Genomic DNA, 72,089 nt, shown 5'->3' with positions numbered 1-72,089 from the left:
CTACTAAAATTTCCTCAAACTTTATGCTCTGAGATCAAAATTTTACACATTGTGAAGATATTCAAGAATTTATTTATTATTATTATTAGTATTTAAATGTTTTGAAATATTATAAAAGATTTACTAAGAAAATTTGAAATAAAATTAAATTAGCTAGATTATTTTTAGTTCCCGATCCTCCGCTAGAGCGCGAAAAATTCAGTTACGCGTTCGTTCGAAGACTGTTGTTCCGAAATTGTTAAAAACAATTTTAAAAACGATTGTGACAACCTGATTCCGATCAGAGATTGTATCTGTCTTGAGTTCACTAGTCGCTGGATTGTGTTCTCATCAATCAATATACTTTGACTTTGGTCCGCTGGGATAAAATCAAGGTAAGTTGATTTTACATTAATTAATATTTTAGTTAGTGCGTATCGCTGGATACATACTTGCTAAAAATTAATTATTACTCTCCCAGTATCTTCGCCTTCTGCCGAGATACTGTTGGTACGCAAACCGAGTCGGTGGGGCAAGAAGGATTTGATCCGCTTGTGCCTGGGAATAAAGTCAGAGACTCCTGGACGACGCCGAGTCACCAGGAAGGGGGAGCTAGCTTTGAATTTACTTAGTTCGCGATTTGATTTACCGACTGTCCGTTTATTATCAATAGTTTAAGTTTTGTTTAAATAATTTCCTGTAAAGAATTAACTGTTTTATTCTGTATTTATTTTCTTAAATTATATTTTCTTAATCAACTATCAAAGGCAATTAAGTTTATTTAATTAATTATTTATTCGATTAATAATTCCTCAATAAATTTACCCTGGTTCCGGCGAGCTTACGAGCTGAGGATTTACTTGTTACAAAAATGGCGCTCGAACAACGGACCCGTTAAAATATTTGTTATTTATTAAAACTAAATTAATTAATTAATTAAATTCATAATAAGACTATTCACTGTAACGAATTAAAAATGTTTACTCGAACTCCACCCCAGAAAACCTCATATCTATGGGCACTACGTAAAGATGATTTAATTACCGAATTAGAAAAATGGGATGTCCCATACGATGAATCCGCGTCACTGATCGAACTACGACATACCCTCCGCGATTTTCTAGTACAAAAGAAACTCACGAATAATAACCGCATTAATAGTTGCGACAATATACTAAAAGATCTTGATAACTCCGAATTTGTTGACGAAGGCGCGACAGCAGGAATTATAAATGATGAGACAGAAGAAATTGAAAGTAAATTAAGGTTAGAATTAGAAAAACAAAAAGAAGAATGGTTTAAACATCGCGAAGAAAAAGAAAACCAATTACGTAAAGAAATTAGTGATAAATTACACCGCGAATGGGCATATCGGCAGAGAGAGATAGAAGAACGTGATAATAAAGCCCGCGAAAATTTTGCTAAACAATTACAAATCGAATTAGAAAAGAAAGCACAAAGTCTGGTAACACAAACCACGGATCTACAAACAAGTAGTAGTAACGAAAACTTAAATATTTTTAATTCACAAAATAATGAAACTAACGCTAGAGATTTAGTCCGCAAATGGAATATTATGTTTAGTGGCGATCGTAATGTACTTGATTTTCTTGAACGAGTAGAGGAACTTGTTGTTAGCTATGGTTACAGCAAGAACCGATTACTCCAATGCGTACTTCTCTTATTAAAAGATAAAGCATTACTCTGGTACCGGAATAATAAACGAGATTGGGCAAACTGGGACGAGTTCGCACTGGATTTAAAAACATTTTATCTTCCCCCTGGGGCCGAGATTGAACTCGAAGAACAAATACGAAACCGAGTACAAGGATCTAATGAACTAGCTAAAGAATATATTACAAACTTACAAACATTAATACGACGTTTTGGTAAAATGAGTATGGATGCTCAACTAACTAGACTTTATCATAACTTGCGACCGGAGTATAAAAGATACATTAAGAAAAATGAATTCAATAACGTAGCCGAATTAACTAAACTCACGGGAGATTATGAACAAATAATTGCACAAGAAAAATCGAAAAATCCAAATACAAAACCCGCGAAAACAACGAACCCACTAATGATTAATGAATATAATGCAAAAACCCATTGTTGGCGATGTGGTCAACAAGGTCATCACCGAAATCAATGCGAAAACAAACCAATAATATTTTGCTCACGATGTGGTACTCTGGGAATCCTTTCTCGCTCATGTACTTGTCCACTTCCGGAAAACTCAAAAAGGGTCGACACGAGTTCCGCGAGTCGACCCAAAACCTCTTTCGGAACCCCCAGTCAATCAAACAATCCTTCAACAATGAATTTCAAAATGGCGCTGGACAATTCTACCCAAAATCAGTAATATATAATGATATCAGACCGCATACAACGATACAAATAAAATCACTTACTATTCGCGCGTTAATTGATACGGGAGCGACTGCGTCAGTAATGTCACTTAGTTTGTGGAAACATCTACAACAACAACAGTGGTACTTACATTATGACTCAACACCAACACTAGGTTCAATATTAAACAATAGTAAAATCTATACATCCGGTACAGTTACAGTATTAGTAAAACATAAAAATCAAATATATACATTACCTTTTCATATTATTGCTACTTGTTCAAATGATATTTTACTTGGTATGGATAATTTATCAAAACTCGGTTATCAAATGGTACATCAGGCTGATCAATTCTCAGGAAATGAATTTCAAATAATTAACGAAGAAAGCGCGCGCGAAGAAATTGCTCAGTTAGTTAAAGAAAACCTTCAACTTACCGGTTTAGCTACTTGTGCCGTTCATAAAATTAAACTAAAGCCAAATGTTGAACCAATCAAAACTCGTTATTACCCGCGCAATCCGGCAATGCAGAAAATTATTAATGATGAAGTCGATCAAATGTTAAAAGACGGAATAATTGAACCATCTGATAGTCCGTGGAGCTCTCCCGTTGTTATGATTCGGAAAAAGAATAATAAACTTAGATTCTGTGTTGATTTACGCAATGTGAATGATGTAACAGAGAAAGACGCTTTCCCGTTACCTTTCATTAATGCATCTCTAGATAAACTAAGAACCGCGAAATTTATTACAACAATTGATTTAAAAAGCGGATATTGGCAAATCCCTTTAGATGATGATAGTAAACCAATAACTGCGTTCACTATTCCGGGTCGCGGCCTGTTTCATTTCCGTGTGATGCCATTTGGTCATCACTCCGCTCCTGCAACTTTTCAACGAGCTATGTCTAAAATTCTTGGTGCAGATCTCGAACCATACGTGGTGGTTTATCTTGACGACATCATTATAGTCAGTGAAACACTTGAACACCACATGGAACTACTGCGCGAAATTTTTACTCGTCTGAAAACCGCTAACCTGAAAATAAATCCGGATAAAAGTCATTTCTTGGAAAAACAAACCGTATATTTAGGCCATGTAATTAATGGGGAAGGTATCTGTACTGATCCCGAGAAAGTCCGTGCAATCCAAGAAATTCAATCACCAAAAACCGTTAAAGAACTCCGTCAATTCCTGGGAATGATCTCCTGGTACCGTCGATTTATACCCAACTGTGCCGATCTAACAAAACCGTTAACCGCTCTTCTTCATAAACGAAAACAATGGAAATGGGAAGAACCAGAACAAACCGCGTTTGATACTTTAAAAATAAAATTACAAACTGCTCCTATTCTAGTCCCTCCAGATTTTACGAAACGATTCACCCTCCAAACCGACGCAAGCAACATTGGTTTAGGAGCCGTACTCACTCAAATCCAAGATAATAAAGAATGCGTTATTGCGTATGCTAGTAGAACTTTAAATAAAGCCGAACAAAATTATTCCGTTACTGAAAAAGAATGCTTGGCGGTAGTTTGGGGAATCCAAAAAATGAGACCTTATCTGGAAGGTTATCAATTCTCAGTAATTACTGATCATCAATCTCTTAAATGGTTAAGGTCTATTGAAAGTCCAACAGGTAGAGTCGCTCGATGGAGCCTCTATCTGCAACAATTTGACTTTGAAATTATTTATCGTAAAGGAAAATGGAATAAAGTTGCTGATGCATTATCAAGAAACGAAGAAATTAATAGTAATAGTGATATTGAAGAAACTGTAGACTCTAGTATTTTGATAAATAATGTAAAAATTGATGATTGGTATAACCAAGTAAAAAACGGAGTTAAAACTGAACCGCAAAAATTTCCTGAATTCTGTATTATCAATGATAATCTTTACCGACACGCATACCACAGTTTAGATTATACTGACCGAGGTAATGTTTGGAAATTATGTATCGCTGAACCTGACAGATTAAAAATCCTTCGCGAAAATCATGACGAACCTACTGCCGGTCACTTAGGAATTGCTAAAACCATCGCGAGAATTTCCAAATCTTATTATTGGCCTAGAATGCGCGCGGATATTACTAATTACGTAAGAAGTTGTATTAAATGTCAAGAATTTAAACCATCTCAAAAACCTACTGCAGGAATCATGGGAACTATTGAAGCTACGCGTCCGTGGGAAGTCGTATCAGCTGACATAATCGGTCCAAAACCACGATCATCTAACGGAATGTCTTATGCCGTTGTCTTTCAAGACAAATTTACGAAATGGATTGAAATACAGCCCCTTCGTCAACAAACTGCTACTTCGATTACGCGAGCTCTTAAAGAACGTATTTTGTTACGATTTGGACGAGTAGAAACAGTAATCACAGATAACGGTACTCCCTTTATCAGTAAAGAATTCACTAATCTACTTAACGACTGTCAAATCAAACACATACGTACCCCACCGTACTCAGCCCAGTGTAATCCAGTTGAACGAGTAAATCGAGTCATAGGAACGATGTTAGCTCAGTTTGTAGAAAAGAACCAAAAAACCTGGGACAAACTCATACCAGAACTTACCTTTGCCTATAATACTGCTCGACATGACTCTACTCAATTTACCCCGGTATACCTTAATTATGGTAGGGAAGTAATGCCTCCAGTATCTCTTCAATCTCAGAGATAAGGTCCCAAAGAAGAATATGATATTCCTCAAATTGCAAAAACTTTAACCGAAACCTACGAACTTGTCCGAATTAACCTGGCTCAAGCTTACGATCACCAGAGTAAATATTACAATAAACGTCACCGTGTTTGGTCACCTCAAATTAGAGATAAAGTCTGTAAACGCGAACACTATCTATCCTCAGCAATAGATAATTTTTCTAGCAAGTTAGCAAACAAATTTACTTCCGGTTATACTATTATTCAAACTATAGGACCTGCTATGTTTGAAATTAGTAAAGAAGGAAAAAGTCATATCGTACATTTAAAAGATTTGAAACCTTTTTATGAACAAATCTCACATAATGATATGGAAACCAAGTTAAATAGTATCAATGAACTTCCTAAAAATGATTTCAATCCATCAACTTGTACTAAGCTACTAGAACCAGAAGAAACCAATGAAAATTGTAGAATTACTAGATCAATGACTAAAAACTAACATTAGTAACTAAAAACTTAATTGCCTTATTTTATTTATTACTATTATCTATTTTTACGTTTGTTTTGAATTGTTTAAAAATAAATCAAGTCTTCTGAAAATGACGAAACCACGCGATGAATTGCTGTACGAGATCACCAAGCTTCATGAAGTTTTAAGTCAATTCGGAGAAGTAGAAAATCCTCATCAGTATGGCATTTCCAGTCTTGCTTGTGCACATAAGCCCCCAGAGATTCGAAAAATGCGACTAGAATTTGAAAGAAAAATAAAAATAAAACGACTTTTTGGGTCAGCAAGTCCGGGCCCATACACAAAGTACAGTCCCCAACGTACTAACTTCAAAAAGTCGACTAACATAAAAACTCCAGTAGAACCGTATGATCCAACCCGACCTGGATTTCAAAGACCATCATCCTCATCTGTTCCATCAAAACCACAAACCAAATCCAGTATTAATTCATTGCCAGTCTCTCTACCTTTAGACCAAATTCAAATTCCAATTCTGCAAAAATCATTCCAAAACCAGTTATAGTTTCAAACCCAGCTCCAAATCAAACCACCAAACCTGACAACAACAGTCCAACACCAAGACTTGCTTCAAATCCACCAAGTGAACCCATCAATGAAGCATCATCCAGTCCTACCAGGGAAATTGAACCAAGTTGGTTAAGTTATGATACGGCTGAAATATTGGAGAACTATTCACCTGACAATATATTTCCAGGAACACCACAATTCGAACCACCAAGAAAAATTGAAACAGCCATGGACAGAATAAAAAAGGCTTTCCGACCATTAGCCGAGCTGGATAATCGTCCACTACAGGAGGGCCGCCGACGTCGCACTTTTCATGCTTATGATAAATTCGAGCAAGTGTTTAAAGTTATTCAAACCCGTAATGTCACCATCAAGAAACCAACGGGAAAATATTTGAAGGATTTTCTACCGAAGTTTACTGAACCAACCTCATCATCTTCAGGATCCATATAAAGACGAAAAGCGTCAAACGTAGTTCAACGCTTTTCTTTCCAGGAAAAGGGAGTGTGAAGATATTCAAGAATTTATTTATTATTATTATTAGTATTTAAATGTTTTGAAATATTATAAAAGATTTACTAAGAAAATTTGAAATAAAATTAAATTAGCTAGATTATTTTTAGTTCCCGATCCTCCGCTAGAGCGCGAAAAATTCAGTTACGCGTTCGTTCGAAGACTGTTGTTCCGAAATTGTTAAAAACAATTTTAAAAACGATTGTGACAACCTGATTCCGATCAGAGATTGTATCTGTCTTGAGTTCACTAGTCGCTGGATTGTGTTCTCATCAATCAATATACTTTGACTTTGGTCCGCTGGGATAAAATCAAGGTAAGTTGATTTTACATTAATTAATATTTTAGTTAGTGCGTATCGCTGGATACATACTTGCTAAAAATTAATTATTACTCTCCCAGTATCTTCGCCTTCTGCCGAGATACTGTTGGTACGCAAACCGAGTCGGTGGGGCAAGAAGGATTTGATCCGCTTGTGCCTGGGAATAAAGTCAGAGACTCCTGGACGACGCCGAGTCACCAGGAAGGGGGAGCTAGCTTTGAATTTACTTAGTTCGCGATTTGATTTACCGACTGTCCGTTTATTATCAATAGTTTAAGTTTTGTTTAAATAATTTCCTGTAAAGAATTAACTGTTTTATTCTGTATTTATTTTCTTAAATTATATTTTCTTAATCAACTATCAAAGGCAATTAAGTTTATTTAATTAATTATTTATTCGATTAATAATTCCTCAATAAATTTACCCTGGTTCCGGCGAGCTTACGAGCTGAGGATTTACTTGTTACAACATTAAATGGAAAAAATCGAAATTTCAAAAAATCCATATTTTTTAACGCTAATAAAAACGAGAGGGTTGACGTTAGAGAATAGACCCTAAGAGCTTTTTAACTTCCTGCTAAGAAAATCGAAGATTTTCAAAAATCGGGAATTTATTGTTTTCACCCCGTTTTGCAAAAATCGAGTTTTCATCAGATCTCGACGTATGAAGGTTACAGAAAGCTTTCCTGACTACTCCCGCGAGGTTGTCACTATGTCTGTATGTGTGTGTGTGTGTGTGTGTGTGTGTTTTTTTTTTTTTAAGGGGGGGGGAATCCTTTTTACAGATTCTAGGCATAGCTGTTTGGCCTGGATATGTGGCGACTCGACGCAATGTCATACTAAAACTCGACGCTGGCGCCCCTACCCACTAAACCCTAAACCCCTTTTCCTCTTTGCCCTAATCCCTCATGGAAACCGCTGTCAGGCATTACTTCGTGAGGGGAGGATCTAGCTACTGCTCTTTCTTCTAGTGGCTAAGGTGTTATTCTTTCCTCCTTCTAATTGGCGTCATTCGCTCTTCTTCTTTCTATGGACCGCAGGTCTGAGAGGACTCCCGTGACAAACGTGTTTGTGGCGTTCCAGGCAGCCTCTGATGACAGCATTGCTTCTACTATTGTCTCTGGTTGGATTTTCCTCTTCAGGATATTCTCCAGCTCATCTCGCAGTGGATAAAAACGCGGGCACTCAAAGAAGACGTGCTCTGCATCTTCATTGACTCCTGGGCAGGACGGGCACTCTGGGGAATTATCATGCTTAAAGCGGTGGAGATACGCCTGGAAACAGCCGTGTACTGATAACATCTGCGTAAGATAATAGTTGACCTCACCGTGACTTAGGTTTAGCCAAACGTTGATCCTTGATATGAGACGATGCGTCCACCTACCCTCCACTGTGGCATCCCACTGTAGTTGCCATCGACTTATGCTCTTCTACCGTTCTTCTGTTCTAAGCTCCTCAGCGCTTAGTGTGGTTGACTTCTTTCGTTGGTAAAGGATCCGTCTTTACTCAGCTAAGACTCTGAGAGGCAAAGTTCCGGAAATGACACACACTGCTTCCATAGATATTGTGCGGAAGGCGCTGGCTCCTCTTAAGGCACTCAGACGGTAGACTGGTCCAGCATTTCTCCATGATTCTTGCTTCTCTAGTGCGTCCACCCAGATAGATATTCCGTAAGTGAGCATTGATGTGACTACAAATGATAGCAGTAGTCTTCTGCTCTGCTTTGGGCCTCCGACGTTTGGCATCAGTCGTGCTAAGCTAGCTACCACTGCTGATGCTTTTGCACTCACGTATTCGACTTGCTGCTTAAAGTTGAGTCGGGCATCAAGAATCACTCCCAGATATCGGATATATGGTTGTGATGTGATTTCTTGTTCTCCGACTTTCAGCTTTATGGTCTCTATCACTTTTCTGCTGGTAATAAGCACAGCCTCAGTCTGCTGTTTTGCCAGTTGTAGATTCATTGAGTCCATCCACCGGTTAACTTTCTCAAAGGTGATACCGAACATGTGGTTTATCTCATCTAGGTGTTTAGCAACGATTACGACAGCTACATCATCTGCATATGCAACAAGCTTGACACTTCTTGGAAGAGTCAGTCTCAGCAGGCCATCATACATGACATTCCACAGAAGTGGACCCAGAACGGAACCCTGGGGTACACCTCCGGTAATATCATACTCTTTTGGACCATTCTTCGTGTCGTATCTCAGGATTCTGTCCGTGAAGTAGCTAGCCACTATCCTACGTAGGTATCCTGGTACGTTTTTCTCTTCCAGGGCTTGCATAATGCAGTCCCAGTTGGCGGAGTTGAAGGCATTTTTGATATCCAAAGTGGCCACCAGGCAGTACTTCTTCGCTCCACCCTTCCATCTGATCCCTTCGATTGCCTCCTTGGCCGTTGCAACAACCAGATTGATTGCGTCCAGGGTTGATCGTCCTTTCCGAAAACCATACTGGTTATCTGCCAAAAGTGGATCGACAACTGGTTCTATTCTTTGGTGGATTATACGCTCAAATATCTTATCTGCCGTGTCTAACATACAAAGTGGTCGATAAGATGACGGTTCTTCTGGTGGCTTTTTCCCTTTTGGAAGTAGTACTAGTCGTTGCTGCTTCCACTTCCGAGGGAAAATCCCTTTCTTGAGGCATGTGTCGTAGACATCCAGGAACAATGATGGCACTGCTTTTATAGTTGTTTTTAAAGCAACATTGGGGACCCCGTCCAATCCCGGTGCTTTATTGTTCCCTACACGATTACAAGCCTCCATCAGTTCTTCCTCCGTAACAGATGGAATGTCATCCATTTCATTCTGCGCTAGTAGGTAGTTAAACTCGCTTTGTTCTGGGACCAACGCGTTTACGATCTTCTGTAAGAGTTGAGGACACGTAGGTGATGGCATTAGCTGGTTTTTAAGTTGGGTCATGACCACCTTATACGGCCTACCCCACAAATCTCTGTCCACCTCGTTGATGAGCTCCTTCCAGCATTTTCTTTTGCTATCTTTAATGGCTTTAGTCAGGGATCGACGGGCTTTTTTGTACTCTGCGACCAGCTCCACAGAGTTAGGTCGTCGGTAGCCACGCTGAGATATTCTTCTCTTCTGATGACACTCTTTACGAAAGGCGCTGATGTGGTCGTTCCACCAATGAACGGAAGGTCTTGTGTTCATGCAACGTCTACGAGACATACTAGCGTCACATGCCTGGGTCACTCTTTTCATCAGGTCCTTGGTCTTCTCTTCTGCGCAGCCCGTGATAATCTGGTCACTATTGAGAGCTACTAACAATGCACTTGGGTCAAGAGTTTTTACCTTCCAACCAATGGTGTTAAGTTGCTTTTTAGGTCTTCTCGGGCTCTGGACGTTTGATATTTCCCATAGAATCGCGTATTGGTCGCTGGCTGTGTAGATATCCATCACTTTCCAGTTGATATTACCTCTGGTGAGGCTGCTACTGACGAAAGTGAGATCTACAATAGAACTTGCGTCTCCTTTGGTGTAGGTTGGTGTATTACCACTGTTGAGCAGTACTACATCTAATGTAGAAAAGGCTTCTAGTAGTTCCTTTCCTCGCGCGTTTGTATGCTTGCTGCCCCAGTCTGCTGCCCAGGCGTTGAAGTCCCCGGCTATTGCCACTGGGTGGTAATGCTTCGCGTCCTTGGTAAGTCGATCCAGATATGCGGTGAATTCGGCAGTAGAGAGGCTAGGTGGATTTTGGCTGGATTTTTACAGTCAGCAATCTTGTGCCCTTTTTGTCCGCACCTGATGCAAAGCTTCGACCGGTCCATCTTGCTTCTGCACTGGGATCCATGATGTCCAAAATGCCAGCATTTAAAGCATTGAATAGGTCTCTTCGTTGCCCTTATTCGGCAATTAACCCAACCAATCCGGATTTTGCTACTTCCATCCAGTAGTTTCTGTGCTGTTGCTGCTGGTAGAATTACTGTGGCAATTAGAGTACCTCTATAGGCCTTACGGATCTTGATTGCCTCTAGTGGTATCTCTCAGCCATCTCCAGCTTCCTTTCGTAGGGCACCCTGGATGTCGTCCTTCGTTGTATCATCATCGACGTCTCGGATCTCAATTACCTCTTGTGGTCCTTTGCAGGTTACTCTTGCGTCTTCTTTCAGTATGTCTGCAATGGTCTTTCTCAATGTTTGGCCTTTGTCGGTGTTCTTCCTCGAAAGAGTTATCAGCATATCTCCAGCATTGGTCTTATGGATCTTCTCTACCGTACTACGGACCTGATCATCAGGGACGTCCTGTTTTATTCGGTGCAGGAGCTCGGTGTACTTTGCTTTCTTTGTCAGCCGAATGATGAGGGCATCCAGTCTGATCCATTTCCGCGGTTTCTTTCGCTTGGGTTCAGATCGGGGCTTCTTTGTCATCTGTTTTAGGAGCACCTCTTTCTTCTGTCGCTTTAGCTCTTTCTTGGACTGAACTTTTTACCAAACCGACGCTTTTTCCTGTTCGTCGCTTCGTACTGCCACTTCTTGCGGTGGGCTTTTCTTCAAATCCTTATTCTTCACGACTTGGCTGATTGCTGGGTCAGCAGAAGGTCGATCTTCTCTTTTACCTGACTTGCTGCTGGCTTTACTTTTGTCTTCCGCGACTGATTCACCGTCACTTTCGGCTCCGGTGTCCATTACTTCGTCAGTCACGACGACAGCCTGACAGGCTTTCTCCGGTGTAGCATGGGAAATGCGCTGCAATGATGAGCGCCACTCCTCGTCCAGCTTCTCAAACCTTTGAAGGGCGTTAGCTACACCAGTCGTCTTGGCCTTTATCTCTTTGTGAATGTTGACCTTTGGTTGGACGAAATCATTCAACTCACTGATCAGCTTTTCAAGGCGTTTGAGCGCTTGCGAACGCTTCATTTCAGCGCTTGCGTCAATCGCTGCTTGTTGGGCATGTAGCCCGTTTCCACTCTTGTTTGTTTCCTGGAAATTACTCATACTTTTTTGATTTACCAGCGCATCGTACGGAGTGGAGCGGGTTGTCATAACTAGGAACGGGTGTACCCTCGGAGATAGTACTCCTACCGCAGTTCCCTGAGGCCTAGTCGACACTTAGCCAGTCCCGGAATACACGGACGGACTAGACTCGCTCGGAGTGGTGAAGATTCCGATCTCTAGCACTCACTGCGTACTCCCTGATCAAGGCCCGAGGTGGCTGGCTCCTGATCTACTGCTGTAACTTACACCTCGGCAGAGCAAGCTCACATCAGCCGTGGCCTGCGTCGTCGGAAACTACGACACAAGTTCCGGACACGCCCAGTGGGTTACAACAGAGAACGATCTTCTTCTTGCTAGGTCACTTAGTGTGACCAATACATTAAGGGGAGTTTTGTCCACGGGAGCGTATTTTATTTAGCTCCTACCCTCTGTACCTTGTCAACTAAGAGACTCAGTGTCATCCAAGGATAGCGAGCGTTCTCCCATCCGCTCGGGGAGACGCGCCCGGTAGCAGTATCTCTTCTGCCCCGAGTGTGTGTGTGTGTGGGGGGTGTGGGGGGGTGTGACTCTGTGACTTGCTTATAACTTTTGAACCGATAGTTTTTGAGAAATTTTGAAAAATCTCAAAAAAAATAAGAAAAAAATTTTTTTTGAAAGTAGTTTTTGTGGAATATCTTTCAAACGGCTTTATCGATCAACTTCAAAAACTAATCCGCTCTTAAGCTTGAAAAATCACGCCGATCATCGTTAATCCGGTCAAAATCGGTTGATTTGTTCGAGAGATATCGTGAACGAAAGAAAACCGAAATAAGTGTTTTTTTCATATAACTTCGTCATTTCTTCTCGGATCGTTTTTGATGAAATAAAATAATTCTAGAGCTTAAAAAACTGCGTCGATCGCCGCCAAGAACGTAAAAATTGGTTGATTAAATCGAGAGATATCCTTGATAAAATATTTGGAAACAAGTGTTTTTTTAACATAACTCCAACATTTTTTGGAATAACTTTTAAACAGCTTTACTGATCAATCTCAAAAACTAATCAGGTATTAGCATAAAAAAATTACATCGATCGCCATCAAGCCGGTCAAAATTAGTCAATTATTTCAAGAGATATCATGAACGAAAGAAAACCGTAAAAAGTTTTTTTTTGGAATTACTCCAAATTTCCTAGTTTTATCAATTTAAACTTGAAGATTCTTCATAAAAATCAAAAAATTGCGTCAAATGCTGCCAAGCATAAAAATCGGTTGATTTATTCAAAAGTTAGTGCGGCTCAAAAATTTGAAAAATTATGTTTTATCAAACTTTTATCAGATCTTTGAGCTCAAAGAGCTCAAAAGCATAGAAAAGCTATCTCTTTAAGCTCGAAGAGCTTAAAATAACACATAAATTCTAATTTTGAGCTCGGAGAGCTCAAAAACATCCTTAGTGCAATTTTAAGCACCTAGGTATAGAATAAGCTGGAAGTTGCACGAATGGCCTTCAGGGTCTACCGTTCTTCTAATTTTTCTTACAGAATTTAATACTGAAGAAGGATCAGTGATGGTTTTTCCAAAAAATAATGTTCTACATAGTTTGCAGGAGAATTGAAGGTTAAAAAATCATTTTTCCATGTTAAATCAATGGTAAATCTTCAAATTCGGTGATGGAGTTATTTAAGTTGATATTAAGGGCTCAAATTTTTATAGAATTTTTTTTACAGCATATACAACAAGAATTTCACATGCAATCGAAAACAAAAAATTATCGACTTTTTTTGGGACACCCCATTATATATAATAATATATAATTAGATGCAACATTTTTTAAAAATCATATACAATTACATATAATTATATATTAATGCATATAATTATATATGATTTGTAACGTAGATTTTTCTTACACGGTAGATCTTCACGGTAGCCTATAATTCACTACGTTACACTTCGTCCATCTCAGCCATCTCTCGATCCTCCAGGAACCCTGACAGGCGCCAGCCGACTTTTGTTTCACCGGTATCGGCAACCAGGATACGATAACTCAATTTTTATGTCCCCAGAAGACCAAGAGCAGCCTCGACGGTAACGGAATACCTCGGTGTCGCTCAGTTATGCTGGTTATGGAGAGAGGGTCGTGATTCGGTCTTTCAGAGGAAATAATTTCCTTACAAAACGGGATTAAACGATATCTAGTACAATAATTGGTACTCTTGAACTAACACTTAACCTCATTAATCGGTAAAATAAAATAAATCGATATTAAAAATATCGCGGAAGCGGTCTCAAACTAACTCGAAACAAAGACAATGGCACAGGCCATTCGTCTACGGTAATGTCAAGCGTGAAGCATGCCAGCTCCGATACGAGAGCTTCACTCAACTCTCAAACACGATGCTCACTCAACGAGAGCTCGCAACTGACTCTTTTTACGGTACACATCTAACGCTGCCTAGCAGCAACGGCACGTCCGTCCTTTACGAGGACCTCCACAAGACTCTCTTAATAAATCCGATCCAAAGCCAGACTTCCACACAACACAATCCTTAGTCCTTTACTACACCAGCCAGACTGCCTCTCACCGTACCCCACTACATTCATACCACCAGCTACATGCGCTCAACTCACTTTCACGCTACTCCCAGACACACATAACTCTACACTCATTCCCACTCACACAACTAGTGTCCCAGACCTACTAGTGATCCCGCTCCCCTGGGAGCCTTGACAGCACTGGCGACTACCCTCGAGCATCCAGCAATCGAGGCCTGTCAACCGCAAGCTACCGCATGAGCCTGCCAAACTCCCGTACATCAGGGCGACGACATTTCAGTCGCTCCTCTGCGATAATCACCTCGCTCCAAGAGGCTGAACTTAAGTTCAGTCATCGATAACTTACCGGGAAACACGTTACATCGGTCACTTTTCCGCGATACAGCTCGACATCCTCGAGACAATTAACTTACACACACTTATTCACGATAGTCCTCAATACTACGACATTAACGTACTCACACAACATAAACTCACAACATTACTCAAATATACTACTACTGTAACGCTACATAAAATGTAAGGTTACAGACTATATATAATTATATATGATTATAAATAATTATATATGATTATATATAATTATATATGATTATATATAATAATATATAATTAGATGTACTATTTTTTCAATAATTATATGTAATCATATATAATTACATATAATTAGATATAATCATATATGATTTTATATATTTCTATAGAATTGTACCAAAGTTACAAACATTACCACACGGAGAAAATAAAACAGCAATGATTACTGTTCCGAACAAATATTAGAAAAATGTTCATAGTCAGTGGTGAGTACTGTACGAAACACGACTGCTTAGTGCCAGAACACGACTCAGTAGTGTGCAGACAATAATCAGTAGTTTTTATGTAGCGCTCTCTACTGTCCCAAACATTTTGACCTCATTTTCTTCCAAAACAGTACTGAGTACTGCACAAAATAGTAATCAGTGTTGTTTTTTTTTTCTCCGTGTATATACACTTCTACTAATTTTTCCGACCGTGATAATATAATTCTTTTTTGACCCGTTTCTGCCTTTACGGTCATTTTTTTCTGCTCGTATAAATCTAATTCAAGTGGATGATAATATTCCATCTTCACTAACAATTTGGGACAGATCGTCCCTGGAGAGTTAGGTCGATGAGTAACCATCGAACTTAAACACTAGTTAGCTGGTGAATGCTAGTATCTGTTCGACTCAATTTTTAAGTATTAACGATGGAAAGCCACTGAAAATGAAGAGCAACTTTTGAAAAAGTCCATGAAAAATTAACCAAGCCAGGAATCGAACCTGGATCTCCCCGATTACATGTCAGGATGCTTTTACCATTAAGCTACCGGGTCATTCTCCACTTACTTCTTCTCAGTATACTTTTAACTCTCAGTAGCTGTTAATACTTGACTTTACCCCCTTCCTTTAAACTCTATACTACGATGGTAGTTGTAGTACTTCTGTTTATATTTCTAGGCACTTTTTAAATTTTAACTTCTACTAATTTTTCCGACCGTGATAATATAATTCTTTTTTAACCCATTCCTGCCTTTACGGTCATTTTTTTCTGCTAGTATAAATCTAATCGGGGAGATCCAGATTCGATTCCTGGCTTGGTTAATTTTTCATGGATTTTTTCAAAAGTTGCTCTTCATTCTCAATGGCTTTCCATCGTTAATACTTAAAAATTGAGTCGATCAGATACTAACATTCACCAGCTAACTAGTGTTCAAGTTCGATGGTTACACATCGACCTAACTCTCCAGGGACGATCTGTCCCAAATTGTTAGTGAAGACGGAATATTACCATACATTTGAATTAAATTTATACTAGCAGAAAAAAATGACCGTAAAGGCAGAAACGGGTTAAAAAATAATTATTATATACAATTATATGAAATTATATATGATTATATAAAATTATATATAATGATATGTAAACTGATAAAAGGATTTATTAACTATTAGAAATTTAATTTGTTTTAAGACAATTATTTAGTTTATTAAATTTTAATGAATATTTTTTAACATTCAATAAATATTTATTTGGGAGGAAAGTACATTTATTAATAGTTAATAAGTATTTATTAATAGTTAACAAATATTTATTAAAAGTCAATAAATATTTTGTTGAATGAATTTGTTTCACTTGCAATGTCTTATGATATGAAGATTGCTTATAAACAAAAGTCATCTTTATAAATTATTTGCATTAATTATATTACATTATAATAACGTTTATTGTAATATACCGAATTTTATTACAGCTCATAATTATCTTTTATATTTTAAAATATTAAAAACGTTAATTTATTTAGTGATTTGAATTATTATCATGTATTCCAGCTATCGAGTTATAAAAAATGTCAAGAGAAAATTACTATTTTTGCTTTTGATTTTAAATAAATATTTGTTAACTGTTAACAAATATTTATCAACATTTAATAAATAGTATTTAGTAAATAATTTACTAACTAGTAATAAATATTAATTAAATCCCATGATGTTAAAAAATCACTTATTAACAGTTAATAAAGCTCAATATTATTAAATATAAATAAATCCTTCTATCAGTGCAACTATACGGAAATCATATATAACTAACGAACCCAGCCTGCTTTTCCGGGCTAAAGCTTAGTTTATTAAACAAAGTACATATATATTTCAATACATTGCAATTAATTAATTCTATTATCGCAATATGTCAACCATCATTCATCTTCGAGTTCATTTTCTTCAAGCTTTCTCTCTAGCGAGTGAAAATTGTTAACCAAACTCATAAACATATCAGTTAGTGTAACATCCACTTTGTGTTGTATACAAAAAAATATCGGGTTCATCTCAACATCGGCGATCGAAGTACGACGCAAGGCTTGAGCATAATCTCAATACAATACCCTTATGGAAATTATAATTATATTATAATAAAACTCTAAAAAAGTCTTTATAAGTCTGTTAAGCTCTGCGTAACAGTTTTTATCTCTGTATTTTGGGACAAATTTGATAGACTTATAAAGACTTTTCACCGCGCTAAATTTTTGAGTAACTTTACCAAAATTTGTAGAATTGAAGTAAAGAAAGTGTTCTTAACAGATAAATAGTAATAATAAAAGTTTAATAATTTGTGATAATCAGTTATTCAAATTAAGTTTACTTTTAAGATAAATATTAAATTATAAAATTTTAACAAAAATATTTTTTTATAACTAGAAACTTTTAGAACACAGTAAGTATATTCAATATCATAATTTTATTATTATTTTGTGGTTTAATTATAGTAACAATTTTATAATATAAAAGTCATTATAGTTTATGCTATGAACGCAAAATTAAGTCATTATTTGACAAAGTTTTATTCTCTAATTCTCTTTGATGTAATATAAGCATATCATTTTGCGAAAAGTACTCTAAATCCTACTTATTATATGATGAACTTAAAAAAATTCACTTACAAAACTATAAAAAACACATACAAATAATGGAATTTTTTAAAACTATACTATTCCATCGAGTTAATAATTAAATAAGTAAATCTAAGATTGTTCAAACCAAGTTTTTCTTTACTACACACGTGCAATTAAATTTTTTCGCACTCTATTTTGTTTCCAAAATCCAATTTTGTTTGATGGACAAGGCGATTTTACAGTAGATCTGATTGTTGGTGTGTCTGTAAGAGATGGAATCTGAAAATAATACAATTCATTTAAGTATTGCCCATTACATATAAATAAAGATGGAATTGATAAATAAACAATAATAACAATTGTTATTATTTTGAACAATATTTGCATATTGTTCTGTTCACTGCTGATAAATTTTGGTACAAACGTCCATCACTCATATTACAGATATAATTCTTTTCTGAATTATTCTCGACATCATTTGCAAAACGTTGTAATAAAAATTTTCGCACATCTGCATGTTCTAATATATTTTTTAGTTGTGAAGAAACATCGAAAGTCAGAAAATATGAAATTTCTGGAGGATTGTTGTTGTCTTTGCATACATCACATACTTTATTTTTTTTGTCTAATTTATTCTGAGCACCAAAATAATTTGAGCATCCTTCACAGAACAAATGATAAGTTACAATATTTTCATTCAAATTTAATAATTTAAATAATTTAATCTTTGAAGCTGGCACTACTTCGTCTCCAAACAAAGTATTAATCATTGATAAAATTGCCCTAGTCGCCTTCCATGTGAGGGAACGTTCTGCTCCTAACAAAAGCGTCATTAATAAAGCTTCTCCACGTATTATAGTTGTACAACTGCACAGTGGCGTGCAATAATCATGACCGTAAGTAGTTTCTTCCTGTTGATCCTGTAAAATGTTGATCAGATCAGAAATAAATTTTAATGAATTTTACACGTTTGAATGAACTGTCACATAGAATAGAAAATTGATTTGAACAAAAAATTTTTCAAGCCAGTTCTAACTTATTTGAAAGTAAAACATAAATTTTCTTCTCCCAAGAATATTTCTCTCCAAGAATTAAGATAAAGATTCGACTGAGTAATCAATAAAATAATGCTATAGAAAGCATACATTTCTTAATTTTTGTTTAGAGTAGTTTTATTTTCATATGTTAATAATTTCCAAGGTTCTCATTTATGTTGGTAAAAATTAGGCAATTTGAAAATTAAAATAAGTGATTACTATCTGTTAGTAACAAGTAAAATATCATTGATGCATTTAATCTACATATATCGAGAAAAATTAAACTTTGTATATTTAGCATAAAAAAAAATATCAATATACTTTTATCAACTATAACTGCTTGTATTTATACAGAATGAATCAACGAAATATAAAGAAACTTCTTAGAAATATATGCAAATATAAATTGTATTATGGTATTAAGAAATATCTCAGTCGATTAAAAAAATAGAAGTGTGTATGTCAGCTCCGATGCACGACTGGAGTTTACTCCTTATGAACGCGATTATAAAATAAATGTTTCATTTCGCGGTCAAAAATGTTTACAGACCGAAAATCTGGAATTGAAATTTCCAATATAGGCCTAGTGATTTTTGGTATTATTATTCACATTTTACGTGTAAAAACAAATAATTGAAAAAAATCCCAAAATGATCAATTTTATGATTTATCAATCATTTATCAATCATTTGTGCAAACATTTTTTTTTAAATTGGAAAATTAACATTTAAAAATTTTTTTATTTCTTCGAAATTATTGTGTTTTTAATGAAATTTAAAATACTGTAAAATTTCAGAAAAACGTTAATTGATATAGTTATGTTGGCGCTATACTTTACATATACTGCTATACACGTGTATAGTCTGAATACACACGAGACTGATCTGAACACAACGTAATCCCGGGAAAAAATGATCAGATATGAACAGGCATGAGTCTTTAGGTCTGATCAGATATGAAAAATGACCGGGTCTGATCAGGCCTGGCCAGGCATGTTCATGTCTGATCAGACCTGTTCATGTCTGACTCGATCAGGTCCATAAAAGAAAAAAAAGGCCATTCGGCAGCCGAAATGGAAGTAGATTTCACATAAAGTAAATTTTCATTATAAATATTAATAATAATTTATTTATTTATTAATTATATAATGTGATTCAAAAATGTGGCAAAATGTTCAAATGATTGAAATAAGAGTAAATTCGAATGTTATTCATTCAATTACTAATAATTCTCAAAAAGAGAGCAACTATACTAATTTTCAGAGAAACACTACAATTATCACTGAAACGTTATCAAAGAAAGCAGAAGTAATTTTAAATCAAATTTATGGCAGCAAATCAAGTATCGAAATTAATGATATCGTGCGGAACTATCAAAAACAATTTTAGAAATCAATAATAATTTTAAAAATATTTATGAATCAGATAATAAAAATTTCATAATACAAAATTATCCTCAAAAAAAGAAAGTAAATTTTACAAGATTTCCAGAAATGATCTTAGATAATTTTTTTATTGATAACGTTGAACCTGACGGAAATTGTTTCTTTCGAACAATTGCTGAACTGATTTTTAACGATGAAGAAAGGTTTTATGAAATCAAAATTTTCGTTATCAGTCACATTATAATGAACTCTAATTTTTACCAAGTATTATGCACAACAAAAGTGATTGAAGTTAGAAAAGGTAATGATGATGACGATATAATAGATGACCCACACATAGATGATTATCTGAGGATGATTGCTGGTGATGGAATTTGGAGTAACGAGGGATCAATTATTCCTTTTTGTGAAGCCTTAGAGACTAAACTGTGTATATTCATTGTCTCTGGCATCGCAGGAATACTGCAAGTACTTATGAAAGTGGAGCCTACAATTACAAAATCATCAAAAATAATGACAATAATCAACATGGATAATGTTCACTTCTATGTAAGTCGAATCAAAGACCATACTATGAGCGTGAATCAATTTTTAGAAGACAGTCAAGACTTTAATAATATAACGACTTTAGAATATAATATCAAACAAACATTCGAAGAATCTTTAGTTCAATTTAATCAAATACAGGAGGAAGAAATGAAATTTCAATAATAATAAATATTAACATTATGTATTAAGCTTTTGATGTATAAAACCGATAATTTTGATAAATAAAATATATAATAAACTAAAAATTGACTAATAAATTTTTGAAAAAATTTAAATGCTAACTAAAACGATAAATACAGTGAAAATTATGTACATAGAAAAATTTTTGAATAAACTATAGAAAATTTATGAAATTGAAAAAATTCAAAAATGAGATGATAAAAAAATAAAAGTAACCAAAATAAATAAGATAGAAAAAGAAATTAGATAAAAAACACCAGACAAATAAGATTTTATTCGCAAAAATGACAAATACAAATTCAGGAATGGTCACGTTTTTAATACACATAAATTTTATGTTCTTATATATAGTATATTACGACCTAAGGCCAGAAAGTCGGTTTACTCCAGGAAGAGCGTACTTTCGGCTAAGAGAGCAAGAAAAATGAATTCTATTCTATATTGTTGAAAATAAAAAAAAAAAATCAAATTTAACCTTAATGAAATGAAATTTAATAATAAACCAAATTACTAATAAACACGACAATAAAAACTCTTGGATTGTATTAATCATTTTGCCATGGTATAGGCCTACTGGGGACCCGCCATGTAAAAGAAAGGGAACGCGTCGTTTTACACAGTACCTCAAGGGTGATGCGGAAATCTGTGTCAAGACAGATTGACCGACACACGAATATGATAAAGGTTACTTATAAGTACAATACAAATTGTAAAAAAATTGTTCAAAAGTTGCGTCATGAGGACAAATGCAATAGTTAGATTTCTATGAAATCTACTGAAAAACGACTGCAAAAGTAAAATTCCATTAAAAACCTACAGACGAATAGGTTATTTTCAGTTTAGGTAAATAAAATTACATAAAAATTGAAGCTTGTTTAATGGACTTTAAAATGATATTTACAAAAATTCGAGAGGTTATTTCATTCAAAAGTTATGCGCGAAAGAATCAGCCAAAAAGTAAATTTTTAGGATTTTGAAAATTTTGAAACCATATAATTTCTGAACTACTTGACCGATTAAGCTAATCTTTGAACTTGGCCTTGGTATTTGTCTAAAAATGAAGTATGTTGAGTTTGAAAAGGATCCATTAACAACTATAGACGCTATCATCCGGATAAGCCGCGTTATATCGTATATATATATATATATATATATATATATATATATATATATATATATATATATATATATATATATATATATATATATATATATATATATATATATATATATATATATATAAATACATACATATATAAACTTTTGAACTAATGGCATTTTCTGAACCAGCTTGACGAACTAAGTCAGAAAATACCAAAATTTTTCAAAAGTTGCGTCATGAGGACAAATGCAATAGTTAGATTTCTATGAAATCTACTAAAAATTCCATTAAAAACCTACAGACGAATAGGTTATTTTCAGTTTAGGTAAATAAAATTACATGAAAATTGAAGCTTGTTTAATGGACTTTGAAATGATATTTACAAAAATTCGAGAGGTTATTTCATACAAAAGTTATGCGCGAAAGAATAAGCCAAAAAGTAAATTTTTAGGATTTTGAAAATTTTGAAACCATATAATTTCTGAACTACTTGACCGATTAAGCTCATCTTTGAACTTGGCCTTGGTATTTGTCTAAAAATGAAGTATGTTGAGTTTGAAAAGGATCCATTTACAACTATAGACGCTATCGTCCGGATAAGCCGCGTTATATCGTATATATATATATATATATATATATATATATATATAAATACATACATATATGAACTTTTGAACTAATGGCATTTTCTGAACCAGCTTGACGAACTAAGTCAGAAAATACCAAAATTTTTCAAAAGTTGCGTCATGAGGACAAATGCAATAGTTAGATTTCTATGAAATCTACTAAAAATTCCATTAAAAACCTACAGACGAATAGGTTATTTTCAGTTTAGGTAAATAAAATTACATAAAAATTGAAGCTTGTTTAATGGACTTTAAAATGATATTTACAAAAATTCGATAGGTTATTTCATTCAAAAGTTATGCGCGAAAGAATCAGCCAAAAAGTAAATTTTTAGGATTTTGAAAATTTTGAAACCATATAATTTCTGAACTACTTGACCGATTAAGCTCATCTTTAAACTTGACCTTGGTATTTGTCTAAAAATGAAGTATGTTGAATTTGAAAAGGATCCATTAACAACTATAGACGCTATCGTCCGGATAAGCCGCGTTATATCGTATATATATATATATATATATATAAAAATATACATATATATATATATATATAGATATATATATATATAAATACATACATATATAAACTTTTGAACTAATGGCATTTTCTGAACCAGCTTGACGAACTAAGTCAGAAAATACCAAAATTTTTCAAAAGTTGCGTCATGAGGACAAATGCAATAGTTAGATTTCTATGAAATCTACTAAAAATTCCATTAAAAACCTACAGACGAATAAGTTATTTTCAGTTTAGGTAAATAAAATTACATGAAAATTGAAGCTTGTTTAATGGACTTTAAAATGATATTTACAAAAATTCGAGAGGTTATTTCATACAAAAGTTATGCGCGAAAGAATCAGCCAAAAAGTAAATTTTTAGGATTTTGAAAATTTTGAAACCATATAATTTCTGAACTACTTGACCGATTAAGCTCATCTTTGAACTTGGCCTTGGTATTTGTCTAAAAATGAAGTATGTTGAGTTTGAAAAGGATCCATTAACAACTATAGACGCTATCGTCCGGATAAGCCGCGTTATATCGTATATATATATATATATATATATATATATATAAATACATACATATATAAACTTTTGAACTAATGGCATTTTCTGAACCAGCTTGACGAACTAAGTCAGAAAATACCAAAATTTTTCAAAAGTTGCGTCATGAGGACAAATGCAATAGTTAGATTTCTATGAAATCTACTAAAAAAAGATTAGTGCCGACGGGGATTCGAACCATGCACGTAGCGCTCTTCAGACTGATACTTTACCTGTTGACCCAATGACTTATCTTAACTCTACTGTACCTTTCAAACTACTTTAAGTAATTTAAATTTTATACATGATTTATCCTTATAGTTAACGGAGTTCTATGCTTAATTTATTAATTATTAATAATTAATTATACACAGTAAAAAATTTCGCGTCATTGCGTCAAAAAATTTTGTGTTAAAAATTTTTATGTTAAATATTTAACACTTTTTTGTGTTGATTTAACAAAATAAATGTTAAATTTACTCATAAAAGTGTTAAATGTTTAACACAAAAATTTTTAACACTAAGATTTTTGACGCAATGACGCAAAATTTTTGAATGTATATATTAGAGTGATTTATTTGGGACGGCTATGTATTTTCTTCGTTCCATGAACATATGGTTCTATGTAAAGCAAAAAAAAAATTTCTTCAAGGTTTATTCCGTAATTATAATTTTATTGTTTTCTTTTAAAATTGAAGTTTTTTTTAATTAAAACGTATAGGAAATGAAGAATTATTTGTGTGTTCTACAATTTAGCAGCCTTTGACACTACTGCAATGGACCAAGGCTCAGCTTAAGATAATAACAGACACCTTGAAAGGACTTATCGCCTATCGATATCAACTGATATATTTTGGTATTTTCACGCTATCAAACTCAAACTTTTAGTAAATAATCTTATTTTTCGCGTATTCAATGGAACACAGTAAAAAAATTTTATGTCATTGCGTCAAAATTCATCGTTAAAAATCATCGTTTTGGCATGGAAAATTAAAAAGTTCATGCTTATATAAGCCGAAATTTTTGATGAAAGTTGTACATTTAAAATTTATAAGGGGATAGAAACTGATACGTCATACGGAACAAATTAATTTTAAAAATAGAACTGCAGTCTATAGTTCGATAAAATTTTTCTTCTAGACTTAAAATATCATTTAAGAGGGCAAATCATGCATGAACAGTTCTTGTCAGCTGATATACGGAGTTTTAATCCTTATTTATTTTAGGCTAGATCAGACATGGACAGGTCTGATCAGGTCTGAGCGTATTTAACGCTTCAGACATGAACAGGCATGGACAGGTCTGATCAGGTCTGAGCATATTTAATGCTTCAGACATGAACAGACTTGATCAGATCTGATCAGGTCTAAGCGTATTTAATGCTTCAGACATGAACAGACATGAGCAGGCATGAACAGGCTTGATCAGGTCTGATCAGGTCTGAGCGTATTGAACACTTCAGACATGAACAGGCATGGATAGGTCTGATCAGGTCTGATCAGGTCTGAGCGTATTTAACATAATACATAATCTTATAATATATATATAGATTATATATGAATCATATATAATTGTATATAATTTTTTTTATCTCAGAGTCTGCTACTCCAATGATTAATAATCTATTAATCTATAGTATTTTTTGTGGATGAAATAATAGGAACTGTATTAATTAAGTTAACTTATAAAAATTGATTATGTATACGATTTGCATTACTTGTAGTTATTTCAAACTTTGCTCTGCAAGTAAGACTCGTAGGTAAACAGGTAGCATGTCAGTCTTTCAAGCGTCAGGTCCCCGGTTCGATCTCCGCGCACGCCGAATTTTTTTTTTATTTTTATAGAAATAATTATATATAATTCTATATAATTATATCTATTTCAATATAATTATATAGGGCCATTTTTTATATATAATTATATATAATCTTTTTTACCCGGGATTCCATTCAATTCTACTGATTATAAATCATTCAACAAAAATGATCGAACAACAATTTCATTTTTTCGTTGTTGCATGTAGTTTTGGAAAAAAAATACAAAAAAAAAATTCAATGTTTCTTTTAATTTTTGATCTGACTTTATTGAAAAATAATAATCAAATCTTTTCGATGATTGTTATTTTTAATTTTTGTTTTTATTTTTTTTTCTCGGATTTTGAAGTTTTCTAAATCTGCTGAAAAATTTTTAGAGTGCTATAACGAAAATCAAACATTTCAAAAATAATTTTTTTTTTCATTTCTAAAAAAAAAATAGTAAGAAAAAAAATGCCACTCTGAAAATTTCAGGAAATTCGCAGAAAATGCTGAAATATTTTATAAAAAAAAAATCGAAAATGAAAATGGCATTTATCCCGAAATTTTCGTTTTTTTCCGAAAATTTCAAAAAAAAACGTTGAATATGGATCCAAATTATTACACTGGCACACAAACAAAAAAAATTGTCTGTACACCGGGCGCCACCTATCTGCGGGCATGTTTTTCGACCCGCTGAATACGAATTTCAAGTTAGTTTAGGCCGTCCAGCCTTCAATTTCGAGTAAATTGCAAAAAAAACCCCAAAAAATAGCGAAAATTCGTTTTGGCAAAAAAAAAAATTTTAAGATCTAAGGCAAGCATAATTTTCATGTATTTTGGTCTGTTTAATACTAATTTCGATCGTACTTTAATCATAAATCGTTTTAAATCTAAAAAAATTGTAAAAAATCATCAAAATTTGCAAAAATCGAAGAAAATTGGGATTATCTTGTTATAAAAAATTTTGTGGACCCGGATTGTCGAAGATTTTCATACAATTTAATCTGCTTGATTTGATTCTGCAATAAATTTGGCTCATAATTCCCTCAAACATTCATAAAATTGCAAAAAATCGATAAAATAGCAGAAAATTGCTGCTGAAAAAATGGAAAAAAATCTTTTAGACACAATTAAATAAATTTCTTGTATTTTTTATTAACAAAATACAAGATTAAAATCTGAAAATGCAAAAAAATTGTAAAATCTATGAAAATGACGCATAAACAGAATTAGAAGAATGATTTTCCCAACTTTTAAACTGTTTTCCGGTGGTATCGAACTCTTTTATTTTCCAATGATCTAGGGAGTGGATTTCTCTTTCGTTTGTTATTTTCTTTTGATATATCTCTTTTGAGTGTCCAGCAATAGCCTACCATTATGTTGATATTCCAATTTTCTTGATACCTAGTCTCCATTTCACTTATGTCTTGATGAAAACGTTCTCCCTGTTCTTCACTGTACTCCCCAAGATTCTCAGGAAAGTGGTCAATGTGAGAATCTAGGAAGTGTAATTTTAGATTCATTAAGCATCCTACATTTTTGTAATTTGTCACTAATTCTTCGACTATTGTCCTGTAATTTTCACTTTTATTATTTCCTATAAAGTTATGACACACATTCTTGAAACTTACCCAAGCTGCTCTCTCCGTATTATTCATTATACCTATAAAATTAGCATCCTGAAATAGAGTTCTAATTTAGGGTCCATTAAAAATTCCCTTATTTAATTCGGCATCACTTATCGCCGGAAACTTTTCTCTCAAGTACTGAAAACAATCACCATCTTTGTCCAGAGCTTTGACATATTGTTTTATAAGACCTAGTCGATATTACATCGACCACAAACAAAGTGTGGGACCCAGGCTGAATCCAAATTTGTAATTTGAATGCAAAAGCATTCTTCATAATTTCGTTTTAATCTATCTGAAAACGTTCTGTGGTTTTTTACCGGCTCAAACTCCCCAAAAACGTAATAAAATAGATTAGGACTCTTATTGCATAGATGGGAATTGCTTCTTGTAATAGTATACTCTCCAGTAGCCAAGTTTCCCACTACTGAAGAGCTGCAGTCGCTGGATGACGACGCCTGCGGGCCTGCTTTCTCACCCTGACCAGACGCCGATACTGGGTTTCCGAATCCCTGCATCGTAAAGTACTCATCACTTGTACTTGCCATAACGGCACACACGCCGTTAACCCAGGGACTCTGCCAGATGGTTCTGTTGCCCACCGTCACCCCGAGGAGGTGCCCTGGTTGCAAGTACAAGCGATCATGCAATGAAATGAAGTCTGCACATCCAAGAAGTTAAAATCCCAACACGATGGCAAATTTTTACTAAATAAAGGAAAAGGTGGAAGAAGAGATATCCACGTCGTATATCATTTGAGAATGAAAGAGTACAATACCCTCTAAAAACCGTTTAAAATCCAATTTGTGTACATTCTTGGATCTAAATCTTGTATTTTAGAAATAAAAAATACAAGAAATTTATTTAATTGTGTTTAAACGATTTTTTCCCATTTTTTCAGCAGCAATTTTCTGCTATTTTATCGGTTTTTTGCAGTTTTATGAATGATTGAGGGGACTATGAGCCAAATTTATTGCAGAATCAGATCAAGCAGATTAAATTAAATAAAAATCTTCGTCAATCCAGGTCCACAAAATTTTTTGTACCAAGATAATCCCAATTTTTCACGATTTTTGCAATTTTTAAGGATATTTTACAATTTTTTTAGAATTAAAAAAGTTTATGATTAAAGTACGATCGAAATTAGTATTTAACAGATCAAAATACATGAAAATTATGCTTTCCTTAGATCTCAAAATTTTTTTTCTGGCCAAAACATCGAATTTTTGCTATTTTTAGGGGTTTTTTGCAATTTACACGAAATTGAAGGCTGGACGGCCTAAACTGACTTGAAATTCGTATTTAGCGGGTCGAAAAACATGTCCGTAGATAGGTGGCACCCGGTGTACAGACAATTTTTTTTTGTGTGCCGGTGTTATTTTTATTTTTTTTTCTAAAAAGTACATTTAAAAACAAAAATTTTCAAAAAAAAAAACATCCCAATGAGTTAATTTTAAAAAAAGTTATGGTTATTTAACAAAAAAAAATCGTGTATGTCAGCTCCGACGCACGACTGGAGTTTACTCCTTACGAACGATTATATCGAATATATAGATTAGTAAATAATGGTAAATGGAATTAACTATTATAGTACTCGAAGCATACATGATACATTTATTTTCATTAATTATGCAATTAATTCGTCAAAATAGCTAACTTTATTAACTTGTCAATATTTTCAAATCGCAAATTAATATCGATAGATATAAATAACAAAATTATGTGTAAACTCTAATAAACTCCAAAAATTTTTTTAAAGAACAATTTTTCTTTTAAAAATCATTATTTGTATCAAAGATTGAAATTTCATAAAAAAATTTTCAATCATCTTATGAACAGCGCATTTGTGTATAGCAATTTTTTAAACAATAAAATATAAAAATTTACAAAAATTATTTCCGTGCAGCTTCTGACAACATAAAAACGGATCATTAATAATATTTTGGAAAAATTAATTTTTTTGATGATTAATTTAAGTTTTTAATTTTGCAATAACGAAAATTATTAAAAAAAAATTGAAAAATAGAAATTTTTTAATTTTTCGAACATGGATCTATTCTGAAGCCTTTCAAGAATTGCTCCAAGAGAGGAAAAAATCTCAAATAGTTATAGTTTAACAATTATCACACTTGCAATGTACATATTCAAGCCGAAAAAAAATTATTAATTAACAATTGCATAACTAATTGAAAAATTGTGATAAAACTTTTTTCAGGCGGATTATTGTTCATTTATCTATCCAGTAAGCCCCTGATTTATTTTATTTCTTAAATTTTATATTTAATATGTTAAACTAATTTTTATTAATCAAGTGTTCAAAGTAGGCATGACTTACGCAAGCTAGAGCACCCATTTTCGGCCGTATTTTCATCCCTCTGGGAAAATTATTAATGTTGGTCCTACAGTTCCGGGAGTCCAGACTTTTTTCTAGGAAATTTCCTCCTTTTTTTTTAATTTTTTTAAAAATTTTTAAAATCTTTATTAGTTTTTAAGATATTTGTAAAAAAATAAATCCCCTTTTTCAGTTAATTCTTAATAACCTTTGAAATTATTTGTCAATTAACAAATGCGTTTTTAAGCAATAAAAAATTTTTTTTAAGAAACTGTTTTTTTTTTAAATCATAATTAACAACAAAGATTATATGATCAAAAAAAAATTTTGAATTATCTCATAAATAACACATTTGTTTATAAAATTTTCTTAAACAATAGGAGGTAAAAATTATTAAAAATCATTTTAAGTAGCTTCTGATCATAAGAAAATGGATAAATAATAATATTATATAAAAAAAATTTTTTTTCAATGTTTAATAAAGCTTTATAATTTTTCACCTTAGTAAATTGTTAATAAAAAAACGAAAATTAACAATTTTTTAATTTTTCCAACGGGAATCTATTCTAAGACCTTTGAAAAATAGCTCCACGAACGGAAAAAAATTTTCATATTAATAGTTTAACAATTATCGCACTTGCAATATTAATGTTCGTGTTACAAAAAATTGTTAATTAATTAATGAAGAACTTATTGAAAAATCGCGATAAAAATTTTTTGACCGCGGATTATTATTCATTGATCTGTCCTGTAGGCACCTGAATTTTTTCAATTTTTAATTTTTATATTTAATAAGTTTAAATAATATTTATTCATTAAAGGTCCGAAGGTGGCGTGGCTTGCGCAAACCGAAGTATCCGTTTTCGGGTGTACTTTCAACCCTCTGGGAAAATTATAAATATTAGTCCTACAATTCTAAGAGTCAAAATTCTTTTTAGGAAATTTCCTCCTCTTTTTGAATCTTTTTTTAAATTTGAAAAGTATTTATTAGTTTTTGAGATATTTGCAAAAAACTAAACCCCCTTTTTTTTTAGTTAATTGTTAATAACTTCTACAATTTTTGCAAGCGGAACATCATTTCTTTCGAAAATCATCTAGATGCCATCCTGAATCGAATTACAACTCAATCATAATTTTCGGAGACTGCTGAAAAAAGTTGACCAAAAAGGCACTTGTTGACCAGACTATAAGCTATCACGCAGTATACTGTGTATGCTGGCTACACACAAGTATATATATACACACACACACACACACACACACACACACACACACACACACAAGCAGCGCCAAATCTATTCTTAGATACCTACGATTCGTGCCTCAAAGAAGGGATTTTTCCTAGAAGATGGAAACAGCAAAGACTTGTACTTCTCCCTAAAGGGAAGAAGCCACCGGACGAGCCATCATCCTACCGACCACTCTGCATGCTGGATACAGCGGGTAAGATATTAGAGCGTATAATGCACCAACGAATAGAAGCAGTCGTCGATCCACTCCTAGCAGAATGCCAGTATGGTTTCCGGAAAGGATGATCAACGCTGGATGCGATCAACCTGGTGGTCGATACAGCTAAGGAGGCAATCGCTGGAAAGAGATGGGAACATGGCAGAAAGAAGTATTGTTTGGTGGCTGCCTTGGACATCAAAAATGCCTTCAATTCCGCTAACTGGGACTGCATCATGCGAGCTCTCGAAGATAAAGAAGTGCCAGGATACCTGCGCAGAATGGTAGCAAACTACTTTACAGACAGAGTCTTCAAATATGACACTAAAAACGGTCCAAGGGAGTACGAAATAACCGGAGGAGTGCCACAGGGCTCGGTTTTGGGTCCTTTGCTGTGGAACATCATGTATGATGGTCTCCTGAGAGTTGCATTACCATCAGAGGTGAAACTTGTTGCATATGCCGATGATGTAGCGGTAGTGATTGTCGCGAAACACTTGGAAGAGATCAATCTGGCTTTCGATATCATATTTAGCCGGATTAATCTATGGATGGAGATGATGAAGTTGGAGTTAGCCAAGCACAAAACTGAAGCTGTGCTCATCACCAGCAGAAAGATCGTAGAAAACATCAAGCTGAATGTCGGCGAGCAGGAGATCGCATTGCAACCATTTATCCGATATCTGGGGGTGACGCTGCATGCCCGACTGAACTTTAAACAACAGGTCGTACACGTAAGTGCTAAAGCATCAGCGGTGGTAACTAGCCTATCAAGACTGATGCCGAATGTTGGAGGCCCGAAGCAGAGCAGGAGACTATTGCTATCATCAGTAGTCACATCAGTGCTCACATATGGAATATCCGTTTGGGCAGACGCGCTGGAGACCCAAGAATCATGGAGGAAAGCCGGACCGGTCTACCGATTAAGTGCACTGAGAGTTGCAAGCGCCTTCCGCATAATATCCGGGAGGCAGTGTGCGTCATTTCTGGAACTCTGCCTCTTAGAGTCCTAGCTGAGGAAAGACGGAACCTATACCACCGAAAGAGATCATCTACACTGAGCGCTGAAGAACTGAGAACTGAAGAGCGACAACATAGTATAGCAAGATGGCAACAACTATGGGATGCTGCGGAGAAGGGAAGATGGACTCATCGACTTATACCAAGGATTGACGTTTGGCTTAACCGGAATCACGGCGAGGCCAACTACTATCTGACCCAGATGTTGTCAGGACACGGCTGTTTCCGGGAGTACCTTTATCGCTTTAAGCACGATAATTCCCCAGAGTGTCCGTCTTGCCCAAGAGTTGCTGAAAATGCGGAGTACGTTTTCTTTGAGTGCCCTCGTTTTAACCTACAGCGTGATGAGTTAGAGAAGATCCTGAACAAGAAAATCACACCAGAGTCAATAGTAGAAGAAATGCTGTCATCCGAAGCTGCCTGGAACGCCACAAGCACGTTTACCACCGAAGTGATTACAGAGCTGCGTTCCATTGAAAGAAAAAGGGCAAATGACAGAAACTAGAAGGAAGGAAAAATAACACCTTAACCACCAGAAGGAATAGCAGTAGCTAGATCCTCCCCTCACGAAGTAATGTCTGACGGCGGTTTCCATGAGGGATTAGAGGAAAGAAGAAAAGGGGTTTAGGGTTTAGTGGGTAGGGGCGTTAGCGTCGAGTTTTAGTATGACGCTGCGTCGAGTCGCCACATATCCAGGCCGAACAGCTATGCCTGGAATCCGTAAAAAGGATTCTCCCCCCTAAGATAAAAAAAAAAAAAAAAAAAAAATACACACACACACACACACATACAACTGAAAAGTGAAAGGTGCGCGAGAAATGATTCGCACCAAAAACGTTACTATCCCATTTGATGAGTAGGTTTTACTCTCCATATTTTTCTCATACCGGGCGCCTTGTATGAAAATCGATTCTTAAGGAGTAAACTCCAAAAAAAAACATATTTTTCTTTAAATAACTCGTAACTTTTTTTTGGTTAGGTAAGAAAATTTGAAAACTATTTTCAACAGGGTAGAGAAAGATACAAAAATTTCAGAAAAATCATCAACATATAAATTTAGCTTATGAGAATGATGAGATGAAAACCAACTTATCGGTCGTATACGGTGTAGGGGTTAGTTATCGGTCTGGCAAGCGCGCGGCTCGGGTTCGAATCTAGGTTAGAACGGATTTTTACGTTATTTCTATAATTAGCGAAAGTTAGGTTTAAATTAAGAGTCACACGGTCTGAATTTGCGATAGCTCTACAATATAAATACAATAAAGATATGACATTGGCAAAATCCTTTTTTTATCATTTTTTATCAAATGGCATGCGCCGGTCATAGCATGCCGCTAGCAGCAGCCATTTTTTCTGAATCCATTCCCCTTTCCTTTTTTTCCCCTTGCCTACATCATATTAACCAATAAGGATCTTTTTTACGGTAGAAATGTAGGCTCAGTAGGCTCAATTTATGATTCTAAAACGGTAATTTCAGCCTAACTTTGGTAAAAGCGGACAAAAATATCACTTGTAGACTGAAATTACGGTTCTGACATACGCGTCATCATAGTTGAAAAAATCGAAAACCATGATTTCAGCCTATAAATCCTCGAGTAGGTTGTGGAGGCTCAAAATATGTTTTTAATTTTGACTCTGGAATCACCGTACGTACTGTTTTTCTTGTCGTCAGTGGATGAACCGACCAATTTCGGAGGATCCACCGTGGAAACACTATAAAACCACGGTGGTAGAATAGAACAAATACACTGTGGAAACACGATGCAACTCACCGTGGTTACTCAGTTTTCCACCGTGGTTTCACTGCAGTACCTTTGGTGGAACAACGGTGATTTGAAACCGCGAGGTTTCTATAGACCTAAAATGAAAATAGATTAAGTTAAATCTGATGTAAAAAATTATTATGATCTCTTTCTTTAACTTTTAATTTATAAGTTAATTTTAAGACAAGATATTATTAACAAATAATTATAATATTAAAATGTCCACAATAAAACAATAAAATCATGTAAGTTGCCATACGGCCTGTGTCTTGACTCACGAACGAATCAACCGATTTTGATCGGGCTGGTGGCGATCGACGTGTTTTTTAAATGTTAAGAGCTGATCAGTTTTTGGAATCGATCGGTAGAGCCGTTTAAAAGTTATTTAAAAAAAACATTTTAAAAAAATTTTGCTCCTTAAGAATCGATTTTCATATAAGGCGCCCGGTATGAGAAAAATATGGAGAGTAAAACCTACTTATCGAATGAGATAGTAAAGTTTTCGAAAATTATAATTGAGGTGTCATTCGATTCGAAATGGGATCTCAATGATTTTTGAAAAAAATGAAGTTCCACTTGCAAAAATTGCAAAGGTTATTAAGAATGTTAATTCTTATCAGTTATGATAAAAAGGGGGTTTAGTTTTTTACAAATATCTTAAAAACTAATAAGGATTTTAAAAATTCAAAAAGAGGAGAAAATTTCTCAGAAAAAAGTCTGGACTCCCGGAACTGTAGGACCAATATTAACCCTTCGTTGATCGCGCTTGTTTTTAGTTTCTCGCTCGCACTATAGCGAGTTTCTATAGGTTGAGTAGTTGTTAGGCGGCGATTCGCTCATAGCGCGACCAACGAAGGGTTAATAATTTTTCCAGAGGGATGAAAATACGGCCGAAAATGGGTGCTCTGGCTTGCGTAAGCCATGTCTACTTTGAACACTTGATTGATAAAAATTATTTTAGCATATTAAATATAAAATTTAAGAAATGAAAAAAATCAGGGGCTTACTGGATAGATAAATGAACAACAATAAACGAATAATCCGCCTGAAAAAATTTCTATCACAATTTTTCAATTAGTTATGCAATTGTTAATTAATAATTTTTTTTCTGCTTGAGCATGTACATTGCAAGTGTGATAATTGTTAAACTATAACTATTTGAGATTTTTTTCCTCTCTTGAAGAAATTCTTGGAAGGCTTCAGAATAGATCCCCGTTTGAAAAATTAAAAAATTTTTATTTTTCAATTTTTTATTAATAATTTTCGTTGCTGCAAATTTAAAAACTTAAATTAATCATCAAAAAAATCTATTTTTCCAAAATATTATTAATGATCCGTTTTTATGTTGTCAGAAGCTGCACGGAAATAACTTTTTTAAATTTTTACCTTTTATTGTTTAAAAAATTGTTATAAACAAATGCGTTGTTCATAAGATAATTGAAAATTTTTTTATGAAATTTCAATCTCTGATACGAATCATGATTTTTAAAAGAAAAATTGTTCCTTAAACAATTTTTTGGAGTTTATTGGAGTTTATACATAATTTTTTTATTTATATCTATCGATATTAATTTGCGATTTAAAAATATTAACAAGTTAATAGAGTTAGCTACTTTGACGAATTAGTCGCATAATTAATGAAAATTAATGTATCATGTATGCTTCGAATAATATAATAGTTAATTCCATTTACCATCATTTACTAATCTAAATATTTTATATAATCGTTCGTAAGTAGTAAACTCCAGTCGTGCGTCGGAGCTGACACACACTATTTTTTTTGTAGTTTTTTTGAGATTTTCCAAAATCTACCGGTTTGAATCGGTCCAAAGTGTATTCAATTAAATCTAAGTTTGGTCAAGCCCTTTCGAATAGCACCATCCGCGAAGAAATCGGTCAAGCCGTTCAAAAGTTATAAGAGGGTGACATACATACATACATACATACATACAAAATAAACCTACATTTAAACATACCTACATTTAAAATTTTGTATACACACACACACACACACACACACACACACCAATAATTTCTCGATTTTTCGAAAATCATTGATTTTCTTAGTGAGAAGTTGTAACGGGGTGGTTAGCCCTGTCCAATTGGTCACCCCTTTCCTCTTTGAAAAGGGCGCCACTGGCATTTTATACTCGGTGTCCCAGAAACCGGGGAGCATGAGAAGGAAAGATCGGGTCGTGAGAAGTTGAGAAAGGCTGAAAAATTAATACTGAGAAACAATTATTAACAATTTAATTATTTATTCAATGTAAACAATTTTATTTTAACAAAATTCCTTAATAATATTACCCTTAGAATTAACCTATCAATTACTTAATTGTGAGGACCTCTCACCTACGCAGGCACTTGCCAAAACTTACAACTAAATATCCTTAAATTCTTTCAACTATAGATCATTACGCATCTATCTTCTTAATTTCTTAACTCCACATAGACCATTACGCATCTATCCTTAATTTCCTAATTCAATCATAGACCGTTACGCATCTATCCTTAATTTCCTAATTCAATCATAGACCATTACGCATCTAGATTCCTAATTTCTAAATTTAATCATAGACCATTACGCATCTAGATTCTTAATTCCTTAACCCTCGTCCAACTGACGGAATAACAAACAACATATTTTACCCAATAAAACTTCTCAATATTTCGTTTTTTCCAAAATTCCAAAATTACGACTAACAATTTCTTAACACAAAATTCTGACCTTCGATTTTAATTCATTAAATTCATTAATATATCTTCTTAACTAAATTCATTTCCAACTCACTAAATTTTCTACTAAAGTTATCAATCAATTTATTCTAATGAATCCACTGATTTATTTCATTTCTTGATCTCCGCTAAATAATCTTTAACAAAGCTCACTACATAATTTTCTTAACAAGTTCGGTAATCAATTTTCTAAATTCACTAAATTTCTCAATAAATACCTTCGCTAAATTAACTAAATTAATTAAATTTAGCCCACCGGCCTAAATCTAATTTAACACAATTTCTTAAATTCAACTCTGAAATTCTAAAACGTCTCAACAAAATTACCACCGTGGAGCATTATAGAATGACCTTCACTAACTTAATTTTAATTCTTAATTCTCCTTAAATAAATTCTAGGCGCTATTTCTTAATTAATTTCTGTCTCGAAAATTCTTAACTAAAATTAATTTATCATAGCCAACAGGCCTATAATAAATTACTAATAATTTCTTCACCAATAAATTAACAATTTATCTATTAAATATAAAAGTCTAGCGACAAAACTAACTACTTGACCTTGGCGATAGAAACTAAGGTACGAATTTGCTAATACCAAGATGACCGCTCAAAAAATCAAATTTAATTATTTTGGCCTCTTAATTAGATTATTAATTAATTTGGCCTAAAATAACTTAGAATACCTGACAACTGAAACCGGTACTCCAGCGATGAAATCTTTTCCCAGTAGAAAGAAAATGACGGAATCGGCTCCACTGTGCCTACTGACTTCCAAGGCTCCAGAAACTCGTATCTCCAAATTACACCCAGCTCCCAATCTTATCCTCGATCAATTTATCCTAGAAATTCCAGTAAATAAATATTTCGAATAAGACGAAGATCGTCAGCCAAATGGCCTAACGACAAGTAATTTTTAACAAAATACCAGACAATAAAAATTAATCGCTTCGTTTCATTCGTGAAGCCTTAAGAAATCAACTACTTACTTGTCTTAGAAAATTATCCCACGCTGGAACACAGTTACTTAACGTACTCGCAAAAATTTGCCGGAAGAAAGAGCCTTGACACAACACCCGGCGTTTTTATAACCTCTTCTCGTGCTCTCCAACTTTCCTATCTTCGCTCCCGCGCTTCATTTTCCGGGGACTGTAGTGGGGACTTTCGATTAGCACGCCCGGTGACAAGTCGAAACTACTTGTCAAAAATCGAAAGGTAAGGGAAAGTCCTGACCTACCGTGCGTTAATTAAGTGGTCGATAATGACCCCGGGAAGTTCAATTTTCCCTGTTACAAAGTTAAAAATTTGCTGAAAGTTTGGGCCCTTAATATTAATATTAAGTCCTCGACTCATACGTGTAGAGATCTGATGAGAACTCGATTTTCGAAAAACAGGGTAAAACTAATAACTTCCCAATTAATGAAAATTTTTAATTTTCTTAGAGGGAAGTTAAAAATTTATTTTCTTCATAATAAAAATTGTAACCTTTTCGGAGCAAAAATCTTGCTCTTTTAATTTTATCAAAAATTCAATTGAGTGGGACAAAAAAACGATTAGCTGGATCAAATTGAAACTTTGCAGGATTTTTGTGGGTATGTTGAACTGTAAAAGTTACACTAAACATTGGTCGTTTCCGCGATATTTTTGATAAGGCGCTTGATTTTCCAAAAAAATACGAAAAGCCCTTTTTTGGTTGCTTTTTCAAATTCATGTTATGATTGAAAAAAAATTTTTTTTTTTTAAATCAATAGCCAATTCTTGTAAAGAATTTATTCAAGTTTTCGAAACCATCCTTGAATTTTCCGTGCAATCATTGGTTGCTGAGATATTGATAATCAAAGACAAAATGATCTTTTTCCATTTAAACACCGATATCTCAGTGACAAATGCTCGTATCGAGATCTTAAAAAAACAAATTAAAACTGAGTATAAATAATTTATCCGGTCCATATAGAGATTGAGTCAAAAAAATTTTTTCCAAGTGCATAGATTAAAAAAAAACCAAAAAAATTTCGAAAATTTATTTTTCAGTGGTTTTCTAAAGATAACTCGAAAAAAAATTCCAAAAAAAAACTCCGATCCAAAAACTAGATACTTAGATTTACAATTTGATTTTTTTTATTTACTGTACGACCATTTTTCTAAAATTTACAGCCTGTTGAAAATCCCCCAAAAATTTAGATTTTATCTTGCTCCCTTAATTTTTGTAAGAAGTGTACTTATTATTATATTTTCTATTGAGATAAAAAAATGTTATTTGTTACTTAAGTATTTATAATTAATCTACACATTAATTACAGTCATCGTCATTGATTTGCAACGGCTGGCAATGATTCGAGTAAATTAAAAAATTCTCAATATGGACAAATGGACATCTGAAAATTTCAATAAAAAATATCTTTGGAAAATAAAAAAAATAAATGAAACTATGAAGAAAATTCACATAAAATAAATAACTGTGAGCTCAGACAAACATAATTATAGAAATTTATCAAAAAAAAAAAAAGTACTATATATAGAGGTAATGAAAGATAAAAATTTTTTTTATGGTAAATCACCAAAGAAATAAATTGAGTATTCAAAAATTTACAAATAAAATATTTCAAATAAATTTGATGTTTCAATTAAAAGATAATCAATCGAATAATTAGTCTCCTGATAATTACAGTCTTCAAAATAAACAAAATCAAATAACTATAGATAACTGTTAGGGTGTTTAAAAAAAAAAAGAAATTTTTTTATTTTTTAATGTTGTTGAAAAGTTGAAAGTACATGTAAAAACAAAAATTTTGACGCCTATCAGGGCCCTTAATATTAATATTAATCTTAATATTAATATTAATATTAAGGTTTGCCTCAATTCATTTGTAATTTTCCGATTTAAATAACACGGGAAAATTTTTTTTTTATTTTTGAATTTTAATTACTTTGGAACGGCTTGTTTACGCAACATCCCAGAGAGAGGATCAATAGGAAATTTCACGCTCTACAAAAAACTTTCAAAAGTCGAAGTTCCTCAGATCAACCGTTTCAAAGATATCTGCGATCAAAAATCTTTAAGAAATCTTAATAAAATTTTCAAACACTAATTTAAGATGAGCTTACAGGGACAGAGCTCTGGAACATTATTGTGGTCCGTTTTAAAATAGTCTTAAGGAAATCTTAAAATAATCTTGAGAAAATCTTAAAATAGTCTTAAAAAAATCTCAAAAAAAATTTTTGAGATTATTTTAAGATGAACTCACAGCGACAGAGCCCCGGAACATTAAAACGGAGCGTTTCAAAAAAGTCTTAAAATTGTCGGATAATAATTCTTTTACAATTTCGAATTCAATTTGAAAAGAGCGTACTAAAAAATGTTGTGGTTAAAAATTTGCAAAATCGTCTAAAAAATGTCGAAAAATTAATTTTCATAACAAATTTGAGAACCGAATTTGAAAAATCTGCTCTCGGAATTGGGTTTCGATGTCTTAAAAGAGTCTAAAAACAGTCTTGGTTTTTGTCACGTTTAAGATCTCAAAAAAACGACATTTTTAAGACACTTTTAAGACGATTTTTTTCTACACGAGGACTCAAATAGTTATTTTCGATACGCCTGCGCAAAGGTAGATGTTTTGGTAAGCTTGAAGTGACGTCACGAGGCTGAGATTATAAGTGCATTGGTTTTGTTGAGAATGTATTTATAATCTCAGACGAGTGTCATCACTTCAAGTTTATTACCAAAATGCCAACCTTTGCGGATTTGTATCGAACAAAATTTTTTGTAATAGCAACGGCGAAACTCGGATTTGAGAGGATGCAAATAAAATTTTATTCATTTATGAACTGTCACACGTGAATAAATGACAAACTAAAATATTAGTAAAATTGTTTACAAGAATCGACTTGTCGCAAAGATTTTTTTTTTTCGATTCATACTCTCCCTGGCGGACGATTGTAGAAATAAACGAAACTAATGTTATGTCGTAATAACTATAATGCTTTGGGCTGCATCTGGCAGGTGACACTACTTGTCAGATAAACCATGATTTAAATGTGTTAATTAGTTACATTTATAATTTAAATTTATATTTATATTTTAAATAGATTCAGAATTCCTAGTTGATTTAATATTTTATTTAATTGCTGAGTTTGGTCGTTGAGTGCACACGTGTCTTCGAAAGAGAAACTTTAATGTCGAGAAAATAATAGAAAGGAATATTGTATTAGGTTCTGAAAAACCATAAAATCTTTGAGTAAACACAGAACGTGTCCTTGCCACATGACAACTTCAAGTCCTTAAAAGAAAAGCCATAAAAGACACGTGTGGAAACTCAACGGTCTCTTGTTCTCTAAAAAACAAGGCACTACAACTAAATTTAACAACAAAATAAATCAATAATAATTTATTTATCCACTTTATTTTAAGTAACTAAATAACATAAATAAATGAGTATTTAGAAGCTACAACATGTGTATGTATGTATGGATTTAATGTCACAATGGTTTTAGACAAATTTAATTACATATTGGAATAATTGAATAGTAAATGGTATTAAATTGAATTTAGAAATGATTAGCAAATATTAAAGTAAATTCCGCATCTGATATAATTTATTGAGCAGATAATACCTTAAAAGCCTTTTAAAATTATAACACGTTAATTGATTCTAATGAATATATGTTAATTAAATAATAATAAATAATAGATAAGGATAATCATTGTTAACAACGATCTGATATTATATTATTATTACTGTCTGGACCTCGACCAGGTTTTCTGCGGTTTCCCTAGGTCGCTGTGCTGAATTTAAAGCCAGGTAAATACAGGTACATGAATATGTAAGCCGGCCGCAGCCGCAAATAATAAGTGTTATATATAAATAAGTTTATATAAGTACATGTAAGATAGTATATTACGCACTATGTATAAGGGTAGTTCTAGCAATAGTATAGGTGTATACGTGTAACCATAGTGGGGGAACGTGAAGCTGAGCAGTCAGAGTTGAGACTTTGTGACTTCACTTCTCCCCGAGAGCTGTAACTATTCACTCCATCTCTCCGATTTCTAAATAAACATCAACATTAAGTTCAATTGAACTCTTATCATTTAAAATCATACCTTGCCACACAATCTCAATCAGTCATTTTTAAGTATATTTCAAATTGAATTATAAAATAAAATCCCGCGTGACAATAAACAACCCACTTGTCCACGAGGTGTCATCATCGGCGAATCTAGTAACCTCGCAGGACATAACACTAAACATCCTAGTGCTTTTTAGCATCCATGCGGAAATGCAGAGACAGATAGAGAGCGAGATATTATTTATCGATATGTGTGCGTGAAAAGTAGACTCAACTATAGATGTCCAGATATCATTCATTTTACCCCTTCTAACTATAGCTCGAAAATCCAAGTTTCGCGGTTGGCATTACAAAAAATCATTTATTTGATATTATTAACCTTTATATTTATGTACTTGTGCTTATTGTGAGTTACGTATAGAGTAAATAAGAAAAAAAAAGTTTGAAAACTCAGATTAACAGAATTCAAATGATTTTACAAATAAAATTAGGAAAACGATTGACCCTAAAGAACATACCGTAACTCCTATTCTTTCCCGCTTCACAGCATTATTTATATTTGTAAGAATGCTTACCGTAAGATGGACGGTGTGGCTTAATGTATATAGAATAAGCGAAAGGAAATTTAGTATAGACCGGATAGCTCAAATGGTAGAGTAGCCGACATGTCTTCGGAAGGTTCTGGGTTCGAATCCCAGTCCGAGCTATCTAATAATTTTTTCTCGCATATTCTATAAACTCACATTAAGATGATCCTCTTCACATTCCTTTCTCAATCCTTTCCTACCAATATCCTGTTACGTGAATGTGGAACGCTTCACGTAATAATTACCGTAACTCCTATTCTTTCCCGCTTCACAGCATTATTTATATTTGTAGACCATCCCTGCAACTTCCCGCTAATTCCATACTTAAGAACATGTAGGACAGAGAATATTCAAATTTTGGACAAAATACTGAGACGCTTTTTGACCAAGTAATTTTTGAACAAAAAATTATTAAACTTGGCCGGAGTATGTTAATAATAGTCCTTTGTAAATTGATTCTTCTATTTTTAAATTTAATCATTGAAAAAAAATAACAAAATGATAAATAAATAGGTAGAGTTCGCGCGTAAAACTGCCTTATCTCCGGGCCCATCATATATTCAAGTAAATAAACTTTACTATAAAGAAATTACTCATAAACTTACAACCAATATAATCTTTGAGATTGATTTAATTTTTTGGTTAATCTTTACTTTAGTTTAGATTACTTATAAGACAGAATTATTAAAATGCAACTAGATTTGAATAGAAAACTAATTATCAACAAAAACTTTCATTTACTATAGTAAATAAACTATAGTTTAATTTTTTTGAACAGTGTTAAGAGTATTGACAGTCAGCCTGATAATCTTCAGTGCATTTTATGTGTTTCAAATAAACAATCCGATATATTCAATTGTTATTTGTTATCACTAGTCCAAACTGAATTACCGACAACAGACTGTATTACATGCTCTTAAGCGCTCAAAATTGCACTAATTACGTTTTTGAGCTCTTTGAGCTCAAAAATATAATTTTCGTGTCATTTTGAGCTCTCCGAGCTCAAAAGTCTGACAGAAGTTTAATGAAACACTATTTTTTGAATTTTCAAACCGCAATAACTTTTGAATGAATGAAACGGTTTTCACGCGGTTGGTGGCATTCAACGCAATTTTTGAAACCTCACAAAGAATCTTCAAGTTTAAATCGATGGTGGGACCTACGGAGAGAACGTTACTTGCTATAATCATGATCTCCAAAATCTAAACGTAATGCTTTCGCAACACGCAAAAAAATCAGAGAGTCATAGTCACTCCCGCCTAACTCACGAACGAATCAACCGATTTCGACCGGGCTGGTGGTGATCGACGTGATTTTCTGATGTTAAGAGCTGATTAGTTCTGGAATCGATCAGCAGAGTCGTTTAAAAGTTATTCTAAAAAAAACCACATTGGAAAAAAATTTTTTTTGTAGTTTTTTTGACATCAAAATCTACCGGTTTGAATCGGTCCAAATTGTATTCAAAATCTAAGTTGGGTCAAGCCCTTTTGAATGGCGCCAACCGCGATGAAATCAGTGGAGCCGTTCAAAAGTTATTGAAAGATATTAAGAGGATCACATACACACACACAACACATACGATTTATTTTTAGATGGGGACCCAAAAATCATTTATTAGATATTTTTTACCTTTATATTTATGTATTTGTGTTTTTCGTGAGTCACGTATGGAGTAAGTAATCAAAAAAAAAAAGTTTAAAGTTTCGGATTAACAGAATGTAAGTGATTTATTTTTGATCGCAGATATCTTTGAAACGGTTGATCTGAGGAACTTCGACCTCAAGATGTTTTTTTTAGAGCGTGAAATTTCCTATAAGTCGTTTTTCTGGGATGTTGCGTAAGCAAGCCATTCCGAAGTAATTAAAATTCGAAAATAAAAAAAAATATTTTCCCGTGTTATTTAAATAGGAAAATTAGAAATATATTGAGGCAAATCTTAATATTAATATTAAGGGCTCTAATAGATACCAAAATTTTTGTTTTTGAATGTACTTTCAACTTTTCAACACCATTGAAGAAAAAAAAAATTTTATTTTTTTTGATACACCCTAATAACTATAAAGACATTTACTAAATTATTAGATCATATCATAATACAAAATTAAAATTGAAAAGGCCTAAAATCAGAAAATAGTCCATTAAAGCAATTTAAATTTTGTAAAAATGGAAATTAATATAAACAGATGATACAAAGAGAATTAAAAAATGATGATAAATCTAAATTCAGAAAATTCAAATAAAAGACATCAAGGTTATTTGACATATACACAAATGAACAACTCTGAATATAGAAAAGCTTTACAAATGAACATCTCTAATTATGGACAGGAAAATTAGAAAAAAAAAAAAGAAAATACAATATTCATAAATTAAAAAATAAGTAATAGTTAAAAAAAACACGCTTTAAGGTAGTACCTTCGCGACAGTCCAGATAAAAAATTTTGGCTCACTATCCATGTTATACGTATCGACAGACCTAAGGTTATAGGTTAAGTTTTTTTAACGTTACTGTACTCGTCGACTTTTATATTCTCTATACATATACACACACACTACGGTTTCAGTTACTAGCGGCTGTTTTTCGTACCCCCTCTCCTAAAAATAATCCTCTAAAAGTGAAATTTATTTTAATTAATCTCGAAAATTACACGGTAAATAATTTTCATTTTTTTTTTACTTGTTCGAAATATCATATTCTTCAATCTACTAGTCTTTCGATAGAGTGGTGAAATTCTTTCGATGGAAAAAATTAAAAATACTGTCATTTTCCTACGCTTCTCCTATGTTCATGTACAAAAAATTTCATTTTCAATTGCAATTATCTCATGTTAGGTACGGTAAATCGTCTTCAAATTTTAACAGCATATGTATTATGCATTTAATGACTTATATTCAAAGTTTCGAGGATTTCTTAAAATATTGCTTTCATAACCGTACTACCTCTATATAAAACCAAACTAAAAAGTAGGAATAAATTTTTTGGATAATTCAAAATTAAGTCAAAGTGATTAATAAAAAAAAATCGTTTTTATGTAAATAAGTGTGGGCATTAGATAAAAACAATTATTCAAGGGTTATAAACTCTGCACCAAGACATCTTCTTCAGAGAACTCAGCATGCTGAAAAATTAATTTTTATTAATCATAGGTAATGTACGATTTTTTAATTTTTAGGTAGATTTTTGAGGGGGCGGTGCCGATTGAGTATCAGCACCGGCACGTGCTAGAGCCGCGGCTAATCGCGCGGTTGTAATTGCCATTGCGCCGATACGTGATGATCCGTTTTGACGATGCACAGAATATACGACGACTGTACTTATTATTTGAATATTTAAATGCAAATAATAACAGCGTTATTATTTAGTCGTTGAAACAAGGGATCATACAATTTTTCTCATACGTGACTTTCATGACTTTTCCTTAGATTCTTAAGTACCGAAGGTTTCTCAGAACTAGACTACAATGTCCCTTTTTACTCGATAATAAATTAAATTTATTTGAAACAATATATATATATATATATATAATATTCTACAACATAAAACAAACTTTCTAATTTGGGAGATTTCACTATTTACATAAATTATAAACTAATGAAATATTTAAGATAATCTAAATTACATCTAAATTCGCGCTTTGCTGGCAGGTAGTGTCACCTGCTGGATGCATTTAGAGACATCACACATGACTACAATGGCTGCGTTCAAGTTTACTAAGTTCTTGGCAGATCTTAGCATATCTTGTAACAACAACTTAAAGTAACACTATATTATTTGTTTTTTAAATCTATAATAAAACAATGCAAGGTATATTTATTTAAGTGTGTCTGAAATTAATTTTTTGGTAGATAAAGTTAGCTCTCTGCTCAGAACTTAGTAAACCTGAACGCAGCCATGTCTGAACATTTCGTCGGTAGGCAGCGCTTTTATTATCATGCTTGATTTTTATCTGTGAATATATGTGAAATTTCGTATTATTTCTAATGAAATTAGTTTTCTTTCATAATTTTATTCTGGACCTATGTGCGGTGTATATAATAAGAGCTATGTTTATGTATTTTGTACTTGCAACAATTCTGATCAAAAATTAAGTTAAATATTTAATAGTTTTTGATTCAACCATTATTTGTTACTTCACAATAATGACTCAGTATGTATGTTTTATTATATAGTTTAATTTCTCATTACATTGATTAATTTTTTTTATTTTCAGCTTCAAGTACTGTGTGAACGTCAAAAGTGAACTATAATAATATTGGAAGAAGCCCCCTTTCTATAAAGGCTTTGGTGTAACTACTACCGTTATTATTAATATTAAAATATTACAAACATAAATTCACACTAAAAAATACAAAATATGGCTCGTTCAGTTCTTCCAAGCCAACAAAAATTAGCCGAAAAACTTATTATTCTCAATGACCGAGGTGTGGGAATGCTAACTCGTATTTATAATATTAAAAAAGCTTGTAGTGATGCTAAATCTAAACCAGCTTTTTTATCTGATAAAACACTCGAATCATCTATTAAATTAATCGTCCGAAAATTTCCGAACATTGATATTAAAGGACTTCAAACTATCACAAATTTAAAAAATGAAATCATAAAATCATTGTCCTTATATTATTATACATTTGTTGATTTGTTAGATTTCAAAGATAATGTTAGTGAATTATTAACAACGATGGATGCCTGTGGTGTAAACATGGATATCACTCTTAATTTTGACCTAACAAAAGCATATTTAGATTTAACGGTCATTTACACAACTCTTATGATTTTACTTTCTAAAGTAGAAGATCGCAAAGCAGTATTAGGTCTTTTTAATGCAGCTCATGAAATGGTTCATAATCAATCAGATCATAGTTTTCCAAGATTAGGTCAGATGATTATGGATTATGATGCACCGCTTAAAAAACTCTCTGAAGAATTCATTCCGCATTCAAAATTATTAATAAATGCTTTAAACTCGCTTTGGATCATTTATCCAAGTAGAAATTTGTCTGCTGATAATTGGAGAGCAGATCAAAAATTAAGCTTAATCGGAAGTCCAGGGCAAATATTAAAGCCTGCAGCTACTGATATGATGTCTTGTGAAACATTAAGTCTCGATAAAATCGAAAAGTGGATTATACTAGGCTTTACATTGTGTCATTCAGTTTTAAATCAAGAGCAACCAAATAAATTGTGGGTTACTGCTCTTGAATCTAGATGGGTCTTAGTACTGTTTCGCGATGAAGTTATATATATTCATCAATATATTCAGTTATTTTTTGAAACAATTAAAGGTTATAGCAAAAGGATTTCAGAAATAAAAGAATGTTATAACCAGGCGATTCAAAAATCCAGCTACCGGCACCGAGAAAGGCGAAAATTTCTAAGGACGGCTCTAAAAGAATTAGGGCTAATATTGACCGATCAACCAGGCCTTTTAGGTCCTAAAGCATTATTAGTATTCATGGGATTATCTCATTCAAGAGATGAAATTTTATGGGTTTTAAGGCATGGAGATAACCCACCGAATCAAGGGAAAGCAAAAGGGCGTGGAAACGAAGATTTAGTAGACAGACAACTTCCAGAACTTCTGTTTCATTGTGAAGAGTTACGAGCTCTCGTCCGAAAATATTCTCAAGTTCTCCAACGTTATTATGTTCAGTTTTTAGCTACTTTTGATGCTCCCGCACTTCATCAAATTATTCAAAATCTGCCGATTTGTCCAGAAGAAGAAGGAGCTATTCTAAGTGATTTGTGTTCGGTGATAGCTAATGTATCGATAAAACAAGTCGAAGATAATGATTTATTCGATTTTCGTCCATTAAGACTTGATTGGATTAGATTGCAAGCATATATGTCCGTTAATAAGTGTAATATGAATCTTACAGATAATCGTGAGTTAGCATCTTTTATGGATACCATAATTTTTCATACAAAAATGATTGATAATCTTGATGAAATGCTTATTGAAACTTCAGATCTTTCCATTTTCTGCTTCTACAGTAAAATTTTTGAAGATCAATTCCACATGTGTCTCGAATTCCCAGCTCAAAATAGATATATCGTTGCTTTTCCACTTATTTGTAGTCATTTCCAAAGTTGTACTCATGAGCTGTGTCCTGAAGAACGTCATCATATTCGAGAGCGAAGTCTTTCAGTAGTTAATATGTTTCTTGACGAAATGGCAAAAGAAGCTAAAAATATCATTACCACTATTTGTGATGAACAATGTAATATGAGTGACAAACTCTTACCGAAACACTGTGCTCAGTTGATTTCACAAGTTGTAAATCGTAAAAAAAAAGACAAAAGTAAAAAAAATATTTATGAAATTCACAAACCTGGATTAGAAAGTTACAGAAAAACTCGAGAAGAACTTACGACCATGGATAAATTGCATATGGCACTGACTGAACTTTGTTACGCAATCAATTTTTGTCCTACAATCAATGTTTGGGAATACACATTTGCACCAAAAGAGTATATGAATCAACATCTTGAAACAAGATTTTCTAGAGCTCTAGTTGGAATGGTTATGTTTAATCCAGACGCTAATGAAATAGCAAAACCATCTGAACTTTTTGTGAGTGTTCGAGCATATATGAACGTACTTCAAACAGTTGAAAATTATGTTCATATTGATATAACTAGAGTCTTTAATAACGCACTCCTTCAACAAACTCAATCATTAGATAGTCATGGTGATAAAACTATTGCTGCTCTGTATACACAATGGTATTCTGAAGTTTTATTAAGGCGGGTTAGTGCTGGAAATATATGTTATTCATCTAATCAACGAGCCTTCGTAAGCTTGTCAGTAGAAGGCTCAATACCATTCAATGCAGAAGAATTTTCAGATATAAATGAGTTAAGAGCTTTGACCGAGCTTATTGGTCCATATGGGATGAAAATGCTCAATGAAACACTCATGTGGCATATTTCTAGTCAAGTGCAAGAACTAAAAAAACTTGTTGCTAGTAATAAAGAAGTTCTTCTAGCTTTAAGAACTAATTTTGACAAACCTGAAATTATGAAGGAGCAATTCAAACGGCTACAACATGTTGAAAATGTTCTTCAACGAGTTACAATAATTGGTGTCATTCTTAGTTTTAGACAGCTCGCACAAGCTGCTTTGGTTGATGTTTTAGAAGAACGTATACCATTTCTCTTGAGTTCAATCCTAGATTTTAGACATCATTTACCATCAGGCGATCCGATGCGTTTAGTTTCTGAAATGACTTCAGCTGCCGGCTTGATGTGTAAAGTCGATCCGACACTCACCAATGCACTCAAGATCCAAAAAACAGAAGTTGATGAAGATGAGCACTTACTAGTTTGTCTTTTAATGGTTTTTGTGGCGGTTTCTATTCCAAGACTAGCTCGTAATGAAAATTCATTTTATCGTGCATCTTTAGAAGGACATTCAAATAATATACATTGCATTGCTACCGCTATCAACAATATATTTGGTGCACTTTTTACAATATGTGGTCAAAATGATATTGAAGATAGAATGAAAGAATTTCTAGCGTTGGCTTCATCCAGTTTACTCAGACTCGGTCAAGAAGTCGATAAAGAAACTATAAAAAACAGGGAGTCTATTTATCTGTTGCTTGATGAAATCGTTCAGGAGTCACCATTTTTAACGATGGATCTTCTCGAAAGTTGTTTCCCTTATGCGCTTATACGAAATGCATACCATGATGTATACAAATTAGAACATAATCAGATGTAACATCCTACTAACTTTTATAAGTTATAATAAACATGTACCAAATACTAATAATATATGAAATTAATTTAAGTATTTTCCTTACCAGTTGTGTTCTTACGATTGTAATACAGTAATTTTTAATAAATTATTGGATATTTGACGGTTAAGCATTCATTTATATTTAGTGATTCGACGGTGAACATCAGATGACGTTGAGCAAGACTTTTTGTGAAAATAAACTCAAAGCGTTGTAACTGACATTTAGCTTGAAATCCAGTCGCTTTGAACTGGTTCATCACGGTGAATTCACTTTTTCGGGGGTAATCAGAAAAAGAAACTGAGTTCACTAAGAATAACCAATTTGGAATTTGTGAAAAATTTTTTACAATGTTGTCCACTTAAAAAAAAATTAGGAAAACGGTCAATCCTAAAGGCCCTGCAACTTCCCGCTAATTCCATACCTGGGCGCTTAAAATTGTACTTATGACGTTTTTGAGATTTTTGAGCTCAAAATATAATTTATGTGATATTTTGAGCTCGCTGAGCTCAAAGACATAGTATTTCTATGCATTTGAGCTCTTCGAAGAAGTTTCATAGAACACTACTTTTGGAATTTTCAAACCGCAATAACTTTTGAATAGATCAACCAATTTTCACGCAGTTGGCGGCATTCGGCGCAGTTTTATCAGCCTCATAAAGAATTTTCAGGTTTTAATTGATCGAACAAAAAATTTCGGCATAATTTCGAAAAAACACTTTTTTCGGTTTTCTTTCGTTCAAGATATCTCTCGAACGAATTAACCGATTTCGACCAGCTTGGCAGCGATCGACGTAGTTTTTTATTGTCTAGAGCTGATTAGTTTTTGTTATCGATCGGTGGAGCCGTTTAAAAGTAATCCAAAAAAACCACATTGGAAAAAATTTTTTTTCTTATTTTTTTCAAGATTTCTCAAAATCTACTGATCCAAATCGGTTCAAATTATACTCAAAATCTAAGTTTGGCCAATTCCTTTCAAATGGCACCAACCGCGATAGAATCGGATGAGCCGTTCAAAAGTTATAAGCGCTTCACATACTTTCACACACACACACACACACACACACACACACACACACTTTGGCCAGCGGGTTGGACCCCATGGCTCTGCTGTATAGTAATGCCAGAGAGTAAGACAACAACCCAGATGGAAGTAGATGGACAGCTATTAAAAGTTCCTCCAAAAAGTGGAGGACCTTTTGCTCCCGTCACTATGCAAACCTACCGAGGAAGGATTAACTCTGCACCGACCGTCACTGGCCAACAGTCACCAATGGAGCGGCTTGGCAGCAAGATCGAAGAGTTAGCCGACTTCATCAAAGACAAGAAAAATCTCCACCATGAGATAAAGAAATTGGTGACCTCCATCACCACGGCATATAGGCTGGCCAACAAATCTCCAGGCGTGTCGGCGTCAACGACTCATACAACTCCGAGTCTGACCAAAAAACCACAGCCACTCTTGGTCACTCCTAAAAAACCACCACAGCAAGGAAAAGACAACAACAAGAAGAGGCAGCTGTCCACGCCCAGCCCTTCTTCAGCAATTGACAATCCAGCACAGAAAAAGACAACCCGGGATGGTACCTGGACCAAAGTGACTTGGCAAAAGAAAAAGAAGCAAATTGAACAGGAGCCAGCGGCAAAACCTACTGAATCCCAAAACCAGCCAAGTAAGGGTGGTCCAAAGAAACTAAGGAGGAAAAAGACAAGAACAAAGGATGTGCTTGTCCAACCAGTTGAAGGGCGAACGTACGCCGACCTTCTCAAGGAAATTAAGGCCAAAGTTAACCCGACAGAGACTGGAGTAGGCATAAAGTCTATCAAGCAAACGATGCGCCGGGGCGTTCTTCTAGAAATGAGTCGCAAGACTGAAGACACGGCTGTTTTCACAGCTGCGATAAAAACAGCAACCGCTAACATCGGTAGAGTCAGAACGCTCACACCAAAAACAACGATCGAGATCCTTGACTTGGATGGAATCCCTACCGAAAGCGACGTCCGTGAAGCACTCAAACGTGACTTTACCGACAGCCTGGAGATAAAACGTGTTTATTTGACAAAACCTACACCACGAGGAAATCGGGCAGCCTTCTGCTAGATAGATGAGGCTAGCGCGATCAAGATCCTTGACAAGGCCCATATAGTGATCGGATGGGTTAACTGTCGCATACGCCCAGTTACGAAAGTAACCCGCTGCTTTAAATGCCTTGGTTTTGGACATCAAACAAGAAACTGTACGGGACCGGACAGAAGCAAATGCTGTTATAAATGTGTTGGAGAAAACCACAAATCTGCAGACTGCACGGAGAAGCCAAAATGCTTCCTCTGTACACCGGACAAGGAAGCTCAAGATGGCTTATGTCACATTTCTGGCTCCGGGGCTTGTAAGGCATTCCGCACCGCACTTGCCGAAGCTAAAAGAAGGCAGAAATGATACGCATACTACAAGGAAACCTGAATAGATGTGCATTGGCGCAGAACTTACTTCGCCAGCGAGTTTTGAAAGAGAAGATCGACGTTTGCTTCATCTGCGAACATTATCTAAACATCGAAGGTAAAACATGGTTCGCTGATAAGTCTGGCACATCAGCAATCTGGATAGTAAACTCGAAGAAGATCACCGTCAACAACAACGGAAGCGGAGCAGGCTTCGTGTGGATAAAGACCACTATGACCGACTTGATGAGCATCTTTCACCTAACGAAGGGATTAATGTGTTCCGCCAGAAGTTGGCAGACATAGAAGACACCATCAGCAAGCTTGACAGTGAAATCATCGTGCTGACTTCTCTGATACCAGAGGTAACGAAGTAGCAGACTTTGCAGCAAGACTTGACCTCATAGTACTGAACACTGGAACTACCACAACCTTTAGAAGACCGGGGTATAAAGAATCCATCCTTGACATCTCGCTGGCAACTCAAAGAATAGCCAATATGATTGAGGACTGGACTGTATCCGTAGAATACAGTGGTAGAGATCACCAGTATGTGACATTCTGCGTTGGATTGGCACCTGTTTCGGCTCCACAACGAGTCCTCTAACAGCAGAAGTAGAACACCAGAAAGCTTAATCCAGAAGAACTACAAACGTCACTTACACGGAGCTCGTCTACCCTTCAGAATAATTCGACTCCGGATATCTGCAGGGAGACGGAAGAGGCAGTGCTAAATGCAATGACGGAGATTGCTGCCACATGTAACGCCTCTATGCCGCGGCTAAAAAACCGGAGTTTCCACGGGCCGGCATACTGGTGGTCAACAGACATAGCAGAACTTCACAAAAGATGTCATGAGCTACGTCACCGCGCCACGATAGCTGCGAAACGTTCTCCGAACCAAAACTTATATTCGAAAGAGTATTGTAGGCCAAAAAGACGCTAAACCGAGCCATCAAAGCAAGTAAAGTGAAGTTATGGAAAGAGATCTGCGACAATCTCGACAATGACATCTGAGGTAAAGCCTACCAAATTGTCGCCAAACGACTTGGAAAGGCTTCACCAGAGGTGCCGAAGTCTTCTGCCTTAATGGACAGCATTGTAGCGGAGCTTTTCCCCAAACACCTGCCGCGGGTGAAGGAACACTTCGCTAAAAACAGTGAAGTAACACCCTTCACAACTAAAGAACTACAAGACGCGGCCAAGTCACTCAAAACAGGAAAGGCACCTGGACCTGATGGCATCCCGGCATCGGTGATCAAGATTGTAGCCCTAGAATACCCAGACATACTTCTGAACACCTACAATGCATGCTTGGCAACTGACACGTTTCCCGCGGTCTGGAAGCGGCAGAGATTGGTTCTCTCAGACAAAGGTAAGGGAACCCCCGTAACACCTTCTTCGTTTAGACCGCTCTGTATGCTAGGCATTGCTGTAAAACTGCTCGAGAAGCTCATACAAGGGAGACTTCGCAACGACATCGACCATGCTGGAGGTTTTGCCACCAACCAGCATGGCTTCCGGAAAGGTCGTTCGACAGTCGGAGCGATCGAGAAAGTCATAAAGACAGAAAAACAAGCATAGTCTGGTAGCCTCAAAGCTCGTAAAGTATGTCTTCTCCTCACGCTAGATGTCAAAAACGCATTTAACAACGCAAATTGTGAAGACATCTTAGACGCTCTGGAGCACAAGTTTGACGCGGAGCCAAAGAATCTGGCACTATTCGACAACTACCTTGACGATAGAAAGTTAATAGTGGAAACTACTGAAGGCCCACAAGAATACGCCATAACGGCTGGCGTACCGCAAGGCTCAATAATGGGGCCTGATCTACGGAACGCAGACTACGACGAGCTTCTTGAAATCCCGTTGCCAGAGCAAGTAGAGCTAACAGGCTTTGCAGACGACGTTGCGGCCACTATAGTGGTGGACAGCGTAATAAAGGCCGAACTGCTAGTTCGGGAAACCATTGACGCCGTCGAGACTTGGCTTGATAAGCATCACCTAAAACTCGCCAAACAGAAAACTTAGATGGTCGTTTTGACACGTCAGAAATGGTTCCCAAAACCATTCGCTGTGGACATGGGAGGAACAACACTGACGTCAACGAGGGCCCTGCGCTATCTAGGGGTGATGATAGACGAGAAGCTGTCTTTCCGCGAACACCTTGACAGTGCATGCAAGAAAGCCAGCAAGACGGTATCCAGCCTAGCACGAATTATAACCAACACTATGGGACCAAGAACCAAAAAGAGAAGAGTCCTTTTGGAAGCAGTCCATTCAGTACTGCTTTATGGAGCGGAGATATGGGCAAACATATTAAATCAGAAGACCTACCAGCGAAAGATGGCGGCAGTACAGCGGCGAGGTGCCCTCAGGGTTGCATGTGCCTACCGCACGGTTTCCGAAGCGGCTGTATTGGTCATTCCGGGAGCCGCGCCCATCGACTTACTAGTGTTCGAGAGAGCAAAACTTTACGACGCTAAAAGCAGTGGAGAAAACATAAAGGAGGCAAAAACAAGGATAAAGGTTGAAACGCAGCAAGAGTGGCAGGACCGATGGACATCAGGAGAGACGGGCAGATGGACAGCGCGCCTGATCCCAAACATCAACATCTGGCTTTCTCGGAAGCAAGGGGACACGGACTTCTTCCTGACCCAGCTATTGACAGGACATGGGCAGTTCAATGCCTATCTTTTCAAGATGGGTTTGCACAGCACACCAACCTGTAAGTACTGCCCAGACAAAATTGATAACGCCGAGCACACGTTTTTCGAGTGTGATCGATGGAAGGACGACAGAAGCAGCACCGAAGAAACGATAGGCACCACGCTCTCCCTTGAGAGCTTGGTAACCTGTATGATCTAAAAAGAAGAAAACTGGTCAGCTGTCGCAGCATACGCGCAGCGTCTTTGAAAAGGGAAAATCGCAGAAAGGGATTAGAAACCAGTAGTAACAAGAAGTAGGTGTTGTGAGACACAACATGGACTGGATTGAAGTAAAGCCAATGCGGTCCCGATCCAGTCTTCCCTGTAACATCTATGGGGCAAGGAGAAAAGAGGATATTTAGTCGGTATTGTTGCAAAATAATATTGACTTCTGAGTCCGACATACCCAGGCGAATACCTAGTCCTGGCACCAACACCAAGTCCTGGCGTACGTAAATGTATTTTACCTCCTCTATAGAAAAAAAAAAAAAAAAAAAAAAAAAACACACGCACACACAGCCGCACGAACACCATCGCGGGAAAAGTCAGGAAAGCTTCTTGTGACCTTAAAACGGCGATATCTGATGAAAACTCGATTTTCACAAAACGGGACGAAACCAATAACTTTCCGATTTTAAAAAATTTTAAATTTTCTTAGCGGGAAGTTAAAAATTTTGAGCCCAAAATTTTACTGCAAAGTTCATTTTTTACGATTTTGAAAAATTCAAAATTTTTCAATTTTGGTAATTTTCAGGATTTTTTCCAAAAAATTTGTTTCTCATACCTCTAAGTGTCGTCTTTTTTCGCACCGGCAGTTTATTTTTAATATACAGTAGATTATGAAATATTAAATAAATAAACTTATAAAACCAGAAAAACAGTAAAATTTTCAATTTTGCATAACTCTCAAGAAAAGTTTTTTAAAAATTTTTTCCTAGGCAGAACTTTGTTTTATGATGAGACAAAACTCTCCACCAAAATTTATTCGAATCGGAGGGGGTCGATTTCAACCATTTGTCGATTTGACATGGAATGACCCATATAGATAATTGATAATAAACCCTAGCGGTTTTGTAAGTGCCGAAAAAATGTCGCAGTTATACAGTATTAATGCTGAATTTTTTAGCATACTTTCAATTGTTTTGGTCAGTTTTTTCATTGAAACATTACGGAACATTTACCGTAAAGATGCGAATAATTTACGCTCAAAATGCGAAATATTTTCTCTAAAAATACGGAATATTTACGCTTAAAAAGCGATATATCCACGCTAAAAATTTAGAATATTTACGCTTAAAATGCGGCATACTTATGGTAATATGGTGGTAAAATGACTCTATTAAAACCATATTTAAAAATAGTGTAAAATTAAATACAGCTTGGACTGGGATTCGAACCCAGAACCTTCCGAAGACATGTCGGCTACTCTAGCGTTTGAGCTACCCGGTCTATACCAAATTTCCTTTTTGCTTATTCGATATGCATTAAGTTACACCGTCCATCTTACGATAAGCATTTTTAAAATTAAATAATATAATTATAAATAGAAATTAAAATTAGAATTTATTTACTTAACATATGTATTCCTTTGTATTCATTACCGCTAAATACCTAATTAAAAAATAATATTCTATACAGGGTGTCCCAGAAGTAACGGACGCCATTGTAGCATCTGATAAACAAAATAATTCTGAGACGAAAAGTCCTTAGCCATTTTTTAATCAGACGCATAGATAATTAATTATTCATTAAAATAACGTCCTTTTATGCGTTAAAGAGAGAGCGCTAGTGTCAAGTCAAGTGCGTTCCAACGAAGACGCTTGCACGTGTGAATGTGTAAGTAAATATGTGTGACTACGTTAGCTATAGAAGCTAGTTAGTCATACAGTTAGTTGTGTCTTTGTTTGGCACATACTTCACTGGACACTGGCGCTCTCTCTCTAACAAATGAAGAGACGTTATTTTAAATTAATAATTAATTATCTATGCGGTTAATTGAAAAATGGCTAAGGACTTTTCGCCTTAGAATTATTTTTTTCATCAGATGCTACAATGGCGTCCGTGACTTTTGGGACACCTTGTATAGTATTTGATCAAAAAACAGTATTTGTTTCTGCAAAGTAACGATTCCCGGGAAAAAATGATCAGATCTGATCAGATATGAACAGGCATGAGTGTTCAGGTCTGATCAGATATGAAAAATGACCGGGTCTGATCAGACCTGGCCAGGCATGTTCATGTCTGATCAGATCTGTTCATGCCTGACTCGATCAGGTCCATAAAAAAAAAAAAAAAAGACTCGCGCCGACGGGGATTCGAACCATGTACGTTGCGCTCTTCAGACTGATACTTTACCTATTGACCCAATGACTTATCTTAATTCTAGTACCTTTCAAACTACTTTAAGTAATTTAAATTTTATACATGACTTATCCTTATAGTTAACGGAGTTCTATACTTAATTTATTAATTATTAATAATTAATTATACACAGTAAAAAATTTCGCGTCATAGCATCAAAAAATTTTTTGTTAAAAATTTTTATGTTAAATATTTAACACTTTTTTGTGTTGATTTAACAGAATAAATGTTAAATTTACTCATAAAAGTGTTAAATATTTAACACAAAAATTTTTGACGCAATGATGCAAAATTTTTTACTATGCATATTAGAGTGATTTATTTGGGACGGCTATGTATTTTTTTCGCTCCATTAACATATGGTTCTATGTAAAGTAAATAAAAAAATTTCCTCAAGGTTCATTCCGTAATTATAATTTTATTGTTTTCTTTTAAAATTGAAGTTTTTTTAAATTAAAACGTATAGGAAATGGAGAATTATTAGTGTGTTCTACAATTTAACAGCCTTTGACACTACTGCTATGGACCAAGGCGTAGCTTAAGATAATAACAGACACCTTGAAAGGACTTATCGATATCAACTGATATATTTTGATATTTTCACGCTATCAAACTCAAACTTTTACTAAATAATCTCATTTTTCGCGTATTCAATGGAACACAGTAAAAAATTTTATGTCATTGCGTCAAAATTCATCGTTAAAAATCATCGTTTTGGCATGGAAAATTAAAAAGTTCATGCTTATATAAGCCGAAATTTTTGATGAAAGTCGTACATTTAAAATTTATAAGGGGATAGAAACTGATACGTCATACGGAACAAATTAATTTTAAAAATAGAACTGCAGTCTATAGTTCGATAAAATTTTTCTTCCAGACTTAAAATATCATTTAAGAGGGTAAATCATGCATGAACAGTTCTTGTCAGCTGATATATGGAGTTTTAATCCTTTTCTATTAGGCTAGAACAGACATGATCGGACATGGAAAGGTCTGAGCGTATTTAACGCTTCAGACATGAACAGGCATGGACAGGTCTGAGCATATTTAATGCTTCAGACATGAGCAGGCATGAACAGGCTTGATCAGATCTGATCAGGTCTGAGCGTATTTAATGCTTCAGACATGAAGACATGAGCAGGCATGAACAGGCTTGATCAGGTCTGAGCGTATTTAATGCTTCAGACATGAACAGACATGAGCAGGCATGAACAGGCTTGATCAGGTCTGAGCGTATTTAACGGTTCAGACATGAACAGGCATGAACAGACATGGACAGGTCTGATCAGGCCTAATTTCAGGCCTGATCATACATGAACAGGGCTGATCAGGTCGGATTTCAGGCCTGATCAGATATGAACAGGTCTGATCAGTCCTGATCATTTTTTCCCGGGTTGAGAATAAAAAGGGAAATTGAAATTTTTCATTTTATTCATTTCTAACATAGAAGTGAACTAAAAATAAAACCAAATCTTTATTAATTGTCCATTATATCAGAAAATATTCGGCAAAATTATGGAATAATTACGGTATTGGTGGCAAAAAAATATGGTTTTAATACTTGAAAATTACTGTATCATTACGGTAATTATATGGAATTTTTTGGGTAAAATTTGGGCATTAATGCGGTAATCGTATAGTATATTTTTAGGGGAAGACGTCTATTACCTGTAAACCAATGAGTTAGATTACCAGTGACTTAGATCCCGATTACCTATATTTCCATAACCTAGAATACGATTACCCAAATTATTATTGACGTAGAATTCCTATGGGGTAGATTACCAATTACCTGGAATCTCGATTACTTAGAATCTGATTGCTCAGAAATTTTATTGGATATAATTCTGATTACACTGAAATCCGATAGCCTATAATTCTGATTACTTACAATCCCTATGGCATAGATTTCTTATAGTTTGACAAAAAAAAAGTTAATTCGGATAGATGGCGCATATGTAACACAACTTAGTAAACCATGCGGGATTTTATTAACAACGTCTGTAGTCACCGCGTATCTGATGTTAAAGAGCAAGAAGAGTTATTATTCTTCTAGGTAACAGTCGGTAATATGTTATTCCGATAATTATTCGAACAAGAAGGCAGGAGATCATTTTATTTAATTTATATATTATTATTTTATTTAATATTTGTATTCACTAGCACCTGATAAATATTATTGTGATAAATAATCAACTTTATTTAATTTTTTTGACCACTTGTGACTCCGTTGTCCCCTTTCGAATTCGCTGGAAGTTTTTTTTATTCTTTTCTACCCTATAAAAGGATTTTCAAAATTTTTTTCTATTAAATCAAAGAGAAACTTTAATTTTTTTTTAATAGCTATAAATTTTTTAATATTCGACTTAATGGGGCGTTTTTTTCTTTTTTTTCAAATGCAATTTATTAAATGCATTACATCAAAATTATTTTAACCTTCTTTCAATATTCTTTATATCATTTTTAAACAGTTTGAAAAAATTATAATTATTATATGTTTAGTTATTTCAATACAAATTTTTAAATTTCATATTTATAATTGATATAAAATCAATCAAGAGTTGAATTTTTTTTTTCTTAATAAATAAAAATCTTAAAACAAAATAAACATTAAAAAAACCATAAAATGTTTTTAAATATCTATTCACAATATTACCAAAGTTTTTAGACAAGGAGACCTGCGTTCATCGATCCTTTGAACTTTAGTTGTAATTCATATTAATTACAATTGCAATTAAGAATTAATAACTAATGATCGTTAATTCATTTGATATACAACTAAGCACTCTTGATCTCGCAACAAATCTATAAAAATTTATTTAAGAGCGGTTTATAGTTGATTTTCAAACGTCTTTTTCTCATGTATGTGTTAAAATTTCGAAAAAAAAAAACGCTTCGCTCTTCGATAGATAATTAAATTATTTATCGAAGAGCGAAGCGCTTTTTTGGAAAATTTTCATTTATTTATGCATAAAATGCGTTTTAAAATTCCGTTTGTTGTACAAGTATGACAGAGATACTTTCGTTTGTCCAGTAGAGGGTGAGAGAGAGAAAAAATGTAAACCCTTCTTAAGTAGTTAAACAAGGGGGTTCAGCCTCCAAACACTAGCGCCACCTAGCGACCACTACCTGGAACTACGATGAGTTGTGTACCTCCGGTCGGTAATTTTTTCTGTAATCTTCTATACTGACTGCTGTGTTTTGAGTTTTATCTCCAGTCGGTTTTTCTTATTAATTGTATGCTTCTATCGATCACTGAAAAGGGGGCGCTAGTTTTGTGGGGGCCTTGAAAGAAGGTGGGGATGTATACTTTTGAATTTGATTATTTGCATGGCTTACGATTTGGAGGGGATATATTTTTTTAATTTATATGTTATTTTATCAGTTTGTTAATAATAATTATTATCTAATAACTATTGTTATCTTATCTTATATTAATCATTGTGTGTATAAACTTTCTATTTTATTATTTAATTAATTTTTGATCTGCATATTGATAGAATTAGTCATGTTTTTATAATCAAAAATGAAAATTTTAATCAGATAAGGTGATTATTAGGGATTATCAATTAATTAATCAGCTTATCAAGTGTATTACTCATCTTTTAATAACAAATAACACATTTTTCTGTTAATTTTATCAAATTTCCCCCTAATTCAATCAATTTTGGTGGGGATTTAGGGCTATTAGACTCAACAATACCCACTGCATATCCACAGTTCCAAAAATTTTTCCTCGTGTGCAGTAGTTCAACGGATGGTGCTATGTTTGTAGATCAGTTTTTCAAAGTGTTTGGTATCGAATTTCTCATTATGAACCATGACTTGCTGGATGTTTTCAGAGACTTGACTTTTTGTCCTAGCACACTCTAACTCATTGATGCCCTTGATGAGCTTATCGAATTACTAAAACATTTGAGAAATAATGAAAAGGATAGTCTTGAGTCTTGCAGTTGTGTATATGATGCTATCAATGATTTAGTCTATCCAGACTACAGAATTAATGTTGACAACGACTCGGAACATTCAGACTCTTTTGAATTGCTCACTATTTATTCAACTGCAAGCATCTATATTTATCAAGTTCGTGAATTTGCTCAAGTTATTACGAACATTATAAAATCACTAACACTGGAGAATGGTATGACTCAACAGGAAATTATCAAACAGATTTCAAAATTGAAGCTGTGGAAAAAACGTTTAGCGGAGAAGTAGACAAGATGGCGATCATCTTAGATATCACAGGGTTTGAAATACGTGGTGAGAAGTTTAAGTCAAAGAACTATGTACAATTAATATTTCTGGTGATATTATCAATAGAGGAGCATATGAGTGCAGATATTACATCCTTAAACCACCGGTTGATAACCCTAATGAGGGGTGGGTTTCAGAAACCACCGATTATAAGGGTTACAAACATGAAATACAATGGGATACTGGTGCTACACCATATGATATGCGAAAAAATGTTATAAAAAGCTTAACAGATAATGCGCGTACTATTTATGTGCATGGTGCATAGAAGGTAAATTATCTTGATCTGATGACCGATGCCACGCTTCCAATTATTGATATCGAAAACATACGTTTGTATTCTCTTGAAGCTGTTATGTCTTATAAAATTTATCGCTGTGAGAATCGGTGTCATCATTCAATGAATTTCAATTACGCTTGCGCGTACGAAACTGCTCAACGATTTAAACGATGGATCATAGAATTTTGGGGTGCTGGAGCTTCATATAAAAAGTCCGTTGACATTTTTTATAATCTCAACAGCTTATCCAGAATGCATGCTATCGATATCACCTGCTTAGATGAGAAGTTTCTCCTCAAAGTGGCTCCGAAGCAAATCAAAGATATTTGAGATAAGCTACCAGGTCATTTACAGAAGAATAAATTGATTGAGGATTATAAATATTGCATGGAGCATTATCGAATTGAAGAAGGAACACCTGATCAAGATGTTTGTGGCATCTGGCTCTACCTAATCAAGAAAAATTGTTATGAGTGTAGACAAAAAAAATAATTTGTATAACTGATCCATCATAATTAGCGTTAAATAATAATTATAATAAATAAATACTTATGTAGAATGGGATTGATTGAATAATAAACGTTTATTAAATTTTAAATTGTTCATTTTATTTACATTTCAATACAAATTTATGTTATTTTCCTTACATTACTACTTATAGGATTATATTCAATAATACGATCATGTAATATTAGACAGTATGCAGCTGTGTGATCAGGAAACTGATTTTCCGATTCAAATTCAATTCGTATATCAACAAGTCCTGACTTGATTAATTCATTTTGCTTTGAGCAATCTATAATGAAGAGTGGTGCGTCAGTTAAAAATTGAACTTCCGTCAATAGAGGATCTGGATCTTTATTATAGTATGAAACTTGAAAATTAGTAAACATATCATATATTAATGCATACTGATTTATACTCATGTTAAGATTCAAATTTCCATAAAGATAACTCTGAGAATTAAGAAATAGCTTCACATATCTAATATTACAATGATCGAATTTGCTTGCATCTTTTGTTGCAACGTTTTTTCTTGCGGTTTGAAATCCTAAAATCACGTATTGTGGTTTTTCCAGCTGAGTAGAATAGAAGTCTTAATTGGCCAATCATGCTTGGTAGTTTTTGGTAGCAGTGGGTACTCATATAATTGCCATGTTTGGAAACTCAATGGGATCACTGGATCATGAGAGATAAAGTTTAATGTTTGAATTTTCTGCTTATCAGACATGGTGATGTATGGAACATTCAACTCCACTTTATTGACCACAATTTTTACTCTATCAGCAACAGCTTGCGCATTTGCAGGCTTATGAATGTATGCATTTGTATCAGCATTTGATCTTATAAGTAACAATTCATGTTTAGCATTAATAATAATGCGATTGTAATCTTCAGCGAATCCAAATATGAAACTTAGTGGTGTAGATATATCGAAATAACCATCAGCATTGGTTAATTTATTACCTGCTTGTGTTAGCTAACCCACGTTCTCCGTAATATTTGCTCGTCCTGGACTCTGCAATACATAATTTTTCATAAGGCTTGTAATACCAACACTTTTACATCTATCAATTTCTACAGCGTTCAGTTCATAGCGTATCTCCTCAAACATATAAAAAATATCCATGTTGACTAATTCCGTAGATTCTGTTACAGCTGTGTTATCTTCTTTAACAAATCTTCCACAGATGTGTAATGAACTTTTGCTTGGTAGAATACACCTCTGAAATTAACTAATTCACCATCCTGATCAAAAATCTTTCGTTGAAGAGTATGTATCGACTTAACGGCGATTGGGAGGTAAATGACGTGTGATGGAACCTCAATAATCTTATATCCTGGTCCAACAATCGGAAAAAACTTATGGATTGTATGAACTTTTTGACTATTTATGTATGCACCAGTAGTAATATTACATTAAATCCTCAAGGCATTAATTTTCAGAATTTTGATTGGTGAATCATTGATAAACAATATCTGGTTTCAGTTCACGATTTTTAAATCCTAATAATGATGCAATTGAATCTCTTGGTTTAAAATTAATAGTCTTATTACATTTTGTTTCACTTCGCAATTCATTATTGTTCGTTTTTAAACTGAATTCAACATTTTCTGGCTTATGTTTTAATATATATTCCTCGACATCCTTCAACTCGTAGCTTCCAGTTGGTATCGTTATTACTTTATCAGCCCGTTCAAGACCACTTCCAATATAAATTTTATTAGCACCTTCATCAATATTAGGTATTGAATTATACGTTAACAGTTCCACTAATCCCAAAACATAAGTTTTTGTAGGTGATAACTCAACTGGTGGAAAATATTGAGCCTCCAGAGTTATTTCCTGATAGTGTCAACGACAATGACTCATCCACGACTGATAGCTGATTAAACTTAACATGTGAATTTATAGTTGATCACTCAAAAATTTAAGACATAAGTGTCCACATATAACTGTATTGTAATCTTGGTATTTTTTATGGTTATACTTAACGCTACTCACATCAAGATATTTCATGAGATCACTAGGTGGTTGAAGATTCCCAAAGCTATCGAAATAATTAACATCATTGTTATTTTTCTTATAGGCAACCCAATGTGTCCCATTCCCATTTTTATCATCCAGATTTATGATTCCAAATTCATTCAATCATGGTCTAGACTTTGGTAAATCATTTCTCATGAAGACACCTCGAAAATATGGGATTTTCAAATCCTTTGCATATTTTATTAAATCATAATTTGAGAGTGCTCGATGTGGTAGCGTTATTAGTTTTTTGGATTAGGTCTCAAATACAATCCCATCCCCTGTTTATACGGTGTCAAGTATAACCCTTTACCTAGCTATTGCTTCCATAGTCTTATTATGACGTTTACTTTCCTCCAGCTCTCGTTTAGCTAATTTAGCTGCATTTACAGTACGAACGATTGCCGCCACACCTTCACTTAAACCACCTACAGCACTAAGTGCTGCAAAAGCTGGGATTAGAAATGGTAGCACCCCACCAATTTTTGATGGTACTGATAATATCCGTGGTAATTTAACATTTTTTTTACCACCAGCATCTGTAACAGCTTTTCGAGCTGCATGTAAAGCTGATTTAATCAGTTCAATACTTTTAGACGTCGATTTTTTTGCTGAACTAATAATTTTTCGTACTGATACAAACTTATTCAGGTTACGGCCTCTGATTTTTTTCTTTAAATTTTTATTCTTCTTTAAATTTTTATTTTTCATATGCAAGCCCATACCCAGACTTCTCTTAATTCGCATCGTCTTGTTAACACCCCAAGCAACAGCTTTCTCACCAATACAAGCATCTTTTGCATGAAGACGTAGTGCAGCCTGTTCTGCCAGCTTCTTATCAGCTTCATGACGCGCCTGCATATTACCCTTACTTTTTGTTTAACCGCTAGGAAAAGGACCTAGTCACATACTTATAAGAAGAATTGCGCCTTCGGGCTTGATCGTTAAAACTCGGGAATAATCGTATCACGCTATGGCCGTCGCCCATGCGCGCCTTGGTTAGCGGTAGAGAAGCCGGTTCACGTGGCCGGCTGCAACAGTTGTGCTTGGACATTTGTACTAGTACGACTACTCTGTGCGAATCGATTCTGATATTTCTTACTTACATCTCACTTTCATTTAAATATTTAAATTATTCATTAAATATAAATAATTATATTAGCTTCAATTATACTTTAAATTCTCAATTCATTTAAATCAGTTCAATAGTTCAGTGAATTAACATAAATAAAATCAAGTAAATTTATTTAGTGACGCCACGCGGCCATTACGCGCCACCGTTAACAAAGGATTGCATCAGCCACGCGGCTTTAGTCAATCCATAATTGACGCGTGATATTAACAATTAATTACATTAAATTAGTTATTGACATTTAGTTACGATCTTATTTAATTTAGCTTATAAATAATTAAATTCCAACTTCAAATCATTTGACTAATTTCTACACGAAAAACATCAAACTCAATTGACTAACATTCTGTTATCAATTGAATATTATTTGCTCTCACCTTGAGACAATTGAACATTACTAGATCTCACTCTGAGATAGTTCAAAGTGATTAGATATTACTAGCTCCCACCTTGGGACTTATCTAATTCAGATTATCGATAATTTTCTATCTAAGGCGGTTGAGCTCACCCCCATTGCGTTATTGCAACGTAATTTTACACATTCACACTTACACATACACAATTTACTTGTATAATTTCATCAAGGAGGTTTTTTCCCAGCCTAGCTGGGTTTTCCTCCTTTGGGGACAAATAAATTCTTCTAAATTGTTCCCCAAAAAATCCAAGTATTTTATTTAATTTCCTAATCCCAACTTTATCGTATAATTTAAAACAATTACGGGAATTATCCGCATTGGATAGTTTTCGACAAAACACTTTTTGAATAAGCAATATCATGCTCTTTACACGCTTTATCTAGCAGGTTTATTCCTGGATCTCCTCGAGCTAGTCTCTTTGATAATTTTTTGCCAGGCCCACAATACTGATATCCTGGTACATGTAATTCTAATGGTAGTTTATTGATAATACCATTAACAATACCCCTACCACGCTTAATTTTAGCTTTAATAGCACCTCTGTTCTTCACCATGATTAATCAATCACTGACTCAAATTGTATAAATACGGGATATTTATAGTCAAATTGATGAGTCATGATTTGAATGTCGCCTTGGTAGCATTAATTAGTATCTATAGAAAATCAAGATGAAGTTTGAAAAACAAAATGCTAAATTACCTGTTATAAATTTTGATGCGATTGTACAAGGTGATGAAAAAAAAAGTTCCAAAGCCACATGGAGCGCTCTTATCAAGTACTGTCAGAGCAATTATCTGTGGGCGATCAAATTGTAGGAAGACTAACGCTCTTTTAGCTCTAGTCACTCATCCTAATGGTTTGAGATTCGAGAATATTTATGTTTATTCTAAATCTTTAAACCAACCAAAGTGTAAGTTTTTGGAATCTATATTTGTTCAGTGAACAGGCTCAGCCGCGATGAAGTCGCCCCTGGGGGACTTCCAATTTCACGAGCCGCACCTGTCTACTGCTAGTTCCCGCAAAAACTAACCGCCTATGAAAGCTTAGCTTCACTGATCACGCCATGTCTCGGTGGTCTGATTGGCTGATCGCTCCACTGACATGCGCAATCGGCCTTCTTCCCCAAGTCGACGAGGAAGAAGACGCATTATTATTATTATCTTTCGCTTCCACGCTTTCGCTGCATCAAGTCGCCATTAGTATTTCTTTACTTTCGCTTTTTGTTAATAAACCGCATTTCGCTTATTTAATAAGTTAATTTGCTTAAATTAATTGTTATTAACCCGTTTTAGTTTGTTACAGATAAATTGTGTTATTTCTAAAAATAATTCTCCGCTTTTCCAGTGTCGGCAGTGTGCTCAACCACGTGTCAACCGGCTTCGCTTTATTAATCACGCAGTACTTTATTTATCCGCTTTTATTTAAACAATCCGCTAACATATTAAATAAATATTAAGTGTAATTTGTGTAAATAAATTTATAGTGTTCATTTTAATAATATTTCCGCGTTTTAATTGAGATATCCAGACCAAATCCTGATCCTCCGCTTTCCCGAATTTTCAGCATTTTACAATATTAAAACCTGTGGAGGGGGTAGGTCATCACCCATTCAGTGATCATGAATCAGTTATCAATCCGGATGAGGCTTAATCAAACTCACTCATGATATTCGATGGTGTAGCTTGTGAGAAACAGGATCATATCAGAGCTTATTTTTGTATGGGGCGACATAAAAATATCGACAGTTTCTATCTACCACAAACCTATTCGAAGATTCCAAAACATGTGATAAGAGATAAAACCAACTTTTTAGTACTTTTTCGTCAAGATGAAATGAACTTAAAACATATTCACGATGATCATGTGACTACTGATATGCCTTATAATGAATTCAGAAGCTTGTGTTCAGCATGTTGGAATGATAAAAACAGTGATGATAAGCATGGATTCGTGGTGGTTGATAAAGATAGTGAAGTGAATAATGGTCGTTATAGAAAAGGTTTTGACTGCTTCATAAGTATAAATTAGATGATTACTCATGAAATTGGACAATTGTATTGTGCATTCAAGTGTGAAAACATGGCATATAAAAATATTCCCCAACAGACTGAGATGCTGAATCAAATATCTAAAGTTAGCGATGCAATCAGACGAAAATGTAAAATATTGAAAATTGGGAGGGATTCTTCTGAACAAGCAGCAAATGAAGTATTTAAACCAATCGTAACACCATTACAAGCTTTAGTTGAAAACTCTAAATCTATAAGATATGAAATTAAACAAGAAGTGAAAGAGGACGCACAAAATTATTCTTTGAAGAAACCTGAATTAAGCGAATATCAAACGCTCTACAGTGATACCCCTCAATTATCAGCTGAACATTCTGATTTAGATCAATCAAGCATAATAAATAAAACTATTATACTCCCATCATCTCCAGGAATGACCAGTACACCCTTAAAAGAGCAAGATTCTGTATCACAATATGTATCAGCGTTAACTAGAAACAATAATCCTAGAGGACAGGACACTAGATTCGGAATTCGACGAAGAGGTCAACAGCTTTTTATGGGTGATTCGCCAGTGCAGTTTCATGAAAATAATACTTTAGTTGTGAAAAACAAAACTACTTCATTAACTCCAGGACTGATTGAGTTATTATTCAAGAGTGAACCTAAAGAGAAATTAATAAAACCAGATGATTTGAATGTTTATAAAGACCTTGTCATTTCAAGCAATACACATAGAAAGCATTACGAGCCGGAAGGAAGTCTTTATTCTGAAAAGTCTATCAAATATACTAAATATATATCCAAGCTAACTCAGTCATCAATAGAGGGTCATGGGTTACATAACTTTATGACTGCTTCAAGAAAACGGAAAAATATTGATTATGTTTACTGGGATAATCCTAATGAGCTTGTTGATAGATTACGATTACTTATGGCATCTCAAGCAGCCGGTAATTCTAGTCACTATAACGAAATAATATCAATTATTGAGGAATTGCGCGAAACTCAGATTATTTATTAAAGTTTTCTTTATAATATCAACATTTACAAGTGAACCGTCAAGTCAAGTGGATCATAAAAATGATGATTGATATATTTGGACGTACGTCATCATCTAAAAATGACATTCAGTATAATAAATAAATATTTTATTGACAGATATATAGTAGATATACAGATATATATGTAGAAGGATTATTATTTCGCCAATATCTTAAAAAGCACCCCAAGACTCTACCAGCTAGGCTATCTAAGACACTGCACGAAACATTTGATTCAGTCACATCATAAGGTGTCAAAACCAAGTCATTTTTTTTTTCATTGCACAGATAAAAATAGCTTAAATAAAGTTATATTTTTTCCATGACTTCAAAATAATAATCGTAATAAATGATTCAAATTTTTGATGATTACGAAATTCTTAATTTCGAAATTATGGTGAAATTATTAACTGTATAAAAAAAGATCTGGAAAAGAAATTGCTAAAAATTGAATTGTTAAAAAAAAATATCTCATAATAATTTTTCTTGATAACAAACAAGTTTTCCGTAATTTTGAAATTAAAGTTTTCGTCTCTAAAAAAAAAAAAAAAAACAATATTGATTATTATATTTTTCATAATCAAAAGGTATTATAGTTTCTCATTTAGGACTATAAAAAAAATTCAACACTTGTAAGCCATAAACTCTTCTGAAAAGTATTGAAATGATGGATCTCTGTTGATTGCCTGTAATCTGATTAATTTTTTATAATTTTTCTTTGAAATAAATAGAATTACTATAATTTAATATTTTTTTCAAATTTTTCATCCCGATTAGTTACTAAAAATTTCTCATTTACCTATCTTTTTATACACTTTGAGTATTTTTAATGAAACAAAAAAAAATATAATCAGCACTTTTTCATTGTTGACTAGTAAAAAATTCCTGACTTACCGACATTATACGCTCGTTTCACTCACAGACTACTGTGCATCTACCACCGAGTTACGGTTTTTTGACAATTTATATGTTTTCGAATGACTGTCAAATGACAGACGATCGATCGATGATCTACGATTTTTACTCAGGTAAAAAATCGGAGAAGTCGAGTAAAAATTTGGTTTTTCGAATAGTGAAGTATGATAACTATACAGAATAAAAATCATAAAGTAACAGTGAAAAACTTTCACAATGATACTCGTCGTTCACTGTCAAATGACGGCCGTTCGATAGTCAAGTGACGGTCATTCGACGATCATTTGTCGACACTGTGAATTTATGGTACATTTACCGTCGTTTCACGATCATTTTACGGTGACCACGAATCCGCCAGGGTACACCGTGGATACACGGTGGACTCAAAGTCGCAAGGATAAGGATATAAAGACCCTGGCGGTTTCGGCAACACGGTGAAAGCACGGTTAATTCACGATTGTTTCACCGTATAAGATTCGTTTTTATTGAGGGATTTGTCAGTCAGCATCGGATACCATTGTGAAAGACGTCTACTATAAATTTATCAAATATATATGGTGATTTCATGATGCAAACATTAGTTATGCACCTCTAAGTAATAGAGAAGTGAGTAATAAACGTCTGTTTTAAGACAGTTGATGTACCGACTGTGAGTACAGAAAAGATGAATGTACGCAAGTGAATCTACGACATTATGACCGACACTGTACGTTCAATATACTGTCAAATGACGGAAAATTCACGCTACTGTCACAAACGGGTGCTGTGATGCACCTAGTGCATCCAACAGGTGACGCTACCTGTTATTAGAGCGCTATCTATTATGAGAGCGTGAATTCAAAAGAAATATTCAAATTAGTAAATATTAAATGATTAAAATCAGTTAAATTTTATATTCGAAGTAAATATTCAAATCATTTATTTCATGCTTTTACTCTTACCAGTTGTAATAAACATCTTTTGGTTAACTCTGTTTTATTTACAAAAGAAAATAAACTAAAATAAGGGAAAAACATATTTCGGTACAAAAGGACATTGTAACCGAATTTTCAGAACCCATAAAAGGTACTTGAGTAATTCAAGGACTATTTCTCGCCACATGGAATTTAAAACCCTATGAGAAAAAGTCGTAAAAGACACGTGTGAAACTCAATAAACCCTTGTTCTAAAAGTAACAAAGAATAATAAAAAACCATACGTAACTAAACAAAAATAAGATTGTTAAATAACATTTACTATTAAAATATAACTTTATATAATATTGAAGTTGAGCAAAATTAAGTTAAAATAATTAATAATTATTATCTTGTATTTAATTTATAATTAATAATTATTATTTAATTTATAATTAAACGATAATGTCTATTCTTTTATACATGATAATAATTAAATTGACTTATAATTTTATTAGAAAATCCGATTGTAAAATAATAGAAATAATATTTAATTCAAGTTATTAATTAGTCAAACTCAAACATTAATCCAACATATTATAAGCAATATAATATATATATATTCATGTTATAGTTTATTATAATTTTTATTGTAATTTAATTTCAAGTTAATTATAAGTTAATTTTATTATAAATAGATTTTAAAAGGGTCTGTTAAATTAATAAAAATAGTTAAATAAACATAATGACTGTATTGCTAAAAGTGTATATTAGTGAAGTCTAACTTTCAGGCCGATAGGCTGAAATAAATATATATAGATATAGAGAAAATACATGTTAGTATATAAGGATCATTTATATGTAGTAGAAAATGTGTGTGCTTATGTATTCCTTAGAGTGGAAGTATGTATGGAAGTTATGGTGGGAGAAGAACGGAGTTTGAAGCTCTTCGGAAAAACTATGTAACGACACTTCTCACCGAGAGCTTAGATTGCTAAGATCACGTCATTGTAAACCTTAATTTTATATTTTGAAGCTTTTTAATATTTTGTCAACTTGAATAATAAATTGAAACCAACTAAATAATTTTGATCAAAATTAAATAACGTCTAAATAGAATTCTTTTATTAAAAATGATTCCTTTCCCGCACTGAAACCGAGTATTTTAATACTCCCGGGCGAAAGAACTGCAGTAAGTAAAGTTTTCAATAAATAAAAATAACATCCATTAGATGGAAGCATAACAGTGCACACTTTTTGTCCTAAACGCTAGGTAATTTCAATGTAAGAATGTACCAACTGCAAATTGTTGC

The 72,089-nt window shown here is 34.0% G+C and overlaps 2 protein-coding genes and 2 long non-coding RNA genes across 9 annotated transcripts; 1 reads left to right on the top strand and 3 right to left on the bottom strand.

Annotated features, from left to right (window-relative positions):
* Positions 1-17,628: 17,628 nt before the first annotated feature.
* LOC123265030 lies at positions 17,629-70,203 on the bottom strand. Of its 5 annotated transcripts, none has more exons than XR_006509483.1 (4): positions 69,863-70,203; positions 33,678-33,763; positions 18,121-18,683; positions 17,629-18,042 (listed from the first exon to the last, which is right to left on the bottom strand). XR_006509483.1 is itself a non-coding variant. In XM_044728611.1 (2 exons), the coding sequence occupies exons 1-2, from the start codon at positions 44,510-44,512 to the stop codon at positions 18,129-18,131; spliced, it is 597 nt and encodes a 198-aa protein (XP_044584546.1). In that variant the 5' UTR covers positions 44,513-44,564; the 3' UTR covers positions 17,629-18,128. The 5 variants fall into 5 exon arrangements, 1 of the variants encoding a protein (XP_044584546.1); XR_006509481.1 differs by lacking the exons at positions 33,678-33,763; positions 69,863-70,203 and adding exons at positions 37,088-37,243; positions 37,391-37,625; XR_006509482.1 differs by lacking the exon at positions 33,678-33,763.
* LOC123265032 lies at positions 19,126-27,892 on the bottom strand. The gene is made up of 3 exons (XR_006509486.1): positions 27,666-27,892; positions 23,912-23,916; positions 19,126-19,139 (listed from the first exon to the last, which is right to left on the bottom strand). It is a non-coding gene; the product is annotated as an uncharacterized LOC123265032 (long non-coding RNA).
* LOC123265031 lies at positions 40,977-41,542 on the bottom strand. The gene is made up of 2 exons (XR_006509485.1): positions 41,147-41,542; positions 40,977-41,021 (listed from the first exon to the last, which is right to left on the bottom strand). It is a non-coding gene; the product is annotated as an uncharacterized LOC123265031 (long non-coding RNA).
* On the top strand, positions 45,992-49,830 carry LOC123265029 (membrane-associated protein Hem-like). 2 transcript variants are annotated; one of them, XM_044728609.1, is made up of 2 exons: positions 45,992-46,203; positions 46,267-49,830. In XM_044728609.1, exon 2 carries the CDS (start codon positions 46,411-46,413, stop codon positions 49,777-49,779), a length of 3,369 nt encoding a protein of 1,122 aa, XP_044584544.1. In that variant the 5' UTR covers positions 45,992-46,203; positions 46,267-46,410; the 3' UTR covers positions 49,780-49,830. The 2 variants fall into 2 exon arrangements, with proteins under 2 accessions (XP_044584544.1, XP_044584545.1); XM_044728610.1 differs by having other exon boundaries at positions 45,992-46,207.
* Positions 70,204-72,089: the final 1,886 nt, after the last annotated feature.

This window comes from Cotesia glomerata, linkage group LG5 (genome assembly GCF_020080835.1).
Source record: "Cotesia glomerata isolate CgM1 linkage group LG5, MPM_Cglom_v2.3, whole genome shotgun sequence".
NCBI lineage: Eukaryota > Metazoa > Arthropoda > Insecta > Hymenoptera > Braconidae > Cotesia > Cotesia glomerata.
Note: the sequence above shows the minus strand (reverse complement) of the source record. Positions and strands in the feature narration are given on the sequence as shown.

Coding starts and splice junctions, on each gene's coding strand:
- LOC123265030 (XM_044728611.1), bottom strand. CDS start 44,512: ATGGATAGTGAGCCAAAATTTTTTATCTGGACTGTCGCGAAG. Junction 18,684..44,470: donor TTATCTGGACTGTCGCGAAG/GTACTACCTTAA, acceptor AACATTTTACAG/GATCAACAGGAAGAAACTAC.
- LOC123265029 (XM_044728609.1), top strand. CDS start 46,411: ATGGCTCGTTCAGTTCTTCCAAGCCAACAAAAATTAGCCGAAAAACTT.